The following is a 72,089-nucleotide window of genomic DNA, read 5'->3' as shown; positions in this document are numbered from 1 at the left end:
TCTTCTTTTTGGGTGGATGAATGAATGAATAAGTACATGAGCAGCTGCCTCTATAAAATGGAAGGCAGAGGGGAAAAAAAATGAAAGCTTAAAAGAAAAAGGATTTATGACTGCACAACTGTTCCTTCGAAAAGCATGACCTTTAAAGGTGAAATCCATAATGATTTTTAATAAATATATCATTATTAATATCCATCTGTATGGTAAAGAGTAGTGAAACACTAAAAAATGTCATGTGTAGCGCGGTCGAGGACAATCTGTTCTGTATTCTGCCGCCAAGAAATGTTGATTTTGTTTGTCGGGTCAGCTATCTGGGTGACAATACCATTGCTGTCTAACTTCATCACTTCAGTAAACACTTCCATCAGTCAGTGACATTTACGCTGCATACCAACAGCAGAAAGGTATAACAAGTCTGCAGACACAAAGCTCCATCCCCCTTGTTGTGGATCGTATTGTGGAAAGCTACAGATCGTAGCTTTAATCGCCTCATGAGGTGCTGCTTCTTTGAATACACAAACATAAAGGAGTTGATGAAAATTTAAATGAAGTCTGAGCAATGAGCAATTTAGAATAATTTTTTCCTTCCCCAGATTTAACGTTGGTATTTTAATTTGCAACAGCAACATTTTTGAAGGGAATGTAATGCCACTTTATGTTTATTAGCAACATAATGAGAAAATGTTGCTAATTAAAGCATTTGGCAAGTTGCAAAATTATGATACTGAACATCTGCAGATTATTCACTTTCAGTGTACTTTATTTGTGTGATTAGTCTTTTTTATTATGTTGTTTAGGCAACTCAGAGCACTTGGTTAAAGTTAGGAAAAGGTCAACAGTGACCTGTACTTACTTCTCATACTTACATCCAGTTGAAACTACAGTCTTTGCCAACCCTTAAAGTGCAACTGCTGTAGTTTTCAACCTGAAACATATTTTACCATATTTTTGTGTCAAAGTGACAAATGGAGACAACAATTTTTGACATTGTCTAGTAATAAGCGAGCTGCATAGTAACCACTCGGGGCATGTTCACACCATCAGTTTACGTCCATTAAAAGTTCTTGTTTTTTGTCATTGACAGGCTCCGATTGTACCATTACTGTCTGAAATATAGAGTGAACCCTCCAAAGATGTGGTAAGATCCTTGTTGTTTGACCAGAAACCGCAATTTCCAAACCCAACAGATGCCATTAAAATAAAAAAAGCAATTCAACATTATAAAACACATTTAATTCAAGGTCGAAAGAACTAAAATAAAACTTAACATAACCTTCATGGTTCATCTTTCCACTGTTGCAACACCCACTAACTGTGGTGTGGTTGAAATAAAACCCCAATTCAGCCAACTTGGGTGTGAAAATATGCTGCTTCCAAACACGCTAAAATAAGGGTTTATGTAAATTGAGTATGGTGGATTTTGCGATGGCAATTTCAGGGCTGATTCTGGTTAAACAAAATGGATCTTACTCTTTAACAAAAAGCTGTGTCTCTGTAGGGATCTTGTCTATTATGTTCCCACACACTTAAAATAACAATTTGAGCCTGTCAGTGGTAAAACTTAAGATCCTTTCGTAGATGTAAATTGCCCAAAGAGGTGAAATTGCAGCCTATTTTCATGGCTGGCGCCTGCAGGGGTCTAATCCATTACACTTCACGTCTGTGGCCTCCAAAAGGTTGAAAGTGGTGGTACATTTATTCACAGCATTGCACAATTACACACTTCCCGGCAAACTTGCCGTATCCTTATCAATCAGCATCAGACTTTTGCAAGATTAATACAAAACCCTCAGTCTTTGTAAACATGGTACACATCAGTCCTCACTATATAGTTTGATCCCGCATGACCAGTGTAACATAAACAGTAACCTAATTTAAAATTTGTAGATGAATGTGCTGCTTATTCCCAACCCCCCCAATTTAATATCTGTCAAAGAAACTGCGTAAGGCAATCACGGTAATACTGTAAATATCAGTATGTGTGTAAAAGAAGATCACAACAAAGACTGTTGTGCATGTATCATACTGTGAGTAATGCATCTGTCCCTCATTAAAAGTGAGTGAAAGCTAAGCAGCGACCACGCTCGTTATTTGACAGTTTCCTCAGCAGTGCCTGGAGCATTGTATTTTTAATTGCAAGACAAATAGGCCTATGGCTGTGGCAAACATGATGTAGTACAACAATATCACCGCGATGAATCACTTGTCATGTGTATTCATGTAATGTCATGTAAATTCAGTAATTACAGGGAGTGGTAACTTTTTAAAATCATGTAATATGAAAAACACCCCATTTTAAACTGGGCTCAGTATAGCCATTTTTCTAAACGTCAACATTCAAAGTGTAATGGATATGATCCATTGCGGAAAACATGCAATCAGCTGCATAGGCAAATTCAACCATAATAAGACTGGGGGTTGAGATGCTGTGTATGGTTGGAGTTTCACGCAGTGCTTTAGCTGCTTTATGGTCATTGATGATGTTTTTGTTGGCATGGGAATGTACTGTAATAGAATGTGAATAATGGGCCTTTCTCACAGCAGACCTTTTGACTTGTCAATGCAGAAAATGCACAGGTGTAATTGTTAACATTAATTATGGCTCCACTCTGTTTAAGTCCTTCCAATAAGCCAGCATGCACTATACCAGGACTCTGGCTACTTAAATGGAATCAAAGCTATTATTAATGTTATTAGTTACACTTACATCATGAGCACCAGTGTATTCCCTTGACCTAATGCACCTTGAAGAACAAGTTAGGAACATCAGCAACCTCCGTGAGGACCTTCAGCTCCCCTTCCCTGAAGGGGCTTAGTGTCAGCATCCAACATATCCAATGTTCTCTTACCTGGTTTCTAACAGTTATCATCTGCACTGCTGATATTCCTGCACCCCTCTCTGTTAAAACACTGACAGGGTCATAGTGTCCAATGTAAGGATGTCACAATACCAGAAAATATGCCAGTGAAATTCCACGATTATCAATACCCAATTTGATGGCACGCTAAATAAATAAATCCCATCTATCTAAACATACACTCCTTGGCTAAAATCATATAAATTTGTTTAACAATTAACAATTTACAATTTAACAATTACTGTGAATCCCCAATGATCCACCTCGAGTGCAATGTAAGAAGGTTCATATGAGTTCATGATTTTGATATCAATATATAGCCTACAGTATATTTTTATACAGTATTTCTCCTTCATCGTTCAGCACTTGTGTATGTAAGATGTGATGACTGGCCTTTGTGCTAGGTAGATTGTCCCACCCCTCCTCCATTGTGATTGGATGGCTCAAGTGCAGCGTTTTACCGAAAGCTGAACATTTTCCAACTCTTGCCGGATAGAAAAATGCAAAATATGCAGCACGTAGTGCGGAATATATACTCAGTGACTCATCACGCAGCTGGCTTTTGAAGGATGGTGTAAATATACAGTATTCCTACAGCAAAGCATTAGAAAATATGTAGGCCACAAGAAAAATGCTTTTCTTCTCAACGAGGCTGAGCCATCCCTGCAGCTGCACTTGTGGTCATCTTCCACAGATTTTTTTTCTCAATTATTTTTAAGTATTTGTGCCTTTTAACCCTATTGTCATGAAATATTGGACCGCAAAAATAAAGTCCTCAGTGGTCCCTCCACTGTAAAACACACTATGTGCTTTTTTTCAGTAAAGGAGGACGCCAAGACCTAAGCAGAATACAAAGTGCAGACAAATGTACCGTTCAAAATACTCAGAGGTCATTGTAATGCTTTTATGGCCATAAGTGCGCAGAATAACTGGATGAGATAAAGAGTTTTAATTTACCATACATCATCAGTGGGTGTGTCAGGGGCCGGTATCGATTATGGCCAATCACATCAGCTCCTCTTGGCCCTCCAAAAGCAAGGCCCTCCTCCCTGTGACCTTTTTGACAGTGGGCAAGGATTAAAAGAGTCCACACTGGTTTCCCCTAAGAAGAAATTGACATTATTATTTAGATGACAACATGAGTATTGGAGGATTCTGCAGACTTCTGTTTATGTCTGTAAGCATTTTTTAAATTTTCCCATTATTCAAAATCTAGTTATGGCAGCTACTCTGAAGTTAAGGTCAGAGAACGATTGTAGTTATGTTCACTTGCAAATTAAAGAGACACAACACACCCACCCACCAACCCAACCTCTAAACCCTTCCTGCCTCGCTTCAAATAGGACACCCCTTTTCCTGCACTGGCACTGTCCGTTGGCATTGGACTTAAATTCTGAGGGTTGGATTTGTCCAATATGGAACATAATCCCTGAGGATACTGGGCTGGTTTGCAGAAATACAAATACATGACAGCTCAGATACGAATATATCTCAAAAGAATATGCAGCCAACAGCAGATAGTGTCTCCCTTTAAAGTCAATTCATGTCGCTAGAGCCAGTGCATAAGAGCACAGACATTTGGGTTGTTATTTTTTATCAGTTCAAAGATGGTCATGCATGATTTAATCAACAATTTGACCTGGTTTGAGCTAATTGCACTGTGCTACGACAATGCACACCATGTCCGTCATATTGGACACCGATAATGGAACAGTTCAAATATCGAACCAAAACAGAACACCATCATATATTTACAAACAATTACTTCAAGCAGATAATGGTGCCACTGTATACTGGTATTATTGTTATATTTGGATCATTATCGCATCTGATATACAGTATGTGACTATACTGCTGGAAGAACATACAGTATAATCAGATAAAGGGAACAAACATTACACATGAAAATAAAGGGTGGTTGTTTACTTGTGGATGCAGGTGGGCCTCTGCCTTTATTTAGGGAAGCTGCACCAAACAGGAAAGTGCACCTTATACAGTTCGACCTGACTCATGCAGGTGAGCAACTCATTGCTCAACAACAAAATTGTGGCAGATTGCCAGTTAAACACCTCTTACTGAATATATCCTCCTACTTTGCTGCATCATAAGTCACCAAAATACCAATCTGGTGCAGGTGAAGAAAAATCTCACCACACAACAGCAAAATGACACTTCACAGAGTTTCATAGCTGGCTGCCACTGGTAATTTCCAACTCTAAATTGCACAGTAAATTCAAACTACAATTTTTATTGTCTTTATGGAATATTTTCCTTATGAAAATCATAATAATTTGGGGGATTGTGAGTTGTCACTGTTAGTATCTGTGAAAAGATTTCCATAATGTTCAATTTCATCCTGGTAATAGCATGTTACTACAGCTGGCTTCTTACAGCTCTGTGCAAGGTGGTAAATCCGACCTGGAGCCAGCAGAGATCAGGCTGTCAGCTGGGAGATTTACACTTTACATGCTCTTAAAGTCCTGGTCTGACACCAGGGGTGCCAGAAACCTCTGCCAGATTGCCAGACACCAGGCTAGCAAAGGGCCCACACAGCCCTTTAACGGCTGTGCTTTCGAGGCTTTATAGCCCATGCTGATGCACTGAGGACACAAGCAAAAGAGAACATTGATTGACCACTTGGACAAGGCTAAGATGCCATAACTTAAAACTGCCTGATTGCTTTTTATCCAAGCAATATAACAGGCCTTTTGCAGCCATTGGATCAGTTTTAAAAGTAAAGTGGTGATGTTTGTTTGTCACGTAATTGGGCATTCGACCAACCCATACTACATCTCACACTGACCACTGTTTAATACCTCTGTTAGAGGAATAATGCAGTATGTTATCTGTAGCAATGATGTCCACTGAGAAAATTTAAAAAAAAAGTGTAATACTTAAGAATACATATTTGCAGAGCTTAAGGACCAGAATTTATAACAATAGTTATTTCACTTTTGCATTTCTATTTAATGTTCAGGATGTCTATAATATAGTGTGATAACAAATATGGTGCAAATACATATACAATACTACACCCTATAGGCTTTCACAGGCCACCAGTCTTGTTTTTTTGTATTAATATGAATAATATTGATTGGTATTATCACTACAGTAGAGGGTATTGTTGGAAATCAGTAGCCTGTGTACAAAATGAAAATTACAATACAAATTTAAGTTGATTCACATATTAAATTATTTTGAAAAGTATTGTACTCTGTCACCCAGTTGGCTATAGAGTGTTTAAACTGTTAAAAGATGCAGGAGTTGAAATAGAGTGACAAAATATTATTTAGTGTCTGTAGTGCTACATTTGTTCTTACGTCATTTCAGTACATCGCTGCTCTTTTGTGCTTGTGAATTGTGCTGCTCCTGGTTTTGGTGTTCTTTCTCGTTTAGGGTTTGTTTGGCTTGAACACAGTTTGGAATGGGTGTAATTGTCCTTAGGTTTATCCGAACTGAGTCTGACTGTGATTGTGCCCCCTTAAAACCAGGTCTCTGCCTTTGTGAAAATTCATTTATGCACACCAGGTTTGGTCCCCACATTTTGGACCCAATCTGAAACCCCTCCTCCACACTATCCAAGTAATTATATTTTCAGAAAAGGCAACAGCATTAATCAAAATATGAGAAATTGTAGTTGACCCCTGAGTGACTGTGGATTTAGACAAGCGAACACATTTTGCAAACGTTCATGATGTTTACTTCACTTAACTTCCAGGTCTGGTATGCCTCACATTGTTTTTTTTAATCCTTTGGGCTGCATCTTTGCAAGATAGGTGCTATTCAAATGAAGTAAATTTTAAGATGTTATTGTTTTTTTTTGGTCATGCATCTTTGTAATCTACTGAAAATGATTGTTTGTTCAGTAAATACGAGAATGATTATGGCTTTAATTGACCTGATAAAAGAAGCAAGATGTTGTCAGCTGCAGCTATAAAGTGTGGCATATATATGGACTACATCAATGCCTGAGCCCATTGACAAATCTTTTTTTTTTCTTTTTACCTCTGTCCCTAATTATGGACTAAACTTGAGGGAAAACACTGAAGTTTTAATTAATTTGTGTTTATTCCTCCTGTTTCTTTCAAGCACCTGACTTAATGAAATCCCACAGCTATTAATCTTTTGACGTACCTCTGAGCTACTTTGTCAGCAAGCCACCGTGAGAGCGCAAACCGAGCCTGACATTTGACTAATTGCAGTCATTTGAGAATGATCACTACTATAATGTATTGGAAATTCACAGCGGCGTAACACAACATTCAGGCACCCCTATCTGTCTGGTGACCCACTTTAGAATCAGAATATGGAGGAGGCTGTTTAAACCACACAAAAACAAAAAACGTTACTAATCGGAACAAGGCAGGTAAAATAGTGATGACTGCCAGAATGATTTTTGCCCGAATCACCAAAGACGAGAACAGATCTATGGCACAATTAATCATCCCACAAGCTTGGTACCCATTGGCAATCATTTGATAACGCTAAAATTTCTGGGGGCAAAGGCCAGTATTTCGGGGGCTGTGATGTAGCCGCTGGATACAGTGGGCCAAGACTTCTTGAAGAGATAGATGTTAATGTTTTTAAGCACTGCCCCCATGGGCCACCAAGCCCCTGATTTTTTGATGGACCCAATTTAAACTTATATCAAAACAGCTGCCAGTGAAAGGGCACTCAACACACCTCAAAATTCTTCTGCCCACTGCTTTCTAACAGTGAACCAGCTGTCCTCCCAATCATAAGAGGACAAAGATTCAGAAGCTTGGTTCAGTTTACCATTTCTTAAGCAATAGTTATACCCACATACATACATACAGTATCCTTTTTATCATGAAGGCATGCCAGAGAAGAGCTCTGTTCACCCAAAACACATTTTCTGTCTTCACTGTGACAATTAGATGCCATGTGTTGAGCCAAAGTTAGCTGGCAACAAGTCTTCGCTGTTTCCTGAGAATTTTGAACTAATAGGAGCCAATGAACAGTACCAGGATTTTTAATAATTTAACCTTTGTTAAGACAGGTAATCTCATGTAGGCATGCAGTCTCACTCTTAAAAGAAATTTGATAAAACTAATTTGCCACATAGGGCCGCCTAATGGCGATATCTGGTTGCCACAGAGTAACTTTTTGTGGCCTCGGGGCCATGGTTTATGTTGAGACCTGCTTCATCTCCCATGCGCTGGTCATTGTATACAGTTCCAAAAACAACTTGAGACAGTTCCAGACAACATTTCAGCTAATCTCTATGAATCTGTATATGAATGTAGATCAACAAGAAAAAGATAATAAAAAGAGAAATCGCTTTTGTCCAATCGACAGACAATAGCCAGCGGGGTCTGAGATTACATTTCATCCAATGTGATCCACCTCTTTTGATGCACATACGGTCTGTTTACCTACAGGAAACCAAAGCCTACTCAAATGTTATTGGTCAGTACTACTCGACTACAAACCAAAATGCTCCTGTTAGCCTGCCAAAACTTGTATAATTGTTTAGGGCTGGGTGATTTGGACAGAATCAAAAATCATAATAGTTTTGACCAAGTATCTCTATTGTTATTGCAAAGATAACAAAGGGTTGCCGATTGATGCATTCACAAAATATGCACCAATATTCATCAGTAATGTCAATACAGTGACTAAGCTGTTAAAGGTAAGTTGAGAAAATTACATCTCTTTACTGTAATGCAGCTATTAAACCCAGGAAGAGACAACATTTTCAATATGACAATATCTAAAATCCAAGACGAAATCTAGTCTCATATCACAAATCCGATAAATTGGCCAGCCCTTCCACTGCCTACAGTATGTAGATATCTGTTTATAAAGAGTAATCATCCAGTGCTGTGCCATAGCCAAACTCCAACTTAATCCCCTCCCTTCTGTTTCATAGTGGAGCCTCAGAAGAATGACTCTTACCTGTCCTTGGCACCTTGCGAATTGCTGTGCGTTTGATGAAGACCTCAGTCACACCTTCCTGGGTGAGTGGAGAGCTCATTACAGCCAGAGGAGACAAGTGCATGGGAAAGAATGAGTACAGGAGTGTGTGCATGAGGGAGAGAGAGACATAGAAAGAGAGAGAGAGAGTATAGGGTGTAGACTGTTGAGAAAGTAGTAAATATGAGGAATGGGGAAAGCCCCTTGTAAGGTGAAATAAGGGGCACTTGGGGACTCGCCTTGTACATTGCACCTGTCTTATCATTTAACTCTTATTTGTTGGTCTTACTAAACTGTCAGCAAATCCCTGCCTTCTTGGCCTTTACCTGTAAAATGCCATGGAAATGCTGACAGCCTGCCAAACAGTAGCTGTCTGGAAACAGACTGCTGCATATTGTCAAAAATTAGATGTACACTCAGAGTACTGCACTTTCTGTATTTATATTCCATAGTCCCCTTTTCAAGTACAAATTCATTTAACATTGACTTCCTCCAATTGACTCCTTCCGTTCCCAACTCACCAGTAACTCAGTAATATATATTTTCCCTGAAACATGCCTCACCCCATTCCTGCAGCCTGTGTCAGTGACGTTTGGGTGTAATTGTGTATTTTTCTGGACCGATTCAATTGTCTCTTGATGTATTCCTCGCTCAGCTGAGCATGTCATTACACACATCATTTGTGTGCAATTTAATGTGGTATGCAACAAGGTTACATTTCTATGGTGGTTCAATTTGAGGACTCGGTAGCATTTCCGCTGCAATCATTTCTCTCTCTGTCTCTCTTTTTCACTCGATCTCAGAAATTGCTTTGGCGATGATTACGCACTGCTCTGCCTCGCTCAGTCATGCCACATTTTAAGTTCACATTGGGGAGATATTCCAATTATCAGTCAGGTAATGTGATGAGAATAGTAACCTTCTCTCTTTAGCCCGGTGTGCTGATTTTTTTTTTTTTCTCAAGTGGACTGCATCATAAAATTATATTTATTTGTTGCTTGATTTCCTTTTCACTGAATTTAGAAGTTGTAGGATTCATATGCTCCTTGTTGACTCTTTAATGGTGATTATACTTTGTGTTTGTGTGTGTTTCTGGTAAGCTTAGATGCTGAGGTGCAGTTAGTATTAGCCAATACTTTTTTCAATAACTAGTTTTCCCTTTTATTATTCGAAAAAAAAACACTTTAAAGTCATGCTAACAAATTTGGCCAAGCACCGGAAAGTAGTCTAATATCACGTTTGTGTACTTTCTTATGCTCCTAATGTGAACTGCACCAATCCTGGTTGCGCCAACTAAGGTCTTACATAAACACTAAAAATGATTTGATAGTTTTATTTGATCAAGGCCGTCTGGTCGCCTTCTCTTTGACCTATCATAGAATAATTATTGCCTCATATTACCTTTCTTTGTTTTGCTTGACACACTGTTCAATCACAATGCCACGGTGTATGTGAAAGTGACAGGTTTCTCATTAACTTTAATTACTGTGTGCCAAATCATCTGAAGGCAGTGTTTTGTCCCAGGCACCGCCCAGCCCCCTGCTCGCAGCCACAGGCCCTGTCCTTCATCACCTGTGAAGGTCTAATCTTATCTGTGGCTGTTGCATGGCTCTTCATTAATCACTCCTCTGGCCCAATCAAACAGTGACTGATGGTTGACGCGGCCTTGTCCGGCCATCCCTCAGGTGCTGGGAGTCAGTCTTGGATTGGCCAGGGCAAAGCGGGTTATGGATTCTGTGGCCGGTGTCTGTGTTTGCATAAACACGGCGGTGTCCTCGACACGGGGTACGCGGATTGCCATGTAACCCTGTGCCAACCGCGCAGTGCACCTGTAGTTCAACACACTGCTCCGCTGCAGCTGACCTTCCCTCATTAGGAGCAGTCAGCTCTTCAAGCTGTGATCTGGGTACTGTACATTTTTTTGCTCAATGACATGAAACTTTCTACTAGTTTGACCAAAATACAGACATAAAATCAGATGTGCAGTGGCCTACCAGCAATATCATGAATGAGAAGAGGCCTGCGGTAGGGATCTCCCAGTCACATGTTTTTTGCCTCTGATCCTGAACTCAGCCATTTAATATTGAGTATCTGCCAATACAGAGTCCCGATCTGATACTTTTGTTTTCCTAGATAATCCAGCTGCACAGTGCACACTGAAAGGCTTCTTTAAAGTGATTTAAAAATACCTGCATCTAAGCTGTCCCTTCAATTTCTTCTTATTTATTAGCCTGTCATTATTAATCATTTATTGTTTTCACAAAAATAAGTATAAAATGACAAAACCTTCCTTTAATCGTGTTGGCCTTCTCACTGTCTCGAGGGAATGTCTCTGTTCCTTTCAGAGTTGCTGCGATGCAACCTGCTTCCAAGTAACCTGAATGATCTGTATTCTGTTGACTGTTGAGTGGATAATCCTTTATTTATAAATAAAAAATAAATATAAATTTTTGCTCACGTGGCTTTTGTTTCACTTCGCAGTGGTGAGCGTGGCTGTGGTAAGCTGTGCACCGGTCTCTCTGAGCAGGGTTGAGAAAAAACATGCGTCATAGCTGACAGCAAAATGCAAGTGCTCGTAACTTTGGTAAAAAACACAAATAATCAAACTCACACTGTGTGTTTGTGTATGGTGCGTGGTGTTTCACGGTGGGCGGGGCTCAGCTGCTGCTCTTAGGCTCAGTACAGAAGAGAGACAGACAACTGAGAGGAGCAGAGGTGACAAAGGCTGCGCTCAGCGATGCTCTGCATGAAAGTAAAAAACATCTGTGTGACAGTTGACATAAAATAAAAGATCTGATGCTCTATAAACTCAGTACTTCTGATCCCGATTTGTCCAAAATGTTTTGATCAGCCCCGATCTGATGTTTGAAATCAGTTTGGGACATACCTAGTATGTGGTAAAATGAGGTTTTAGGTTCAGAGAAGGAGGAGGGAGATGGAATAGAAATAGTTTGTTCTAGTAGCGGCAGGACATAAATGGCACAAAGATGAAACAAATCAACCTTAGGTAGCTCCGGCCGTTAACCAATCCATAGTAATCAGTGAGGCTGCATTGAGCTCTCCGCTTCATGGACCCTTACCAATCAGCAGAGAAAACAGAGATCTGTCATCTGTTTTCCTCTGCTCACTGACAGGGGCAAGGGGGCAGTGAGAGTGAAGAGTGGTAATTACATATGAAGTGCAGGTGTGTGTGTGTGTGGAAGGGATTGGGGGGCGTACGTTTCTGTGTTTTAGTGTCATAATGACCTTTTTAAAGTGGTTTTGCTCTACACTATTTGTCAGTCACTCAGTGGAGGGTGTGCCGGTGGTGCTGATTAGAGGATTGATCAGGGATGTGAACTAATACATGCCTGCCGCTGATGTCAAAACACAGATGGCATGACTCACTTTGCAGCCCTCTAAAAGAGATTTTCTTTAATCTTGTCGTATGGACAAGTCTGACCAAATGACTTCCAGGGGGATGTGCGGCATCTATTTGTATTGATCTCCATTAATTGCTGTGACAGTGAAATATGAAATTAAACATGAGGCGATGTATAATTCAGAAAAACATCACTTATCTCCTCACACAATGTGCAGGCACAAAGGCGCCGAGCATACAGACAGAAGACGTGCACGTTTACACAGACACACAACATCTGTTTTGTATGCAGTGGCATCATAAAAATGATCTTCCTGGTAGGCAGATGATTTGGCATCAGTGGGCTCAGGTTTTCATAACCTTTGGATGCCTCCCATCCTTGTCCTACAGAGAACTGAGGACAAAGCTCTGCCCTATTAGAGATGAATAATGAGCCTGTTGGCAAAAGAGACGTGGCTAATGTTTTGTCCAAATATCTCAAATCTGTCCCCAATGATAATGTATTCTGCAGCAGTGCCAAACAGCTCTATATTTGAAGAGGTGAATTCATCGCAGATATGACCTATACAATCTTTATATTAGAAAAGGGGGGAAAAAAATCCCCCTCACACTGTAATATCTGGCGGGTGTATAGGCATCACAATAAGGGCTTAGTTTGTTTTCATGTGAATGTTGCTTTGCCTGTGTGGCGGCATAGCATTGTTTGTTTATGCTAATGGTTGTGATGACCTGTTGGTCCCCAATCTAGCAGGGAAATGGCAGCCAATGCTTTGGGGAGTGAGCCATTGATCTCTCGTCAGTGCCTCTTTCTTCACAGGTACTTGGGATTAACTGAGCCAGAGCAAGACAAAAAGAAAATGTTACAAAAGCAGAAAAGAAAAAAAAAATCACCAAATTACTTCTGGTATATGCATGTATAGCACATCAGCTTCAGGCCAGTTGATGCTTGTGAGACTTCAACCAAGCTGCCTGGTGTAAAAGTGCTCATGCTGCTTCCCTTATATCGGGCTCTTGAGGCTTGATGCTGCCTAAACAGCACAGCTGTAATTCCCCCTAAGCAGTGCACTATGCAATAACTGTTATACATGAACACATAAACAAAAACAAAGAGGTGGGCTGTTGTCGATGTGTTTCTCCAGAGTACCTAATAATCTACTGTGTTGCAGTGGCCAGTTGTAGAAGGCCGGATACCTCCTGAGCTATGATGGAAGCAGAGAATCACTAAAATTGCAGAAAATTCAGTTGAAATCTGTGAAATAGTAACTAAACCACATTTTAGCAATTATTGACATTATTGTAATTTGCCCCAAAACATATTTGACACTGTACTGCTATTCTAATTGCAAAAAAATAAAATGATGTGGTTTTCAATTCCATGATATTTACATTTATACTTTGTTAGTCTAGAGTTATGGTTGTTGATTCCAGTTTATTGCTGTGACTGGTTGCTGGTTTTTTGAGAACATTTCTGCAGAATGAAACTGTCCTATCTACATGGAGAATATTTGAATGATTAATTGACGTGTTGGTTCCACTAAAAGGAAAAAAAAAACCTAATAATAATAATTACCTAATAAATAGGTTTAACAACAAAATGTCTGTGATTTGGAGGCAAAAACAAGATGGCTTGCTTGCATAAACTGCATATAAACATTTTACAGTGTGTTTAAGTACTTGCATTGCTGTGACATCTGATTCTTGGCACTCCCTTACAACACATGGAAGCATTAAGTGAATGAATAACATTCTACAAGCCTCTGCCAACTACAGAAGGTTAAAGGGACAGTTCATCCCAAGATCAAAAGTATATATTGCTTCCTCTTACCTGTAGTGCTACTTATCAATCTCAATTGTTTTGGTGTGAGAAAAAAAACCCAGCCGTGTCACCTCACAAAAGGAGACGTGCATGTGCTGCTAGTTCACCTATCACCACTGAGCTAGCTAAAATTACAGCTCAACCAAAGAGGATGCCATTAATATTTACATCTTGGTCTGTCACAAGCATGAGCACGAGCCTCTTGTCCATGAGTAGATACAGGCTTCCCTTTCAGCGGTGATACTGTTAAAGGGTGTAATTTGGTAGAAAGAAAATAGTTCCTACATCAAACTGCTCACAACAATGTATGCTGATTATCTTTAGTAACCGGGTCATAATTTTGGAAGCACTTTGTGGTGCACTTTGATCACCACAAACCGTCATCTAGTTCCATTATGTTAAAGAGAGGGATGTCTCTACAACAGATACATATGTCCAACATTCAACTCACAGCAACACAGTTTAGAGAGATAAATAGCACTGTCCCTTTAAGTCCACATGAGGTGGTCAGAGGCACAGAGGTTGGCTTCACAGGTGCTAAGTAAAGAGTTCCCTTCTTAAGACTACGGCATTTTACTGTTTTCTTTTCAAACTTGAAAACATTAGGAAAGTAAGGTTGAGGGGACCAGGGGAGCAGGCTCACAAAGCCGTTCCCCAGGGTAGATTATTGCTCGGTAGAAAAAAAAAATCTTTCAACAGCAACACACTCTCTGTCTACCATCAGCTCTCACTCCTGGACACACATTTTTTGAAATGTCAGTTCTTTAGGGCCACAGTTCTAATTCTTGTTCCACTCAGTCTAAGTAAAAAGGTCTGACTGTGAGTTTTTGTTCGCAGATCCCAGGAGAGTGGCATGCATGCTCAGCAGAGAAACCTCTCACTGCAACCTCCCTCTAACATATCGATCAGGAATGGTTATTGGCGTTAGCCCTGTGAATAAAATGCTGCTCTGCTGAGTTCAATTCCCCACTGGGCAACTGAATGGAGAGACAAAACCTTTAGCACTTATTTTTGTGGGCTGCTATTTAGCTTGGATCCCAGGTCCAATGACGTCACCTGCAGGCGCAGGCGGAGAGAAAAAAAAAATGGAAATGTCACTTTTGTGGACCACACATTCTTAGATTACTTTATATATCTATTTTTCCGCCTGCCACTCTTAATGCTTCTGCAGCAGAACAAGACGAGACCACATTGAGATGATTTATAAAATAAAGGGCAGGTAAATAGTGTTGTTTCCTGGCTCTTTGCTCAAACTTGTTTGTTGACATCAAAGAGAGGAAGAGGCTTGACATGTGCATCTCGATACATTATCCCGCTGAAAGCAACAATCCCCTTGACATTGGAAATAACTGGAACATGAAAAAAGACAATGTTTATACAGATTCAGAGTACAGAATGTGCAGCGGTTTGTATCCACATTATAGGAACAAGCAGTTTCTTTTTTTTGTGACTTTCACTATTGTATGAGGAGAGGAAAGGACCTCCTCATACTTCACTTCCAATTTTGAACACTTAAAATGTTCTAGAAAAAAAAAACGATTGCTTTTATAATCTCTGTCACTGTTTCAAATGATTACAGACAGGGAATCCATTCAGTGTATCTCTTAACATAAGAACAGGCACTAACCTTTTGGTCCACCAGTAACTTTCACCTTAATGATCTGCTTTGCTTCATTTCATCGTGTTTTCCCTGAGCCTCAGAATAACTTTAGGTAGTCGAGTGATTTCCCATATATCATTTATTTATTTAGTAATTAATTTATTTGTGTATTAATCTATGAGCTATGTATTTAATATTAAATAATGCACAGTCCTCTTCATGAGATTTATGATAAACTTAGGGCTTTCTCAGTGGTCCTTTGTTTTCTGTTTGGTTGGAATATAGGGCAGTACAGTTTGGGTGCTCTTGTCAGAGACAGTTTGTGTGCTGCTATTTCGTAACAGTTTTTTGCGGCAGCCGGGGTTTAAGAGACCTTTCCTGGGTAGTGTGTGAGCTCCCGTCGTCCCCTTCATTGGCGAGGAGACATAGGAAGGGTCCAGACAGTTATGGAGGAGTGAGTGCTCAGAGGAAGAACGTTTGGGGGTGACTGAGCTCGACAGGAGACTGGGTTCACTATCGCTATCTGGCGTCGCACAGCCACTCTTGTCCTCCTGTAGTTCCTCTTGCTCCTCCTCCTCATCATCGTCACAGCACAACGCGTGATACAGAATTTTGTCACTGAAACGGACTCTTTCTCTTGTCCCGGAAGTACGAGAAGTCTTGTGGCTGTGCGTGGAGCTGCTGGCCTCCTCGCTGGACGAGTCCGGAGTGATTATGCGGGGCCCATTGGGGATGGGCAGCCCGCCGTTCATCTGGGAGTAGACCGAGGCAGTGGAGGGGGGCGGGGTGGGGGTCTGCGTCTGGGTGGGGATGGTCCCGCGGCCCAGCTCCGCTCGCAGATCTCCCGGTTGCTCACCAGGTCTGCGGGCGGCCGCGCCAGCAGCCTCCAGGTAGCTGCAGAACTCCCAGCTATCAGAAAGCACATCTGCATTGAGGAAGTCCAGTCTAAAGGCCTCTCCCAAACCTCGCTCACTGCTGGACGTGCTGCTCGCTGTGGCCACCGTCCAGTCATCTGGCTCCAGGTCAAAGTCAAAGTCGGACGTTAGTTTATCGATCTGACCCACCACCTGCAAAGGAAAAGTGAGTGGACAAGAGAGAGAGAGTATAGAGATGTGCATGAGTACTCAGTTGTCGATTTGGACATCAGTATTTGTACAATATGGAGTCAGCGCTGCCCAACCTCCCTCATGTAAGCATACATTTTTTTTTGTTTTTTCATAGTAGAGCTGCGTGCAGTGTAGTGCTTTGCTCAGCGCTTCGCTGTTAACCCCTCTCTATTTATTCTGAGACACTAGGCAGAAACTACACCCAGAGTGTGATCTCTGTGCTGGGGACAGTTATGTGAGCGCGTGTCTACACAAACAGAGTGATACGATGTGATGCGATGACATGCAACACCATACGATATGATACGATATGATGCGATACATTTAATTCTCTCCATAGGGAAATTTGTCTTGGACTCAGATGCTGCACCCATTAATACCTTTACAGTCACAGTGAGACAAACCATATATGAAAAAAAAACAGCACAAGCTATACCACATCCTACCTAACTGCACACAGTCAAAATTGCACATACATTGCACATAACACATATTTCACAAACCCTGCAGTTAAAACATCACTGAATTGTTGCACAATCCCTGCAGCCCTAGGCAGCATTGTTTACAGGTTTGATGGAGGCAGGGACAAATGACAAGTGACAGCACTAATTGTTAGCATCAAATAGCTAACGTTACCTAATGCTTGATAACTGATATAACACCGGAGTTGAGCCACTCTGGTGTCAGTGTGAGTTTATTAGGACCATTAAATGGCTCCATGTTGGATATTAGCCACTGCTGCTGCATTAGCTCTTCTCCTTCTGCATAAATTAATTTCATTTCAATTCACTTCCCTATTCTTATGTTTGATTTATCATTTTTTCCCCATTTAAATTACTTACTATAAAGGACTCTTCCCTAAGTACTTTATAATAAGTAACGTTTAAATGTCCATCTCTAGTAGAGAAACAAATTGCAAGGCAGAAAGAGATTGAATTCAGAACCATATGTTTCTATATATCTATTTTAGCTGCATAACAGTGTTGCCAGATTGTCCACCTCTTTGGTCCAGAAATACCTGAACAACTTCTGGATCAATCGCGATGAAATGTTTTGGCCACTGTATCTGTGATCATCTGTAGTGGTTTAGGTTGCGTCATTAGAACACAGTATGTGTCATATGCACTTCTGATGTGATTTTTACATGGCAACACAATTAGCAGGACAGTAAAACGGGCTCTTTGCACCACCACTGCATGGATTAAAAGAGTTTTAGACCTGTAGACCTAATACTGAGATGGAGCTGGATTTTGATGAGCGAGTCCCTGTTTCATTTACCTCGTGCTTTCAAAAAGGAAAAAAGGTGACACAGTGTTCCACTAATCAACAGGTGTTTGTTACACGGTGAGATGGTCAGTGATGCTCTCACAGAAGCAGGGAAGAAGAAGACTGTTGAAGTTGCAGTATTTCCGATACTTCAAAACGGCTTTATGAGGAAGTAAATGCACTCGGCTCAACGATACATACAATATGATTTGGTGAATGTAAATTTCAATTTTGTTTGTTTACAAGTAAAGTCCACAGGGCCTGTTTAATGCTCACAAGGGGTTCATCATTACTCATATTCTGGTACTTTAAAAAGCATTACAATGCAAAATGCATACTGATCTCCCTTTTCACACATATAACACTATGTAAATACACTCACTATAATGACAAAAGTTGACAAAAGGGTAAAAGAAACTTAAACAAGAGTACTAATGGTGAAACTCATTTTAATATAAATCGCTGTGACAGCTTACCCGATACTACATTTCATAAAATTTCCAGATGCCTTGCATCCCACTGATTTACCCCCCACAGGCAGGTTTAACAAAAGCTAAGATTTATTCACAACTGCTAATAGATCTGTGTTTGCCTTTACAGCTTGCCATTGCACTACTTTTCATCCATAAATCCTTAATTGTTTGTTCATGGTTTTAAAATTGTTTTTATTTCCGCCAAGGCCTCCTGTGGACAGGTGTTGTAAATTAGCTTTATGCAACATCAAGACAGAATTAAATATCCGCTGGAATGAGGATGTAGAAGTGAAGACGTGTTGCGACTCATAAAAGAGGCTTCTCTAGCTCTGAGAGAGAGAGAGAGAGAGAACAACTGAAGAAGCCTTTTAGATGAGTGCTGAAAGCAGTACATCCTCAGACCAGTGGCTCATTCATTTTGCCTTGATGCTGTACTGCAGCTACCAGGATGAATGAGATGAACCTACACAGACACAAAGCTTTATGGCACTCGCACACTTAACCCAGCGCTTTTGACGCTTGCACATTGATGTACATTGTAATTCCAGCACTATTGTGATGTCCATGTCAAACAAAATCAACTCAAAATTTTACCTTCTGCACGGGAACGTGTGCCGTAAAAGTATTTAATTCATCGTTAACTCGGAATTAACCTCAATGCTTCTGTCACCAGCAGCCCCAGCGGTGAGTGTTTGATGAATAGAAAGCACTTGAGCTGAAATCACACTGGTTTGCTGACAACACCTAAAATCTAAGCCCTCTATACTTGACATTTTAGCACCTTCAATCAGCATGTTTTGCTCTCAACAACAATCTATTGTAAAATGAAAACACTCAGTTTTCAGGCTGCTAGTAAATGATACATTTCCCCAAACCATTCAGCAATTAAGCCGGTGGTTTAAAATCCAAATGTTTTTTTTTAGAAACATGCGCATATGAGTTTGCAACATAATTGCAGCTGAATAGCAGAGAAAGTGTAGTTTTACTTTGTGGAACATCATCCTTTTTTAATGCCTCTGTAATTATTTGCAGTGTTTGCTCCTTTCTGGCTCTTATGACTGCAAATGAGTATGGTTTGTATCAACAGCACTAAGTCTTATCTCTGTGTGTAAGAATTAAAATACTTATTCATTCTCTGTCCAACTCTAAAAGAGGAATTATGAGTCTCAGGCTGTAAATGCAAACACACTGATAACGTGCTCACCAAAAGCTCAGGTGATCTCCACCGCAAATATGGCAACTGACATCCATGAGCTTGATGATCTTGTACAAATAACTCAAGATGATGATTTGAATCTAGCATAAATTTGCACACTGAGTCCTTGAATCAAAAATAAAGAACACTTGCATAGCAAATTGAAGAGAAGGAGACTGGGAAGGATGCTGCTATTCCCCCTCACTATACTGCACCATATATAGCTGACTCTGAATCCTTTTTTTTTAAAAGATATTTTCTGCTGTTAAGTCACACCACCTGCATTTATATCTGGCTGTAAACGTCTGCATGCATGGCATTGGCTCATCTGTCAATGAGCTTCTCTGCAGATCTGCCTGTTGTGGCACCGTGCACCTCACGAGTACCTGGACCGTGCTTCTCTATTGGCAGTCTGCCCGGAGGGAATTGGGCTCTATGAATCCTCTAATCCTTGAATTACTCAACGTGTTTGCTGTGTGATTTGCCGACTTTTTACTCATGGAGTTGTTAATGTAAGACATTTCTCAGGCCTGGAGGAGGCTGAATCGCTTTGTTTACGTGATTACACAACTTGAGCGAGGGATTTAATTTAATCAATGAGTTAAGAAATTATCTGTCAAATGTATTTCACAAGCTTTGCCATGACACCAATATAGACTGTTTGGTTGGTTAGCAGTAATTGCAATGAACAGGAAGTCTTTTTTTAGATAAATGTCCTTTATAGTTATATTAAGAAACGCAAACACCATACTGTGACATTTTAAAGGAAAAGTTAAAGGAACTGTCAGTTCCTGGTCGCGGAACATCACCCAAATGTTGCTGTTGTTTCTCTGCAGCGGATCATGACCCTGCTTATTTTCCATTTTCAAATGCATTGCTGAGTGTTAACGGTAAGCTGCGCCAGCCCCCACCGCTGGTTAGCCTGACCCCTGCCTGCGGTATGTAGGCTAATTTAGCTTGATAAGTGTCTGAGCTCGAAGGGTTCTGCCGAATCTTTCTAGGTCACGATGCAGCACACGCTTTATGCAGCAACAATGAACACTCGTCTGTGCTTTTTCTTCCAGTCAGAGAATGTGTGATGAAGGAGCTATGGAGTGAATAGGAGGAGCAGATAGCTTTAGCACAAAGGATGAATGAACACATCAGGAGGCAGTCATTAACAACGCGCACAATGCGTTAAAAATAGAAAATGCATTATGAAAATGTACGAGAGTCAAAAATAGAAGGCGAAGGTAATTATGTGACGTTACAATGAAACATTGTTACAGAGGAACACCTGTACACCATACCTGTACATCAGTGAATGTCTTTTTGAGATTATCGTATGGAAGGCCCCAAAGTGCAACTGTGATATAACAGGCCACTTAAGAGTAGAAATTCCACCTTTGCACAATATGCAATTAAGTTTACTGTGGCAACACTTAATAATCCTGTGCACGAGTCTTATCACTCGGTGACAATGAAAGCACTTGTGTGGGAAGATAACACCTAAAGTTACATATTTAAACTCTCTGATATCTTCTTACTGACTGCTAATAAGAAATATAGCAAAGTATCTTTTACTTTGTTTCCTGAAAATTCTGGTAATGCAGCTTGAAGCTGTGATAAACTTCTGTGTATCCCCTGTGGACTTTATGGCGCCACCACTCTCAAAGGTTTATGATGCAGTGATGGCACATCCTCGTGACTGAAAAGACTCCATTTGCAACACAGTTGAGCAGTAATGTATAGTGTAAGCATGCATATAAGTGCTGGGGATTTGAATTTATCTTCAGTCTTTAATTTTCTCTCAATGCCTGCGCTGACAACTCACTTTTTATACCGTAAATGGTTTCTAGTGGGGCTGCTAAAAACTATGACGATGTATATAACAGTTTCTGTGAGTCAGTGTTTGAGTGATAAGCACAGAAATGTCAGCAAACATTTTTTTCAATAATATTTCAGAATATTCAGTGTAGAGGCAGGGATTGCCTGGCCAGCTCTAAGCATGTCTGATCTTGTTTATACAGTTCATACAGAGCAATAAGTGGTATTGTTATATTTTTTTCCTTTTTCACTATCAGCTGGCAGCCGCAAGTCAACTGTGGCCACTGCACCTGACCAACACTGAGTTCAGTCATTTCAGAGCCCTCAGAGGCGCTTTAAAAGAGAGGCAGCCTCAGCAGCATCAGGCGAGGGTTTATTACTGTACCTTAACACCTGTCTGAGATGATTGGGCCGGGTAATTGAGGGTCATAGCGAAAGAGGCCACTTGGAGCCTTGTCTGTGGCAGAGAGGTGCAGTGATGGAAAAGACAGACAAGGATAATCTTACAGAGTGATGGTCAGTAATGTAAAAAAAAAAGAAAAAAAGACAAATCTCAGAAGAGCCTCTTCTCAGGCAGAGTGGTTATTTGGGAAATAGATTCCATACTATCCACTATCATTACAAGAGTCCTTCTCTCTAATATTCAGCTCCACCTGGTATCATGATTTATTTATCCTGAGTGGGTACCTGTTTCTTTTTTACCCCAGTGAGCGCCTGTCCTCTGTTAATGCTAATTGAAAATGCAGAGGAACATTAGTAGTGGAATAACTTATTCCCCACCACTAATGTTTAATGTGTTGCTGAAAATTACAGGCTGAGGTCAGGATTAGCAAATGTGAAAATTTGGGTGTAAAATTGCCTCTGATGAGGAGTGGAAAATCTACCACATGTTCTAATCACTCTGATGATCTTTAAACAGATGTTGAACGAGAAGAGCTTGTTTTGATGTGCATTGATGGCTTTCTGTATGAAAAGATTTTTGTTAGCTGTCTAGTAAACAGATGGACGTTGCCAACTTTTGCAAGTCTTTTTACACACAAATGATGTAAAAGTGCATCTTTAACAAGTTTCTAATGATCATAATATCATATTTTCCAAGTTGGTGCCTTATTGCATTTTTTAGTATTTATCAGCAAATTAAAACAGCTCTTAAATACAGCATCTGTAGCAATGCATTTTGTACATGTGTAAAAAATACATCAGGTGTGAGTTACCAAAATAAATGAGACATAACACCCTCACTGGGTTCATTTGAAATGCATGCCGTATGAGTGAATTTTCTGTGGATCGCTTCATTACGCTGTGTTCAAGTGGCCTCTCTCCATCTGTTCCTGTGCCACCCGTTCTTCCAGGAGTCATTTTCCGAGTAGACCGAGAGAAGTTTGCAGTGCTTGTTTGTTAATTATGCAGCATCCGCCGTCTAGCATGGCTTTGCTTTTTTCATGGGAAAATCTAAAATGTGTTCAGTGGAGCCATCAAACACATCTAAGTGTTATTTCTTTCTCAACATGTCACAATAGATTTCCAGCCTTTCCCTGTGCAACACTTCAGCACTGGAAGCGGTTTATGCCAGTTAGGAAGTCTCAGCAATTATCAAAATAGCCTTGCATGCTGGCTTCGTAACTAAAAACGTTCGCAAATATTGTTTTAATGCAGTTAGCTCCTGCAGATTTGCAGTTTCTTCTTACTCCTTACCCCATGCTTACTTCCCCTCAATTTAATTCCCCTCAAGACGTGGAGAGGGGACCATCCAAGCCACTCACGTTGTGGTGATATGATTTATCTTATCCCCCAGCAGCTAATTTATCATTCCCGACTTACTCTGAAAGAAAATATTTACTGGATTCACTATAAAAATTGTCCAGTGACTCGTAAATGTGTGCAATCTCTTCCAGACATCTTATTCACTATTGGATGAAACAGCACTTCGGGAGCATTTTGAATTTCTCGTTACATACTTAATATTACCAAGCAGTATGTGAACAACATGCAGATGGTTGCAATATCTGCACAGTGCTGTTGGCTCCAGAGCTTGAGCCAAATTACAGGAAAGCTCACGGCGGGTTTATTAAGCAGACCGCGTACACAGACCAATACATGTGCATACTCGAAATCTGAGCAAAGTCATGTTTGAAGATTGAGACAGATTCAGAGTATTTAGACCAAAAACGTAAGTAATTAAGTTTACATGTGATGCTTTCTTTCTGCTGGGAAAACTAAAAATCTATTGTGACACCAGCGATTTCAACCTGACCATGACTTCCGTTTTTTAAGACAGAGGAGACGACAAATTTAAGTAGAACCACATTTGAAGCTTACAAGAAGTTTGTGTTTTAAGAGCCCTTTTTACATAGAAAATGTGCTATAATGACATAACATGACCATAACAGTCATTTACCTTCTCTGTTACATGGCGGCTAATCTTGGCCTTTGCTTGGAAGGCAAGAAGCTCCTGAATCTTACTCTTTCCCAATTTTCAGTCATTTACGGCCTCTTTTCTTCTGTGGCCACTTACTGCTACTACTTGCTTTTTAAATACCCCGCAGTGGGTTGAACACATAACACATTGTCAAAATGTCACACCCGTCTTGCCCATGGTCCTGTTCTGCTGGCTGTCCTGTTTATACAGACACCATTTAGGTGCTGTTACTACCTTCTTTTGGCAGCTTAAAGGCGAGAAAGGTCTGACCCCCCCATTCTGTGGTCATATCTTATATACAGAACAGCACAGGGGCATAACAGCAAGATATTCCCACCTTATACAGGCAATGTAAAAGGGGCTAATGTCACTCCATGTAAAAATAATGTATGGGATGATAGGAAAATTTCAAAATAATTGTGATTCAGGATATTATCCTGATTATCTAAATATGCTCAAAACTCTTAAAATGGTATTTACACATTTTTGAATCACTTTACATCTTTTGGAACATCCTTTTTAGTAAAAACCAACAATCAAACTATCTTAAAAAGCCCGGGATTTCAACTATTTACAATGACATCTTATAAAATATACCAACGCTTGATTAAGATCTTTTTGTGTTTTCAAGGTTGGAGTGTAAGCAGCCTGTTTTTGCAGAGTCTTCAGAGATTGTTGATTGCCCAGCAGTCTCTTTGGGTAAGATATTCATGATAATGGAAATTCACCACGATCAATGTATCGTTTTCTATAGCAATTCACAAAAAAATAGTATATTGCCCTAAACTCTGAAATATAGCTAGATTAATTTTTTTGTGGACTATCACTTTGATATAGCCACACATTTTTACCGCTTATCCTCAAAATTTATTGATATGTTTTCTTTTTTAGCAATGTCAGATGGATGAATTCACTCTTAATGTACACCTCAATTACAGTGAGCGTGGATGTGATTCTTCTGCAGTTGAGTCTGCAGAGGTCCAGTGGGTCTGTAGGCAGGAGACATTACAGACAAGCCAGGGGAACCTGATTTAGGTCAGGCTCTCCTGATTGGTGAGATGCGTTGCATGGTGTTGGCACAGGGATGAAGTGTCCTTTGAAGTGTTCGCTGGAAGCATTTGGTGTAATTATCCTGTCATGAGAGGGCCTATAAGCCTGAGACTTCATTAGGCACATGCCCCCTGCTTTTTCATCTTTTCTCAAAAAAACACTCATCTTTATGGAGGCCTTAAAGTGCTAAACAACACTATGATGAGCATAGGGCCAATACCTCCTGACAACTCACTAATCAAAAGCATCATTACTAACTTCACTGCATAATGGGCCTCATTTATCCCTCTGGGACTTTAGAAGAGGTGGGCTTCAGCCGTCCTTGAGGTCTGGAAAATAAACCACTTTCTTAGCCAAATTTAGGTCATTAGACTGCAAAGACTTGTCATGGCAAATTTGGGAGGTTTATGCTATTATGCTGGAGAGGTTATGGGTTGTACAATCAGTGAGGGAGCAAGATGGGAACTCTGTCTTCCAGCAACAGGGAGGTAGCAGATGCAGCGTGCGTCAGTTCTGGCAGAGCACACCGATCATTTATTGAGGTTCTCCTTCATTGCTTCTATCTCTGTTGAGAGGCCTAGCGCCAGTAATGACCAGAGAAAGATGGTAGTGCCACGCTACGGGGCTCCTCAGTCTGTCTGCTTTCCTGAGATAGCGCTCGGATTAGGCCTGAGTACTGTCAGGTCACGCTGGTCACATGCGGGGGAAAAAAGGTGCACATGTGAGCGCAGCCAGGCCACACTGACCTATTTTAATGACTCAGTAGAGTTTTCATTAACAACATGGTGTCTTTCTGTAGAAGGCCAGTGAAGGTCTAAAATGATTACAGTTTGTCAGAGCACGGTGAGTGTGTGTGTATGTTTTTGTGTGTGTGGTTGGAGGGTAAACGTAGTTGACCCTTGCTGGGGAAAAAAGGGGAGAATCTCTCCGGCAGAGGAGAATACAACGCTACAGGAGCCGGCTCAGCCCAATCCAGCAGTAAATCCCTCACCCTGACACTTCACACTGCCAGTTTGTCTCCAGGCCCAACCAGTAAGAAGATAAGCTGCAAGTCTACCCTGAGAAAAGAAAAAAAAAAAACACATACAAAGTACAGCTACACAGCTGGCTCTCCAGTTTTTGTGCATCTGAATAAAACATTCGCCTTTATGTGTTACACTTGTTTTCTACTTTCAAGTCTGCTGCCTGTGATCAGCACCCCAGTACAACCCTTGGTGTGCATTATTTTTATATTTTATAAATTACACGATAAATTCATTGCAAAAGACTGCGGTGTTGCACAGGGGGATTTTTTTTTAGATAGTTGAAAGAGTATCAGAGAAAACTTCTCTTTAAAATAGAATCTTTCTTTATATTTTTATCAGTACCTTTTGTATTCAGTTTAATTTGTTTGATAAAAAATCATTTTTTTAAAAAAAAATTCAACAGGCAATTTGTTAAACTGAAGTAGTAGGGCACCAACTAATAATTATTTTCATTAAATTATATATTATTATTTTCAAATAATTGTGAAAAATACTCATCAAAATTTCCCAGAGCTCATAGTGACCCTGGCAATTCGCATAATTTGTCCCATCAATAGTCCGATACCCATTCATTTGATATCATAAATGACAAAGGAAGCAGCAGATTCTTGCATTAAAAAACGGGAACCAATAATGTTTGATATTTTACTTGAAAAATTAGAGAAACAATTAATCAATTACAACAAAAATGTCAAATTTCTTTCAGTAGACTGAGTCAATGAACTCATCATTGTAACTCTATTCAGCAGTAAACTGAAACCAGAGAGGCAGAAGTGAGCGCATATCTACTTATTTATTGCAATTCACATCATTACGATATAAATAATGTAATCCCATTGTTTTCCTCACATCGTGCAGTCCTACTGTGTAGTAAATACTATAATACTAAAAACTGCTGTTAACATGTGAGTACAAAAAAACATCACAACGCAGTATAAACAGTTTTTTCCTGTTTGCATGAGTTGCTGTGTATAGTTAAGCATAAATTAAGGTTGACTGAAAGTTAAGTATGCACATGTCTTATTATATAGTTTATGATGGAATAAAAGCTGTAAGTGCTTGTTGATTTTGTATTGCTTATTGGCGCTATGCTATTGTGGAGAGGCACTGACCTATAAAAGCAGTAGTTCAAATAGTCAACTTGGCATTAGCATTATTTTGGTCGGTATCAAAAGAACAGAAACTGAAAGGAAAATAGGGTGCACTTGGTTGTTTTTGTCTCAGCTGTTAAATTAAACTGCTTTTACACATTTTATTGTGACAATTACAAATTAAATCGTACCTCAGTCTTCGTCAAGATCTTATGTGGTGCAAAAACCTGCAAAAAATTGGTTCTCAGGCAAATATGAGTTTAGATAGATGTAAACAAATATTTATGCATGTTGTATATGTCCTCATGTTGGTCTTTTTGAAACAAACAGGCATTCCTCCTCTATAGTCACGACTTCTAGCAGTCATAATACACCCTCATTATTCAAAGCAAAACATAAGAAAGATGGAGTATGGATGGAGGGACAGACGGATGAAAGAGGGGAGACGGCCAGGCAGCAGGCGAAAGACTGATTGGCAGGAAAATAATCTTCTTCATCCAAACTTATTTTCACATTTAACTTCCGCAGCTTTTCCGGATCTCATTGTCAGCTTTGTTCCGCTTTTGTATCAGCGAGGAACATATTCACATCTTTGAAAAAATACAGCCTACAATAAGACGTCTTCACAACATCAGAGTTGATTTGCACCTCAGTCGCAGTCACATTATCGCTCACATACAGTCACAGGCAGCCATCAATGCCTTTATCATAAGTGAGGATGAAACTGCAAACACCCCACTCAGCAAAATATTTTGCAGTATCCACTCCCTTCAGCCAACAAGACAGAGAGTTCTATTTATGGTTGTGTGAGAAATGATCCATGTCTAGTGTTACCACGCAGAAGCTATCACCTGCTCTCTTTTTGTAATTAAAAATCCGTCTTTCCAAATTCCTGTTATGGCTCCTATCACTGTCTGTCTTCTTGGGCTGGGGACAGATGATATTGCTTAATGACAGTTTCCATGCGGCAGCAGTGGGTGTTATTGCACAATTCCAGGGGTGTAAATGGATTTACACACCCCCAAAAACCTGGAAGAATACACCAAGGTACAAAAAAATACCCCGACGGCTTTCCTTCTTATTTTTTTATTATTAGTTTTTTTTAAATCAGCGAACATGTTTTCACTGTTTTCCCTACAAGATTCTGCAGTACATGTATCACCTCTGCTGGTGAAGAGAAAAGGAGATGTGAATATACGGCTTGTTGCCGGAGGATCAGATGTGTGGATGTGTAAAACTGGATGACTCTGCCATGCCGCTTAGTGTTAATCACTCAGGTATCATCCATGACAGCTGCCAGACTCCTTCCAGTTGTTGACATTACTGTCACCTGTGTCAACAAGTTACAATTGCTGCGAACATCCAGCCACACTAGATCTCGGTATATAAATGAGGCGGTTGTTGTTTTGCTCTGTGTGTTCATAATATTCCAGATGGTTTCATTATTGACATAATTGGTGTTGAGTTCAGTGATAGCTGCTTACTGTCACTGTTTGTCTTATATTAAGCATGAAGCAACCATCGCTATGTACTAGTGCAGACGTGCTGCAGTTCCCGCAGGAAACGTCTACACCATTACATATTAGTGGGAAATATTGTACTTTTTACTCTTTTACTTTTTTAGGACATTTATTGGTAACTGTTTTGATAACCGTTTTTTAATGCTAAATAAATAAATAAATACATCATGGTTCCAGCTTAATTTCATATTTATATTTATTAATTTCATAATTTATATTTATTAAATGTATTTAAACTTTTCTGCATGAGTACTTTTAGTATATAAATACATTGCCCTGATTGTACTAACATACCTGTTGTATAACTACTTTTACTTGGTAAAGAATCTAAATACCTCCTCCAACACTGCACATTAAATATTACAGTAAACACTTCTTGATGGTAAGGATTTCTCAGTAAAAATAATGCAACTCTAATGCAGAACAAAGAGTGAAGAGTGAACAGCATGGCTGAGATAAAACTGTGCTGCATGGTTGACTGTGAATTCCTTGAGAGGGGGAAGGCATTGCAATTTCAGCTTGTGAATGGCAGCCACAAAAAAAAACAAAAAACTACTATATAAAGAGATCATTACTGAATGTAAATACATTGAATGGCTATCGCAAAAGAAATCCTGTTTGACAATGTATTTTCCAAACTATAGGAAATGGAGTTCTTTTTCATGAAAAACCCAAGGAGACAGGCTACAAAATGTGTTATGAAAGTCATGTACTTGTCAACTATCCTCCCCAAACTGCTTCCAAAACCTTTTCATGGAGGTGTAATAACTTCACACCACTTCTGCCTTTTCTATCGAGAGAGGACAGTCATTATTCCCGTCGCCTCAAAAGGTCACTTGTCAGGAAAACATGGACAAAGGTTGTTTTAAGCATTTGAACAACCGGTGCTGTTGGTTTTGTGGTGAAGAAAATCTCAGCATTATCTACGAAAATATGTACACATGCTGCGAGTATGTAGAATGGACTAATAATTTGGAGGCAGTTGTAAGCAATGTGTAGCAGAAATACTGTGATAAATGCGCCAGGACATGTTAGCAAAAGTATTCAACATTCAGGCCACATCTGCAGCTCCGCTCCATATGCAATAATGTATTCGGTTATTATAAATTATGTGAGTGTGTGCCTTCTTTCATTCAAACGTCAGCCATGAATCTGCTGTGCATGGCTATAACTTTTTTTTTTAACAGCAGCACTATTCTACTGTGTAGCAGCTGTCCTTGTTCTCATGCAGAGCTCATACACCCTGATGAAGTAAGACATATCCATCAACAACATGCCAACAACAGAAAGAATAAATCCCTCACGAAAATGTAAATTCACTGTTCCTGCCTTTTACAATGCAGGACAGCTAACCAATGTGCTCTGGGCTCACAGGCTTTTTTTCTTGTTGCCATGCCTGTCTGTATTGCCATGCTTATAGTTGATGATGTTAATTAGCTGGCATCCAGAAATATATGTATGTGATTATTGATCAATAATCGATGTTAATTTCTAATTATCGCTCCCTGCCAAAAGTGATTCATTTTTTGGCTGCTTGTGAATTTTCATGGTACCCTATAACACTGTGCTGTTACACAGACTCACGGCTACGTTTACTCACAAGTTCAAAGCCAGCCTGTTAATGTGAGTCACAGTGAGCAAGTGTCATATGACCACATCTCCCATAATATCCACTTGCTAACAGTCTGTGCTTAGTAGAGAAATTATAGCCGTTTTTTCTGACACATTTATCATCACTCACAGGAAAAAAAAAATGTAACAGACATGATGACTAAATAACCACCAGCGATGGTTAAAAAGCATTTTTCTGCCTCCTCACCAGCGATAGCCGTGGCCGGAGGCATTATGATTTAGATTGTCCGTCCGTCCATCCGTCCATCCTAATCCCATGGATGTGATACCCCCAAAACGCTTTGAAGGAGTTCCTTTCAATTTGGCACAAACGTCCACTTGGATGCAACAACCAAATAATTTGATTTTGGTGGTCAAAGGTCAGTGTGACCTTGTTGTTAATGTGATATCTCAAGAAGGCTTTGAAAGAATTTCCCCCAAAAAATATCAAAAATATCCACTTGGACTCATTGATTAATTGGTTTGAATTTGGTGGTTGAAGGATAAATGTTATCACAAAACACATTTTTATCCATAACTCAAAAATTCATACACTAATTATGACAACTTTTGATAAAAATGTTTAATAGGATAAAATTGTAAAGTGATAGCGTTTTACATCCAAGAGGTCAAAGTCAGCATGACTTCCCTGTGACATAATGCTCACTTGCTTGTACAGACTTTTCTGATCATTATTCAGCATCATGACTCAGGAACAGAGGGGGAGACGTTTGGTTTGACTTGATGTTGCTAATCTTGGGTGCCCACCTTCATACTGTGCTAACTGTATAGATTTTCTGTGCTGCCGGGGGAGATTCATGTGAAGTATCCATGTTTTCACAGACATGGATGCAAACTTTAACTGTAACTTGACTGGATCACAGAGGCATACAGTCGCAAGGTAGTAATACTAGTTAAAAGAGTAGCTGATCTACACTATAAAGCCTTAAACAAACATTGAGCTTAAACACTTAAAGAAAAAGTCAAAATCAACGGACCTTTCCACTATTGACTTTGCACTGTTGTGCATTTCCCTAAACTACCATTGTCTTTTCAGCTTTTCAGCACTTACACCATTTTTCATTTGGTTAAAACTTGGTTTTAGCTTTTATTGCTGTTCATTGTTGTTGGGCCATGGCTTTGGATGAAAAGTCCAGGCTGAGAGGGCAGCAGCTAACCCTACTATTAATACAGGGCATGCAATCAATATGCCACTGGCATTTCTAGGATTCCTTGGCCTGCAGCGCTTATCTTAATGGAAGTGTGCTCCCATTTTCTTTTATTGTGTGAACCCATATATCATTACCCACCAAATAAAGCCGGATCTACCCTGCCGAAGTGAAAACATTGAGGCTCAGAGAAAAAAAAAAACATTTATGCAATTTATTTTTATTTTAACCTTCTCTTTGCTGCTTATGGCGGCGGGGGTAGACCTCAGGGATTTATCTGGAGCTATTCAATTTTGCTCCATCTTCTTTGTTTTTGCTTTGAACTTTCAGACAAAGGTTCTCGCAGTGTTTGCAGCAGCATTATTCCCCATGAGCCATGCCATGTTAGTAGAGGATGATGTGCTGTACCTCCAGCGCTTGATATACAGGTAGAAACACTTTATTTGGGCAGGTATTTCCAGTTGAAATGATACATGCTTAGTCACATGTTGCATTATCCTGCTGAAAGACTGTGAGAGATGCATGTGGTCAGCAGCAAGGTTGCATAATGCATTGAGGCATTCAGGTTCTCTGCTGTTGGTAAGGCAACTAATGCATGCCAGCAATTATGACCTTCCTCTTTTAATGATCGTGGCACTGACCTGTTATCTCCATGTCACAGCAAAACCTGAGATTCTGTACTTCCTCTTTTGAATGATGTGCGATCTCAAGAGGCCTAATCTTGCAGGTGGTTAACAGAAATGGTACCTGTGTGGTTTACCACTGCCGCAGGCCATCCTCACCTCAAAGGTTTGATGGTCAATTTTTATTCTGAAATGCCACTTTTAACACTGTTGCTTGTGGCCACTCTGTTAGCGAACACAGGTCGTCGCTGACCTCATCAACAAAGCGTTTTCGCCCTCAGGCTTGGGACTGTGACTCACTGTCTGGAGGAGTGAGCTGTTTAAACAAAGCAGTCTGTTTTACCTGAAGGTAACAGATACTCTATAATAGGGTCCCATTTACAGTCATGCATTTTCCCAAGGCGTTATTGACTCCTTAAGTAAGCTAACACTCAACTTTAAAACAATTCCAAAAACGGATATCTGATTTGAATTCAAACTTCATTCATTAAATATGAACTTTCACAGTTTCTGAAAGAACTAAAAACTCATTAATCCCATGATTCTAGACATATGTCTAATCCTGAGCCTGTTTCTCCTGAGCTACTGATGGGAGAGCAAAAGAGCCCTAAGTAGTGAAGTCTTCAAGAGATTAAAAAAAAAATCAACCTGTAGCTGCTCTATTAAAAAATAATTGGAGATTGAATATGTGTACTCGTAAAATGTTTGTTTGAGCTTTTACACCCAAATGAGCTTTATCTGGTGTGGTGCTAGCTGTTACGAACCAGAAAATGTGCCCATATCTCCGTGAAATCACCCTGGCTTCTGTTACAGTGTTCACAATGTCGTACTTGCGCTCACTCAGCGGAGCAGATCAGGGATTGCTCTTCTGATGATATAAAGAGAATCTTGACTACTATTTTTTCTAATCAAAGAATTGTTCATGTGCATATTAAGGCTGTCCCCAAAATCATGATGTTTAAAGTCGACTTGGCGCTTAAACTGATGCACTGACTTGACTCGACTGACCTCCACCTCACACTGAAGTCCGATATCTGAGTATCATGTTTGACCTGTAAGACACACATTTTCATACCTTTATTTACATCATCATTCACATCCACACAGAGAAAGTAAAGGTGTGTGTCCTGGTAAGAGTTATAAAATCCTAGTGCTCCTCAGAGCATTGGTCTTCTCAGGCTGCTGACAGTGCTGTCAGTCGAACACTCGCTCACAATGGATGGCAGTGGAGGACCCTGTAACAGCTTCTGGCTCAAATATAGTTCAGCCGAGTCCTGCTGCCCCTGCCCCGCGCTGACCAGCGTCGCCATCACCCCTCTCTACTTCCATCACAGTTAGTTTTGTGTTTCTGTCATTAAGAGAAGGGGTCGACAGATTATCGGCCCTGCGGATAATCGGGGCTGATATTTATCTGTATCAGCGTTTACTTTTAAAGCTCACCGATAAAATTCAATTATGAAAAAGTGTGCGTATTACACTCAACCAACACCAGGGAAGGCAGTCTACAATACATGCAAAGAAAGTGTCAGCTTGGGAGGAACTTTTACTTTGTAAAACCTTAGGGAGCTATTTCTAATTATTCATCTTTTATTCAAAATTTCACTGAACTTTGTAAAAGGCATTTAAACAAAGTTTTTTTGTTCGAGTTTGTTATATTTGAAATTGAAAATTTCGACAGAAATATTTTCATTATTTTAAATGCATATCGGTTCCAAATTGGTTATCAGTCTCAAGTAACAATAATCAGTATCCTCATTGGCCCTGAAAAAACAATATCGGTCGACCCTTCACTTAGAGACTAAACTATAACGTTTACAGCTTCTGCAATGCATATTATGACACGCAGCAAAAAAAGTACAGTGATTTGACCGACAAAAAGCATCTGTAGAATCATAGGAGGAGAAGATTATTTCTTTGATGCAGACATTTGCTAGAAGAAAATATCAGCTTATCATCAACATTTATATGATGTCAGACAAACTAAGCATGTGTTGTTTCAGATACATCATCTGCAATCTCTGGGATTGTTGTCAGTATCTCAACAGGTGTAATAAATGCTCACATCCTCACATTCAAATTACAGTTTTGGAAGAGAACATTTTATATCATCCAGTCCTATTACAACCAGTAACACATGGCCCCAGAACGTGACCAAAAATCTACTGATCTAAGTGCTGCTAAATATTTTCATTGGTCGCATCGGTGCAGCTGACATTAAGGTCTGCCTCTTTGTTTGTTGTGGTATTTTTTTTACCCACCTACATTCTGCAAAGACCTGCCTCTACCCTTCCTATGATTGTATCTGGCCCTTATTTTCTTCTTTGCTATGCATGTGGGTAAAAACATAAAGCATACGTTTATGTGTGAAAAAGTGCCCTGTACTCCTCCTAGAGTCACATTACAAACTTAAAACACACCTTTAACACAAAATGAGCAGAACTATTCATTGATCTTTTTTGTTTTGCTTTGTTTTTTGTCAGGAAAGTGCTGCAGTGCCCATTACACCTGTCACCGACCATGAAAGACCCAGTCCAGACCCGACATAATCTGCAAAGGTAAGTGCTCCACCACCTGTCTCCCCTGCCCCAGGTAAGATGCCTATTTCTAACATCCCAACATCTTTGGCTGCGATGACCCTGTCTGACTCTTAGCCAAAAACTAGCACATGCAAAAAAGGCAAAAATGTATGCTTTTCCAAAAGAATTGCTTGTCTGATTTCCGTAGCTCGAATGTGATTAAACAGCCAACATTGTGCTTTATACTTACTGCAAAGAGTGTGGCTATAGCATGGAGGGGAACAATGCTTTTGCTGTCAGAGCCTCAATGTTCTGAATTGAAATGTTAAAAAAAGCACAATGGCTCCATGAAATGTGTCCTTTTGTGTGACAGGTGCTTTACCAGGAAAGCATTTTAATTTATTTGTTACACAGTTGAAGGTTTTGCAATTTCTTGTCAGAGCTGTGATTTAACATAATAACTTACATAATGTGTTAAGAAGTTAAGAATGTGTATGGGAAATAACAAAAAAAGGCGATGCTTAAAATGCATTAGTGCTGTGCCAAAAGGCATGGCGAAAATTTTGCGTGTACCTGTAACTTATGTGCTGTTGCACCTAAATGAAAATTTTTGCGCACAAGTGCAAGCATTGTAAAAAAAACAAGGTTGATACTTTTTAGATTAAATGTTTAGGAATGTGCAGGTTGCTTAATGATTAGCTCTTATATCTATATATATTTTACAAACATCTTGCCCATCTGCAGCTGTTTCTGTCTGCAGAGAGAACCCCACTTATGAGGGGTCATGACACCGAGACATACTATTATGGGAAGTGAAAGCAAAGATCTTGAGTGATGGTACGCTCTCCTCCGTCCCCAACCGCAGTGCTGAAGTAGGCCACAGATATTGGCATGACTCTCTCTCTCCCACTTCTTTTTCTCAAAACAATTTGTCATTGCTTCCAGGGTTCTGCCATTTCTATCTGTGACAATCTGTAGGGCGGTCGCCTCAGAGAGTGACAAAACCTGTCACAGTGCGTCACTTTCACTCTCTCTCCGGCAAACGGCGGGACATCTTTGAGTCTGCAGCACCTTTATCAGATATGGCAGTTCCTAAAGCTCTGCCTATAACAGCAGGCAAGTTGGAGAAGAGGAGTCGGCGACTTTACAGAGACCTATTTGCAAACAAAATCACTGGGAGATATTCCCCACAAGGCACCATCTGGCTGCCACACATACCTGCCTCCATCACTCCCTCGCCATCGCCGGCTTCTCTATTTATAGACCGCTCTCCTGTCCACCCACCCACACATTGCATCTTGTAAAACAGCAACCAAAATGTAGCAAACTGAAGAATCCCCTTCAGGCGATCAATCATCAGGGTGACAGATGTCAACACATCTCTCCGTAATGTGTGGATAACATCTTCCTAAGTCTGCCGTCGCTAACAATAGAAATGAACAATCAGCCGGCTCCTTGCCAGACCTTGCGGAGATTTTGAGGCCGGCAATGACCTTCTTTGTCATTAACTGAACTCTTTGCCTATTTTTAGCTCGGCTGTGTAAGAGTTAGTAGTGAGATGAGCTGTGAAATACAATGAGAAGCGTGAGGTAAAAACTTGCTGCGGTGAAAGGTGGGGGCAGGTGACAAGGGGAGTGGGTGTGGCCTAATCTTTGTGTATTGCAGGTTGATACTTGCAGAATTTGTGATGATGCAAGCCGTCAACCACCAGTGGCATGTCAGACTTATCAATAAAGCAATTAGTGTCTCATCTTGGAGGGGAGCATGCTGAATTCTGATCATTGGTATTATGCTATTGAACAAGCATTACCCAGCGAGGGAATGATATTGAGAGCCCTGTAACAGAACGTGCGCTCGCAAGCTAGTCAGACATTTGCTGCATTTTGATAAGGTCCACAGTGAATATATTTTGAATGCTATAAGAACCCTCACAGCAATGTACTAGTGTGATTGCAGCGCTAAAATGTCACATGTAATTAAGCTTAAGCAAGCAAGAACTGCAAAATACTGCCTAACTAATGGATGTTCTCTCTGCATCCAAACCCAAATTCCCCCATATTTATTTGTGCGCTCAACACATCCTCTTTCCATTTATGCTCAATTCAATGTTTTATCCTCTCGGAGCAAGAATGAACTTTAACAAAATTCCAAAATAAAGTACAGCCTTTTGAATGTGAAATTAGTCATCAAAATCCAGATGTGCTGGCACCGCTCCCCCATCTCTCTCTCTCTCTCTCTCTTTCTCTTTCTCTTTCTCTTTCTCTTTCTCTTTCTCTCTCTCTCTTTCTCTCTTCTTTGGATGGATTTCATCAGCCATCTTGTAGCTAGAACAATTAGTCAATGTGCATGGATCAGCTCCTTTAATTATATATTGAAATATTACTCATAAGCTCAAAAACATATTGATTACTTGCCTGAAATCTGAAAAGAATACATATATGTTCCCCTCAGAGCAATATCACCGCATATTTTCCTCCCAACAATTCTCTTGATTTGCGTCCTAATGTGTGTGTGTGTGTGTGCGTGTGCGCGCGCACCCGTCTCTTGATAATTATAGGTTGCAGAGTTGGCAAGGAAACATGGTGGTGTGTGGAGAAGCGCTACCTCACTCACACAAGCCCTTCCGGCAAGAGGAGCCTGGTAAACAGATCTTACCAAAGTGGGATAAAAAATAGTGTTTAACTAGGACAGTATTTTTGTGCACTATTAATATTTTTCCACTACTTTTTGGATGTATTTATGGTAATTTTTATTCTAATTGGCTTAGGGTTGTCCAGAAATTCCACTAGATAAGTCTACTTCTTTGCAGGGTTCCCACAGTCATGGACAACCTGGAAAAGTAATGGAATTTCACAATAACATTTTCCGGGCCTGGAAAAAAACTCATGGAATTAGTAAAAATAATTGAAAGTTTTGGAAAAGTTTTGGATTTTTTGTGTTTGTAATTAAATAATTACAGTAATCTTTCCTGAATAACCTTCCTAACAGAATAATGGCAAATTTATTTTGTGTAGCTGCTGACATAGCGTTTTGAAATTAAGCCCATGAAAATGTGTGGGATCCCTGTCTTTAGTATGCATAATCACAAGCCAATATTTGTATGTGGGGCCCTTGTTTGTAGTAAATCCGTTGAAAATGGGCCCTATATGATGATTATCCACAGGTTCCATTATGGCCCCATGCCAATTAACCACGTTGGTGGCTTAACTTAAGTGGGCCCCAGATAAGATGCCCATCTTGGACCGATACCTAGGTGGTACCCAGATATCCCTGGCATAACCCATGTCGGTCCCTTTTGGGTATACAGACCTATGTAGGCGGTTGCATGGGGCCATTGTAAAACCCCTGGATAATCCCATATAGGGCTTATTTTTTGGCACATTATACCCACATTGGCCCCATATATAAATGTTATCTCTGTTCACTTGCATTTAACCAAAGCCAAATGCCTGCCCAGTGACGGGAAAATACGTGCAACTCCACAATGGATTAATCTAGATGTAAATGGGAAGTTCATGGTGGCCAACCAAGAATATAGTCCATTGTAACGTACATCATCCATCCATCAGATTTCCTCCTGCTTGCTATAATCTGCTCTGCTGTCTTGTTAGAAAACACATAACACGGTGGGGTTCTCTACCTGCATTCTCCAGCAACATTAAAAGGGCCAATTACCACAGACAAATAAGCAATGTACAGTGAAGGTGAAGGACAGGAGAGGCAATTTTCCATCCTTTTCTCCTTTCACTTCATCTCTTGCTTTCACGCTTTAAATTGCCAGTACATAAACAGTGGGCCCATTGTACTGTGCTGTTGACACAAATTGGAAGGAGTGAAGAATGGAGATGTATTGTTCCATGTAAAGCATATTCATCTTTTCTATAAAGTTGGCATTTGTAGGAAAGAGAAAGTGTGAAGTCAGGCACAGCATGTAATTAGCAGGTAGAGGTATAGTACGGAGGCTTTGCTGAGCCATCTGTGGGGGAACGTTTGTAAGGATCCGTGCACACCAAGCTTCCCTCGCTTCTTTGTCTTCACCTGCGGTTTTTCCATGACCCTCTCCCCTATATGCTCAGCCTGCCAGCAAATCGCCTCCTCCAAACCTACTGTAGTGCCTGTTTGCAAGTCTGCATGATGCAACAACTGGTGATCGCCAAGGCACCTTCTGACGCAAGCTCCCTGCTTTTTCACACACCATTCTACAAGGTTCCTGGAAACATTTGAAAGGGGCCGCATTAATAATCCATGCGTTCCATGTCCGTGCGTAAATGCAGCGCCAACCTACAAGTACAAGTCCTTAGTTGGCCACTGTTTTGACACCTTTTCAGGGTTTCTCCCGCTCTCTCTGGCAGCCGAGCTTTGATTGATGACAACAAAAGGGGTGGTGAAATCTGAGGGCTGGATGGAGAGATAACTGACTGGCTGAGAATGACTCAGTCTGTAGCAGAGAGTCAGTCTGCTGCAGCCTGGAGGAAGAGAGCGAGACAGGAGTGCAGGAGCGCGAGGGAGCGGGGAAAAGGAGAAGGTATCACGGGGTAAATGAGGCCTTGCAGTTTGGGTAGTACACATAGCTTCATCATCCTTGGCCCATGTTTGGGAGGCAAACATGACTGGGCTAGTGTTGCTTTATTTGAGGAGAGAAACATCACCGACAGTCAGAGTGATGTGACCAGAAACACAGGGGGGGCCTCGCCAATAGCGCTCTATCTAATCAATCCACTGTGGGAGGACAGAAAACACGCACAAACAACGTGCATTCTTGCAAGAACACACACCCACAATAGGCACCCACAAAACTACAGTATATGCGCACACACTCCTGTGCACACAGCCAATCTCATATCTTCTGGCAGATACTCTTACACCCACGCAAACACATGCATCAATCACTTTTTCCCTCTCAAATAAAAACACTGTCATACACACGCAACAGATACACATGCAGCACACGCCAAATCAGTCTGACTGCCAGGCTGGCTCATGCTACTTTGATCCTGATGGGAAACAGTGATTATTCTGATGGCAGCCCGAACGTCTAACCTCAGGGTTAGAGAGTTTTATTTATAGTCCAACAATAACCCTTAAAAATGTGCACTGCGGCTCTGACTGCATCTCTGACATCATCAGGCGTATTCCCTCTCGTGTGACCTTGGCTTTTATGCGGTGAATCAACACAGATGCAGAGAACGTGTAACGTGATCAGGTCAGTCACGGCAGAGAAAAATGCCCCTCCTGCCCAACCCCTTTGTAGCCATCATTTGTGCTTCATGTTTTTTTTTTGTCACAAGGTGATGGCTGCCAATGATGTCAGAGAGACACGGCGGATGCAGTGTGGACACTGGCGTCGGGGGGCTTTGGCGTGCGCTCCCTCTTTAAATAGCCCCAGATCTAATCTGCAGACAGCAGCAGAGTTCTGACAGATCCTGCCTCGATGCCTCCTCCCACTAGGTGACACATTCTTTATTTATTTTTCTTCTCCTCCGCTCTGGTATTCACTCCGTGGAGCACTGGCCCCTCAAGCTATTGTCAGTTCCGTTCTCCTTCCATGTCTGAAAAACCAAATGGATTTACAGGGTTTACTGTCAACCCCTCCCTTTTTCTGGGCTTATGAATGTGACACAGTCTTCTATTTCCACTCTTTTATTTCTATAATATCCAATCTTTTCTGATGACGTGGTCATTCTTTTTAGTACAGGGTGCTGCTTCTGTGGCACTGGCTTTACTTTCTCTAAGCATGACTTTCATGTGACATCATTATTTGTCTTGACCTGTGTTCTTGGCTCCGTATAGTGCACGTTTATGAGATGATCACGGCAGTCACAGCAGTTTCAAAGACGGACCGCAAATCTAAATAGTCTGAACCTTTAACCTTAAGATGCTTTAACACTCTGACTGTCTTCTCGAGAAAAATGGCAAAATTAGGCATTTTAGCACAATGTAGATTCAGATTTCAAGTGACAAAGCACCTTAGCGGCAGTAGTAGCGATGACCTCTAAAAGTAAAAAGTCGGGTGATGTTTTTATAGTGACAAAGTCCACCGAATGACACAGTCAGATAGGATGAATGAGTTGACAGCACCGTGTGCATTTCCCATTTTGTATGGTCAGTCAACATAGCCTTCTTTTAGCCACGATTATTCTGTAATCTTAACCACATGGTTATTATTGTCACCCCATCAATAAATGGTTGCCTAATCGCAACAAAGCAGAAATTTTAACACAAACCAAGATATTTTTAGAACCTCACCAAAGTAGTTTTTTAAACATTAACCATGAACTTTCCCTTAACACATTGTTTTTGTGCAAAAACTGAACCAAACCTTCACCTCTTTAATGACTAACATTTTAAAAAGTACCGACAAACAATGTCATCCTGATGGTCAGAGAGTGCTTTTATGTGGTGCTCTGGAGGGAGGTGATGTTGTAGTTCAGTTTGGAGGGCTTACATGGCTGACACCACTAGAGCCTCTGCTACCTCTGGGTTACCATGGTCGCCTGATATCACTAATGCAAATTGATAAACATTTCGAATTTGAGGTGGCAAAACTGACATTTTCAATCGTTCATTTTCAATATGGAAGCTTGCTGATTCATTCTGTTAAAATACAAAAGAGGGAAACAATGACAAATTATGCCTCATGCATTTTTTTAATCTAATACCTTTGAGAAACGTACTGAATCTGCAGCTGCTCAAAGGTTTGTCTACCTGTGGCCAACAATAGAAAACTATACTTATACAGCTCCATTGTGAAGATCGTGAATGCTTGCGAAACTTTTCATCCCTTCGATTAAGGTTACACAGCTGCTATCATGCCAGAGAAATGAGTTATTTGCCTCACATATTCAAACTTATGAACTGTGTTAAGACATCATCAGCTTTATTAATTGCGCTCCAGAGATGCATTGAATCACCGCTGGCTCCATCACACCGAACTTAACTCTTTTAATCGAGGCATAAGTTCTTGCTATATGATGATAAATGAGTACGACTAGAAGTAATCAGTAATTCATAGAAAGAGAGCAATAATTATAATTCTTACAATGATAATTCACAGAGATGACAGAGAGCATTGCAAAGCATTTGCTCTGTTGGCCAAATTTAGGATTTTCTGGCTCCAACAAAGTGGCAGTCAAGATAAACCACACTCTAGGCTTCATTACATCCCCTCTGAAACCTGTGAGTAACATCACAGACATTGTGTCCAGGTTTGTCCGATGTCTTATTATTGTAGGGCTGCAACTAATGATTGTTTTCACCATCAATTAATGTTTTGATTATATTTCTGATTAGTTGTTTGGTCTATAAAATGTCAAAAAATGGTGAAATATGACAATCAGTGTTTCCTAAAACCTAAAATGACGATCTTAAACGTCTTGCTTTGTTCACCACCCAAAGATATTCTATTAACTGCCATAGAGATGTAAAGAAACCAGAAAAACTCAATATAAGAAGCTGGAATAAGGGAATTTTGACTGTTTTTTTCTTTCTTAAAATATTTGTTCAACGTTAAATAGATTATCAAAGTTAGTTAGCGAGTAATTTAATGGTTGAAAACTAATGAATTGTTGCAGCTCTATTTGACTGTGATTCTGTTTCTCAGTATGTGAAGTTTTTACTATCTATTGAAAACGGTAAACATTCATTAGTAATTTCTGTCAAGTTTTACGTCATGACTTAAGCATTAAGGCACAAGGAATCCCTGCACCAACAGAAGACTTCAAAGCCATGGGATAATCCTCAGGCAGTAGTCTCATCATATGTTGGCCTGCATAGCCATTTCAATGTAAATGCCATGCATACCATCCCTCTCCACACCACACTGACAAGCCTGGAAATTAGCTCATATGTAATGCTGCACCATATCTGCGCTCTGCATTCAGTATTCTCGTGGAGGCAGCAGCTGTGTGGACTTTGCTGGGATGAAAAAGATGAAAACAAGGAATATAGTTTTACTTTATGCAATTGTGTGATGACATGGTGAAATCCATTTCTATGAGATATTCTCTCGCCCTCCTCACTCCATGCACAATTAATTTGATACAAGCTAGAAGCATAAATCCTCGATGATTATGCTGTGTTCAGGACAACAGCAATGAATATTTTCATCTTCTCAGGACTCAAGAACAGCAGGAGACAGGGAAATTAGTTTTGTTATTATGTAGATGCCGGCACATTCTGCAGCATCGACAGGATTCAGCAGTTGAGGTGTGTATGTGTTTTGGGGGAGGGAGGGGTCAAGGTTATTAAAGAAAAAAAACCCACAACAAACAAACAACTAAATGTAAGTTGTTTAGTTTTTTTCCCCAGATAGTTTTCTTTACATTTTTGTGACGGCAGGTGTTCCGTCTACGTATAGATATAGTAACACCGTATCTCTTGAGCAGCGAGCCTGTGAGGCGAGACTCATTGGTAATGATCGAAATGTAAATGTAATCGTAGCAACCTTCCCCCTCCCCCAGAACACAGGCGCAATTAAAAGCGCAGTTGTTGGAGCTGGAAAGTGGCCAGCTGTTCTGGGTTAATAGATGGGCTTGGCCAGACGTCTGCGAGGTGACCGCTAGCTGGCAGCCTGCTGGATAAGGTTGCAGATTGTAAGTGGACATGTACTTTGCTTCCCTCTGTGTGCAGTTGTCACTGGAGATGATGAAGCACCCCAAATCTCCCTCCTTCTCTGTCTTTAGCACCCTCGTCTCGCCCTTATCCCAACCTTCCTAACCCTCCTTTTTCTCGCTCAAAGGCCCGAGCAATTGTAGTGCTGACACGTGGGTACCATCTCCCTGGCCCCCCTGACTTTGGACCCCGGAGTGTCTCTACTGACTCAGGGGAGTTCAAGGACTAAGAGAGCATGATAAAAAGAAAGACAGAGACAGGGAGAAAGAGACAGCAGGAGGCAGAGACTATGCCCTTTGATCACCCATGCTTCAGCTCTCAGATAAAAAATAAAAAGAAGCTCAAATTGTCAAAAGTGTGCTTACTTGACACTACCCTACTGTACTTTTACATACACGTGCCCTCAAACCTTGAGTTAAATCAGTGCAGGCACAGGCTCTGACCTGGAATGACCTGAAATGGCATGCTAAAATATGTACATTGCTCTAAATATTCACCCAGTGTGTCCCGGTTACAGCTATTTCTTATTTCAGTGCTGCTCTGCTTAGTGGTTTCATTTGGCATCTGCTCTCATTTCCAGAGCACAAAAAAAAAAAAAAAATGGAGAGGGAGCAAGATGGGGGTTGGTGCTCTCCGTCAGCCACAAATGTTACTCCAGCTTTTCCTGTAATCTTTGGAGTAGAGCTGTGTTCCATGTTAAAGCAGAAATATTGGTCAGAAACGAGCAGTAAAAAATCTACCGGACATTCTCCCTCATAAGTAGCCCGGAAAGCTTTCCATGCAAGCACTTAAGAGAGCATGAATTATCCATGTGCGTTTCAAAAAAATCAAAGGTTGGAACGTGCTTTATCTGACTGACGTGTTCAAACAGCAGCTACCATTGGATCACAACTTATAGGAATAGTTTGAAGCTGGGTGGTTATATGCTGCTTATTCATAGTGTATTACACACTGTCCAGTTTGGAGAAGCAGGCTGAAGTCTGACACAGAAAATGTGCAATTTTAGCTCACTGAACACAAGAGCTGCTGGTCTGCTGGCTCTTGGATAGGTTCATTAGTTACTAATATTATGACTTTGGTAAATCCAAACTAACTCTTTTTAACACCAAAGTCACAAAATAACTGATCGAGGCAGTGATAAAGCAGCTGCTGTGTTCAGTGATGTTAAATCACTGTTTTCCTCAATGGAGTCTGGCTTTGAAGAAATCAATATAACAGCTTCAGTTTTCCTGTTGAAACTACTGTTTGTCATTAGGGTAAACCAGTGAAAATACTCACAATATAGCACACACTTAAATTGATTTTTTTTTCTCAGGTGGGACTTAAATACATTTTATTACTGACCCATTTAGTAGCAGCAGATTGCTAAGCTTTAATATTGGTACTGTTGCACGCATCAAAAAACTGGGGGTGTACCGATAGACTTTTTGTAATATATTGTTTATGGATAAGTACCCCATACAACCCCACTTCAAAAAAATCCAAACTTTACCTTTAAATCTTTTTTATGGTGTTGTAAAAAGCTTGTCTACATCAGCAATGTTAGTAAATATTGCAACAAAGCGGCCTATATATTCTGAAATAAGATCGATTGAGAAACGCACAAAATGCTGATTTTTTTTTTCCACCCCACAACTCAAACTCCTGAATTATGTATGTGAATATACTGTACCCACTCAATAATTTATAAAGTCAAATGACTGATTGGGCTTCAAAAGTATTCACTCTCTAATGCAAAATGGACAGAAATAGGAGCATATGTGAGCAGGGCAACAAATACAAGGTAGTGTTTACAGAGTGGCTGATAGATCCCATCAAAATGCATATGAAAAATTCATTTAATGGATCACACTTTATTTGGATAGTCTAGTGGTGAATATCTGCATCACATTAAGTGACTTTTATGTGTCACTAAAATGCCCGAGGTGTTTCAAATGCAGCTCATAATTGTGTGAGAAGTAGTCAATATATCTCTGGGCTACAGTTAAACTTATGGCTAGGGTTACTTCAGCAGTACAGTGTCCTGAAAGCCTGAAAGCTTTAATGCAGTAGAAATGGAGGAGGAATTCAGGAGTGGAGTGTCTTGCAGCTCTCTCTTTGGCTTCACTTCGCACTGGCCTGATTAGTATTCCATCTGCAGCGTAGGACACTGGTCTAAATTTAACCAATAAAAAATAAGGGACTGGACTCACCCTTACAATTCTGAGAGAGCAGAGCTGACTGGACCTGAACTGTTCCTATACCTGCTGGAGGACCAATGTTTGTGGGTTGTTGTTTTTTTTTGCCTCTAGCTACAATTCTGGCACTTGAGCAACTGTCCATGTGTCTGGGCTTGATTGGGTGCTTCTAATGACTGCTGGGAGGGTGCTTTAGGCCCACACTTACACCAGCACAGCCCTGCTACTGTATTGCTAAGATCCAGCTCAGAGATGGCACATTAATAAAACTTACTCTCTCGAGTTGCATGGCATTAGGGAGGGTTTCAGTGGCATGAATAAACATGGAAGCAAACATGCATCTCGAGAGCTCTCGTACACAGAGTTGATTTTAAGATGCCTCCATCTGTAGCTATACAATTACCAGTTGGCCACTAACGAAGGAATAAATGGGGACAAATACATGAAATGCTATGTGACACGTCGGGCAGCAGTGGCTTTTTAGTTCCTCGTCTCTCTGTTGTCACTTTGAACATGTGTCCTCAGATGGCGAAGGCAGATGCTCCTGCAATCACCGCGGTCCACCCAATTCATTAGCCTCCAGATACCCAGCACTGATCTCAAAAACTCACCGCTCTGCTCCGAGTAATGAAAGTGGCAATAAATGGATAGCTTTGTGAAGAGCGGGAGAGAGTGGAAAAAAAGGAGAGAGTGTGCATCTATCAATTAAATGACAGGGGCAGAGTGTGTGCGGTGAATTAAGAGAATCCGATGGCCTATTTTTCCTCTCTCATTGGAAATCATCAACACTAAATACAGCAATAGCAGATAAAGGAAGGAAATCCAATAAAGTATAAAATGGATGGAAAATACAGCCACTGGCTGTCACAAAAGTTTACAGCGGGCTTGTCATTGGAAAAACTCTCCCCTGCTTCAAAATGGAGTCTCAGTTTAAAGAGTTGCAAAGGCTTCCTGCGCTACACCTTTTCATCAAACAAATGATATTTCTAAATTGAACTGCTATGCCAGATTGTTTCTTACTTTATTGTCCTCGATATTGTGAGTGCTGCAGCACCTCCCACAAAGTCCAACATTTTCTCCAGCAGTTCGGAGGCATGAAACATTTCTGACAGTTATTTTGACAATGCGGTGTGAAAGGAGGGTAAGAAGTGGGTGGGTGGGCTGAGTGACGATGTTGTTAGCAGTGCCAGCGCTCCTTTCTCCTTCCTTCCTTGAAGCCTGTTTTCGCCTTTAATAGCTCAATGGCCCTCAAAGAGATGATACCCGAGGCAACCTCCAATTGTTTGCTGTCTCTTTCTTCCCTTTGCCTTTTTTTTTTCAGTGATGATCAGGCTGAAATTATCTGCTGCTTTTTATTTGTCAGTCCAAGATAAAGGACATGCATATTGAGAGATGTACATGAATAGAAAATTAAATCCAATTTATGAATCTTCATGGATCAGAGGTTTTTGTAGCCTGAGCATTTGAAGCCAGTCATTCTAAGATAATGTGGCGGTATGCAGATTTACCTCTGCACACCTCATAACAATGCAAAACTGTTGACATTGCAGTGCATTAACATTAGCTTGTTTATTTGTTCATTTATTTGTCCGTTTGCACCAGATCTCAGTGTGCAAAACCCCAAATACAATCGTGTTTTGATACGCTAGAAGTTTAAGCAACAAAGTTTGTTATTCCTCAAGGATATTCACTGGTGTCCAAGGATCAGAAATCAATAATGTATCCTCTGACTCTGTGAGCCTCACTGATACAAAAAAAAACATATTTGTGAAGTGAAAGCAGCATTTATTGATTTGTGTTACTGCTTTTTTCTGTGCATAAAAGCAGTTTTAAACTCATTAGTTAGACTGCAACCATGGCAGCAAACAGCCTGGCATGTCATGCGGCATTGGAGTTTTAAGTTTGTATTCTCAAACAAATGGAAAGAGAAGTCTGAGATCTGGCTATTAAGCCAAAAAGACTTCAACAGAAGCTACTAATATGATGTAGACTAGTTTAACAAAGAGTCAGAGCATGTCAGATGGGAAAAGAACCAGCTCTACAGCCCATTAAAGGGTACTTCCTCCCCCTTATGACCATTTGTATATCAATTACTCACATTTGTATATCAATTTGTGAAGAAGGCTCTGTTATTCTGACATGCTTCAAGGTTGAATGAAGAATCTGAAAAAACTGAGAAAATGAAAGAGAATTGAAGTCATAGTGGTCCGTGTTAAACAACAGCAAAGCTATATCAAAACATCCATTGACAAAAAAAATCACTCAACTCACACAGTATAATCTAAGTCTTATTTATTCAGTCATACGCTCAGTTCTTCCCAAACAGACAGCCCTTTCCAACAGGGAACTCAGCTAAAAGTTAAATGTATCTATACTCTATTCAAAGCCAAACTCCACTGACAAAAACAATAATTCTACTTCACTGAATATGGCGGCGACTGCCTGGAGTGGTAGTTAGTTTGTGTTATTACTAACTGTTTTAAAAACCCGAGTCACACAATTACACAAAAAAAGTAGTTAGGCAGTGATAGATCAGAAGCTCCATGTTCAGCAAGACTGCTTTGTGGATTTTGGCTTTTGAAGAGAGCATGGATGAGCATAGATCTGTTTAGACAGTTCTGAGCATATGACTGGATAAGTGAGACATGGATTAAACTGCACAAGTTGTTTGAGAGTTTGGAAACGAAATGTTTTGAAATAGTTTTGCTATTCTTCGATTCATCAGGAATTTTCTCAGTTTTTGGATTCTTCGTTCACTTCAGGCATGCGAGAAAAGGTTTTCTATGCACATTCAGTGTGACACGGGGTGAGTAGTTAAAATACAAATGGTCATTTGGTGGTGTAGTATTCCTTTAAGACAACCTGTATTCAAAAAAAAAAGTTATGGGTTGCTAGTCCTTTTCTCTTCCTGAGGTAACACTCATACATATGTATAGTGCTGAGGCAGGCAGGCAGGAGTGGGCTGAGAACAGCATGGGGCTGGGTTTTGCACTGTGTATATCTAATTGCCTGACCACCAACAGTTATAGCCAGATTCAAATCCAACACTAAATGTTTCCTGAGCTGTTTTCCGCTTCCTAACCCTGGAGCCAACCTCCCTGGAGCCCTGCGGAGGCGTGGCAAACAGCCCGTCTACCTGCGGCAAGTAGAGGCCACAGTCAACCTTTATCAATCTGTCAATCAGGCATGGGCTGTCACAATGAATTTCAGAACATCGAGCCCCCACTACCTCACCTGCAGTATTTGGCTTCAGAACAGTTTCTCAACTGCCAATGTTATGTCCATGCAATTCGACTGAGGGAGAGGTAATGGTGTCACCCTCCTCCAGGTGTCCGGATGGGCTGCATCTGGTCAAGCAGAGGAGAGGGCGTTTGACAGAGTGCAAGTTCCCAGAGGGGCACTCATCCAGGAGTGCCACTAAGCTTTCACATGGACGTGTCAAAGCAGTAGACTTTTTTGTCTTTATGCTGCAGGCATCAATTAGTGGGGCTGCAGAGCTTCATGTGAGATTTACATTCACAGCCATGTTATGTGCAAAGGTCACGCTTCCTCCCGCTTGTGCTGAAGTAGAGTACTGAGAAAAAGTTTTGAAACGAGGATCCCTTGCATGTCTCTCACTCTTTTTTTTCCATTTTCTGGAGACACACGACTCCCCTGATGAGCACGCTATTTTTCTGCACTTCAAAAAAGCAGCACTAAATGTCAAAAACGGTTTATCTTTAGTTATTAAGTTTCTATTCAAGGCTTTGTCTGAAGTTTTCAAACAATCAGTAGGAACAGTGTTAACTAAGAAATAAAGCTCTGCGAGGATGAGATCCCTTTTTTGGAGGAATCAAAGTGGGGCATCATAATGGCAACTTAGCCATGGGTACAAAGCACTGTGGGACATGCTCCTAAGCAGAAAGAGAGGGTACATTGATCTTAGCAAAGTGGTATGATAAGTAGGGAAATGAGGTTTTCATTTACATAGAAAATGTGGGGAAATATGGCTATCGCTTGCAGGCTTGCCAAGAGTTTCCTTAATTGATTTGGGAATTTTATTGTGTCTCATAGCGCATAAGTCTCCATAAAGAGTTTACATGTCGCTTAGCCAGACTGCTGTGTTCATGTTGTGTTTTGATGTTTAAAGGGACAATTTATACTTTTGACCACATAAATATGAGCTGTTTTCATATTAATAACTGAAAAGTTTGACTTGAAAATTCAAATTTTCTTTTCCTAAACAGTGCTCAGTGATAGAACTGAAAATATTGGGACATTAATGAGCAGTTTAAGTTCAGTTGTCTGACGTTATCCCTTCAACAAAAGAATTAAAAGGTCTTGTTTTATAGGAAACATGGGTAATTCATTTGAGTTACTTTTTAAAAACAGTATGAATTAATAACAGCATTCCAGTACAAATAATAACTAGATGTCACTGTAAACTTGTACTGTTGCTGGTAGATGTGTAGGGCCAAAATGGTGTTGAGCCATCTTTCTTTGCCTTTTACATACATTATTGATGCTATATGTATACATATGCAAAAACAGTGATGTGAGATATATGTATATTTTTGTTCTATTTTTTGCTGATTCTAAGCAGTATCTCAGTGGGTGTACTTAATTCAGCACTTCTTGCAGTTCCTTGTAAAATGCCTTAAAGTCACAGTGGGAAGAAAAATTTTTTTTTTTCATTTTGTATGCTAATTTTTCTATGAAAAAACATTTACATTGCAATAAATGCCCCCAAAAGTGCTCTTTTTAAAAATGCTCTTGTGGTTTTAAATCAAAATCCAATTTGAATACTAATTTATTTCCTTTACTTTCTGGAAAATTGTGTCTTCATTGCATGCTGCACCTTAAGTCCGCCATCACAAATCTTTTTCTGTTCCTAACTGATATTCCTTTAGATTATTTTTCAGAGTGATGGCCTTTCTGTATAACCCAAAAATACATAAACTAAAGAGAGCAGGGGCTCTCTGGTTGGTGTGTTGTGACTCTAAAGACTTTTCTTTTCCTTTCCTTTTTTTTTTTTTTTTGAAGTTGGCAATGCCCTTGATTTCTTCCCTTTTTCATAATTTAGACATAAAGATGTACTGAAAACACACTTCCCTTAAAGAGTGTGTGCCACCACAAATTTAGCTACTCGCAGCCCATTTAATATCGCCTCCATTTAGGTCATAGCAGATGTCATTGACTAAATGTAGACCAAAGCTATATTTGGTTGTTACAAATGACTCTGCAAAGCAATGGTGACGCAAGACAGATGGATCTGATGCTTCTTAAGGGCAAAGGACTTGTGAAATTTCAGCATCAGTTAAAATTAAGAGTGTTATAAAAAAAAATACAAGCACACAGATGGATGAAGAGAAATCTTTCATCCTCCTTCGTGAACTCTTGCAAATATGCTTTGGCTAACAGCTCCTCTCGTGAGCTCCCAGATGCAGGAATGACAGGTGTTACATTTTTTTTTTATTTTTTTTTATGGTGCATGTGCGACTGACTTGCGGCCATCGAATTATGAGATGAACTGTTGACCCTCTGGCTTACCAACCCCAAAGAGGAATGCACTCCCCCCATCCCCTCCGGCCCTGTGCACATGGCTCTGAAAAAGAATTGTTGTCTGCAGGCCAACAGATAAACCTTCTCTGTCTGTCTCTCTTCTCTTCTCTGTGGCTCCCTGGCTCCTCCTCTGTCCCCCTCTCTCTCACCCCTGTTGCTTCCTCCTTCTCCACATCGTCTCCTGATTCTCGGTCTCTTAATATTTTCCTCACACACACACATACACACATACAAAGACACCTGTACAGACTGCGACGGACATCGGATGCCCTGCTGTTGTGCCATACCCTTGTCCTATTTGTTTTGTGCTGACAAAAGCCTCCCCACAAACCCAACAATGGATGACCTGCATGTCTTCACCCTCACCTGACTCTGAAAGTCCTGACTGTGGGCAAACCACTCCATCACGCTGCCCTCTTTGCCAACATGAACAGCTGATTCTACGAGTTATAATTCCAGCTATGACCTTGATAGCCGTCGAGGAGGTCATTGTCGCAGTTCCACCTCTGCTTCCTCGCTCCCTCCCTCCTTCTATTCCATGTCAACCGAACTAAAGCCAAGCAAGGACAGGCTTCAAACTTTAGGTCAGTTAGTTATGCAGTTTGCCTTTTGGCAAGTCACACATGCACACACAAATGGTAATAAACCTCAAGCTACAGCCTGGGCACTATGAATTATGTGGTAGCGCCAGGACATTTAGCTCTGTGGGGGTCATTGCAATCATGATCAACCTTAAGTCCTTAGTCATACACAAAGTGCTACACTTTTTGTTTTTTTGACAGACTGGACTAAACCATTGAAACCTTTTTTTCCCAAGGAACAACAGAATTTATTCAGTGTTCAAGTATTCTAACTTATCACTTGAAAAACAAATCAGTCCATATCTTACCCAGTTCGCAAAATCATTCTTAGTATCTCGATCAACCATCTCATTTCCAGGGAATAATCTGTGCTCACTCACTTGGAGCCTCAAAACCGTGACTCATAGTTGAATTGAGGACAGTGGAGCGGCTTTACTTGTCAGACTCTTCAGCTATTTCATACTTTCCTGACCACACACAGTATGCAAATATGGATTTTTTTGTGTTGAAGTGAATGTTCTGTATGCATGAGCATTACTTGCGGCTGTACACGTGAGCCAGTGTGGACGAACGTGAGCATGCCATGCATAATGGATTCATTAAAGAAATGGCAATGGTTAATGATCAACAATGTAGCTATGTAGGCTGTGTTGAATATATTGCATTGTGTGTTTTTGTGTGAGTGATGGAAGCAATACTTTGAGTCGGTCAATGAAGGCATTTTATTTTTAATCAATTGTAGAGTGTAGGCACTCAGAGTTGCAAGCTTCAATGGCCAGGGTCTAGATGACCACCACTAAAATCAATGGGCTCTGTCATTAAAAAGATATTTTATGTTGATCCTTATCTTTAAATGAATCTAATAAATCATGCAGTCAGCATGTGATAATGTTATAATTAGAGAGGATGAATTATTGCTGTTAGGATCACCCTTTGTTCTGTTGATTCCATAGACTGTATAATAAAGATGGACGACATGACAGCTCCACAAAAGAGAAGCCAAAAGCCTCTTGACTGCCCTCTGGTGGCTGGCTGCAGTATAGGCTATAAATCCTGCCCCCGCTCTGTTAGCGGATGGGACATAGGCAAATCTAAAAGATCAAAGTACAATTCAAATAAACTTTTCCAAAAGAAGGTTTCTGTCATTTTTAGGTAGTTCTGATCATGCTGATGTTGCTTAAGTGTTCATGTGTTTTTTTCGGATAAGTTAGTTTTTAATTAGTTGCTACAACTGAAAAAATACAAAATCATGCTACAAAAGGGGGATTTGATTGAGAGCCATGTTTTATTTTTTTTAGATTATTTTTTTCTGGCTTTTATTGCCTTTGTTTGACAGGACAATGTGAGCGTGAAAGGGGGACTGAGAGAGGATGCGACATGCAGCAAAGGGCAGTGGCCACAATCGGACCCACGACCGCTGTGGCGAGAATACAGCCTCTGTATATGGGGCGTCGCTCTATCCACTGAGCTGTGCTTTCTAATCGGTGGGCTTCCAATCAATGGAGCTGCTGGTGATTGGTTAGATGAATGTATGGCCGGGAACTTGGTTTAGTGGAGATTGCTTCTGCGTAGTGTCTGGCTCCATATTACATCACTCGCGCAAGATGGCTGTGGCCGCATATCAAATACGTTGGCTTCAGGCTTCTGGTTATAGGTAATATCTATACACCAGGTATGTTTACAGATATCTTCGTATTACAAAATATCTATGAATCAGAGACCATAAGTAATTCCACTTAGCAAACAGTCTTGAGACAAATTACACCGTAAAATGTGAAGCTGCATTTTGGGTTTTGACTTCCAATAATTTACAAAGATTCATTCATTATTCATGGAGCTCAGAGGTAGAGTGGGTCATCCTATAACTGGACGGTTGACATTCCGATCTCCATCTTCTACAGTCAACATGTCGAAGTGTCCTTTGGCAAGCTACTGAACCTTGAATTGGTCCTGATGGCTGTTTTATCATTGTGTTAGTGCGTCTGAATGGTTAAAGTCCAGGTGTTACCTTGTACGGTGAATGGGTTATTGTGACTCGTAGTGTGAAAGCGCCAAAAATGACTAGAAAAGAGCTATGGACCTGCTACACATACAGGTCCATCCATTTACCATTTACTATCTGCAGATTGATTTCCGGTTAAACTTTGTTTTGTTTTGTTTTTCATTGGAAAAGCATTCAAAAACTCAAAAATATGCATTTTTACTAAAGTGTAAGACGTGGAAAATCAGCAAGATGTTTACACATTTGAAGTTGAAATCATTAAATATTTAGAATTCTTGCATGAAAAATAAAAAGATAATTAGAATAGTTTCCGATTTTCTGTAGATCCACTTATCGTAGCAATGCACAATGCATTACATTACAATATATTATTTTAAAAGAATCCTGCTTCTCTTAATTTATTTATCTTATGCAGAGGATCTGTTCAGATCTCTACAGATCTGTGTGTCCCACTGCTTTTGAAAAAAAGCCAACTAAAGATGAAGGCCACTATTATGTTACATATCTTATCAAGATAATACTAGTGTTATCTTTGACATATTTATGTTTCTTTTGTAAATCAGCTGCATGGTCCTAAAATAGTTCGCTGTAAAAATAGCTAAAGAGGCTAATGGTAGTGTCTTTGCTGTTAGCATTCTGAGACCCTTGATCAGATCACTCTTTTTATAATCACGCAGCCATCTGACAGCAGAAACAGCTTCCCACGGGCCTGCCACCTGTGATCATTGACGATTGTGTTTACTGGAGCAAAGCAATAAGCAAGTAGCCACGAGTCAGTGTGTCCATGTGACACCACAGACAATAGCCTGAATACACCACGTAATATCTGACATCGAAATGAATCAGGATCACGAGGACTGTTCTTATGACAACATCAGATATTGGTATAGGTATCAATTTTCCCTACAAAAAGAAATAGGGAAATGGCTGGCATGTCACAATGTTGGAAACAAAGAAGACAGTCCAGGAGGTTATTAACCTTGGGAATGTGCTAATGCATGTTCATCAGTGAATTCATCAGTAAATTCATTTTTTTCCAATCTGCTTTTTGCATAATCATAATTAGGAATTTTTTTCTCTTTAATCAGAACCTGCAGCACACGGCTGGCCGCAGCCCCCGTCAACCTGCAGTCCCATCCCCAGTTAATATCCTTGAGAATAACAGCGGACCAAAAAGTCTAATTATAATTTTCACCCTCGTAGACCTTGCTGTATCATCTACTTTGCATAAAAGTCAGAAATCTCGGGCTTCATCATCTTGGCCATAAACTGCCAACCGCACAGGTGACTGCGCAGATGACAAAAAATATTAATCACCCAAGCAGTTTGTTGACATGTTCTGTCTCCCCTTCTGCTCTTAGCCCTGTGTCTGAATAATTAGCCTGTCCTCTCTGCTGTGCCTCTTTCATCTTGCCCTGCCCTGCATTAGATGCTCTGTTGTCATACTATTGACAATGACAGTGGTGGCAGCCATCCATGCCGTGCGACTGGCAGAGTGTGAGCTGCCAGCGTGAGACGATGAGAGAAAGAAAGAGGGAGACTCCAGAAACATGGAGGGCTGTCTTTGAAGACGCTCAACAGGGTTTCATTTTGTGGTTTTACATCTGAGACTCAGAGATTGTCAAGGTGGTGCCCTTTACAGGGAATCACAGTGGCTTTGGTGAAACATGTACAAACACTATGACAAAGGTCACTTATTAGCTGAACAAAGAGCGGTAACACAACCACTGCTTTATTCTTACTGGATGTATAACTCATTATTGTGGCCAACTTATTCACCTGCAGTCTCAACACCTGCTCCACCAACACTTAGTGACACGAATCTTGCTTCATGCTGGATAGATGGCAATGAAATCTAACACCATCAGTCCAATTTACAAGCCAGCAACTAGCTAAAATGACAACAAAAATGCACAAAAGCACAGAAATGTAGGAATCTACTATCACCGGTCTCCTATTACCAATTTATGCAACCAACTCCCAGCAAAGAGTTGTATTGAGTGAACAGGTGTTACGCCTTGATGCAGCTCTGTGTGCCTCTCTGTATTATTTGGCTCGTTTTCCATGTGAATGTTTAAATTTTGTGATTCACGGGTTCAGTACAGCTGTCTATGATGAATCATCATGAATATGATGAAAGATTTACTGTTTTGTGATAATTTAATATCTCAGTCCCTGGCACCCTCTCTGCAGCACCCATGGCCATACCAAAAACCGAACATCGCTTAAGGTTGAAAGACTTGTAGACTGTAGCAGACTCATCCATTGTGAAACTCAAATGTTCCCTTGCATAATAAGTAAAAACAAAATATCTGATTAATTCAATAAGACAGGTCCCGCTCAGGTCCACGACGCAGATTAACTATGACACCGTGGGCCAAACTCAGACACCCTGCTTTGATATTCAGACAGACAGGCTCCTCACAAAGTGAAGTAATTAATGACATTTAAATGTTAAATGGATCTCTGTCTAGTTGGCATTAATTAGGTGGATTAGAAATAAATCCATGTCAGAGAATCTAATGTTTTGTATTTTTCTCAAGTCCAGTTGCAAAGTGCATTATGTCTGTATTAGTCTATTATTCTGAACAGTAATCTGTGATCTCGCAGTCAGAGAATTTAATGCATCTCCTCTATTTCCACCAATCACTGCATTACATGCCACAGTTGCACATTTACACACTATCCTTATCAAGCATACATGCAAATACTTTAATACATCAAACTTTGTTCCCTCTAAAGTCACATTCTAAGGCAGAGCTTACCATTGGCATTGCCCCCAACAAGCCAAATCAATTTTTGTCAACATTAGACAAACAAAAACCTTAAACTAACCATTTTATTTATGATCTTCATGGGGGCACTACACAGGCTGAGAGTGAGTATGACCTTACTTTGGGGCCGAAAATATCTCTTGAGAACAGTCAATTTTCAGAAATACTAACTAACTTTTCGAACCTTTGGTCTTTGCAGCCACTGATGAGGAAGAACAGTAAATGAGGTGTTGTTGAAACAGAAGGAATTGTTCTTTAATCAGTATTTCTGAAGACACAATTTAATTTTGTTGCCAAACGGACTTTAAGCCAGTTTATTTTCTCAGCACCTGTTGCAAATTGGTACTGTGCGACTGTGTAAAGAAACCCCCAGCTGCTCGGATTTGTATCAGTAAAATAAGCTACGGCTGTAACAATGTCATTGTTTCTACATTCAAAGCTTCTCTTTGGGCTTTCCACTGAATCTCTGAATGTGTATTGTCATATTTTATGACAATACCCCAAATTTTTGAATAATCTTCAAACATAGTCTTCAATTTGAATATAACGATTAACCAGATTAAATGAGTCTTTTTCTTTTTTATTAAATCAACATTCTTTAATGAATAAATGTAATTCATGGTGCTTTTAGATTGCTGCTAGACCACGTCGTAAACACGGATGTGTGCCTCCATTTGTGTTTGGAAAGAGCAATTTTTTTTTGACTGCAGGGAGAATGTTGTTTTTGAAAGACTAAATGCTTTCAGATACTGTATGTATTAAGGCAGAATATTTCCACTGATAAAAAAAAAAAGATGTTGGGAATTTAGAAAATTATTATAATTATTATTATCGTTTTACAACACATTTTTTCTTTTTGACTTAAGAAAAACTTTGGCGTTATCGAATATATTTGTTACATGAGACAGAAACAAACCCAGCAACCACTGGGATTTACAAATACCATAATACAAATGATATCAGTGTAGCCTGATCTTCATCTGCAACTGTGCAGAAATAACAGGTTAAAACAGAATGAATAGAATAATATAATATTCAATTTAATTATATAATATGCATTGATGATAGTTTTGTTGACTAATGTGCAGTATTCTAAATCTCCAGTGATTTCTACACAGAATTTTACCTGCTTAGCATTGTACAATTGCCTCACCGCAATATTTTGCAGGGGCCAAATGTAGCCATAAAAAAGCAAATTGAGATATGCAGAAATGCAAGTATCTACAGTATATTGTAACTTTCAATACAGCTATATTTATCAAAATATACAAAGAAACTTTGTTGACATGTCTGATAGTAACGTTACTTTAGCAGCAATGTAGCTGAACTCGTTGAAAAGAACTTTGTAAGGCAGAGAAGATTTTTAATTTGTGTATTTGCTGTCTGGACTCCAACACAATCAATAAAACAAGTCTAAGTGAAGACAGGACATCCTAGCAGATGCTGTGCCAAAATTTATAGACCCTTAAAAAATGAGTTTTCCATGGCGGCGTGTCCTTATTTTGTCCTTAGCGTGTCTCTCAGGTTTTTTCAGGACACAAAGAAATTATGCCAGAGGAAATGTGCTTCGTAATAAATTACCAGAGTCTACGTTAATGTAGAGCACTGACAAGTTTCATATAGACTTCCTCGACATTTGTGTTTTAAGATAATAAAATAACACATTTACTTTGTAAGAAGTAAGCAGGAGGCTATGCTTCATTCTTCATAATGCCATGACATGTTCTCAAATAGAAAAGGTTTTTCCACCCTCATAATGAATGACGGCTTTTAATGTCTCCAACTACATGTTGATTCTACAAATCAGGCTAAATGTTACTAAGTGCACTCCCAATTTAGCTTCCCTGTGCAGTGGCTTATTTATTTTAATTATGACAAATTACTGACAAATTTTAGGCCCCTTTTCATTGCAATTGGACTGCCACAATAAAGTGACAAATAAGACATTGCTCCAGCATTTCCCAAATAAGAATTTTGTGGAAAAATGGTAACAACCTTTTAACTACATAATATGACATTAACTAGATTTACTACCCTTTCAGCTGCTAACATTAACGCGGATGCCAAAAAGCTAAACATCCTCAAAGTGCAGAACAGACTACCAGATGCATTACAATTTTTCCATGGTTTAAATGTCAGAAATGTTCAGTGTTACCCACATAATTAGCGTATGTGTGGCGGTAGCTGATGATGACAGCAAACTTATTTTTTTGTTTTTTCTCATAGATTTTCGCAGGTCCATGAATGCAGCACAGGGCAGGGGGAGCTTTCCATTAGTTTTTTTTTTCCTCAGCAACAGTTTGCGACTCGTTGGGTGGATAATTGATCTGTCGATCCCTTCAGAGCTGATCAGATAGATGAATGAGAGAAGCAGCTGCTGTGAGTGAATGCAAACATTTAGACCCTGCAAAATGAACAGTTTAGTTTCATTTTCACTGCGTTTGACACTCTGCTGCTCCATCTGTGCCCAGAGTACACTTAGCACTCCGAGAGTGTGATGCAAATAATAATGGGATGGTAGATATATTTTGACAGCGTTCCTAATGAATGATCCAGCTCCAAAAAATTAAATCTGTTTGTGACAGTAGATGTTTGAACTCATGAGTTATTTATGAGCACCTGTTCGACCTTATATGTAAGGGGGATAGACATACGATGTGCAGAAACTCAAAAGTTTTTTAAGGCCAGACGATACAAATGCTTGCCTGCGTGCCATCTCAGTTCAGCTATTTCTGCTGGTTAAAACTGAACAATCTCATTCGAAACTGGGTTGATTTATGATGCATCACAGACTACGGCTAAAAATAAAAGGAAGGACAAAAAAAGCCTTCTGATGATCCCTCAGTATAACACAGTTCCTAAGATTGTAGCTGGATTAAGCTGCTACACTGGTGAGTGGGTTGGCCTACACTGCCCTGAGCACTTTCACAGGCTATGGAAATGGAGAAAAATATAGAATCTGTTCACATTATATATCATTATGTATTTGTATCTCTCTCTCTTTTTTTCTCCTAACATACATCTGTACTCTTGGTAAAAAGAATTAGTATCCACACCTGGTAAATGAGACAGTCAGTCTGAGGGCCTAATGGAGAGCAAGCTGTCCCTCTGCGTACAGTATGCTTTGACACAATGAAATGATGTAGCTATTCTTGGAGGCTGCTTGTGCACTTCGATGGATGCCATTTTTCACACCATTAACTACAGCCTACTGGTTTTATTCACAGCACAGAGATAGGCCAAAACAATCCTAAACACGCCCACGAACGAGCACAATTGCAACAATTGATCTAAGCTGTTCCACCCAGTCTGTCGCAATTCTGTGCAGCAGGAGAAACCATTATCTCCATCCACCCTTCATCTCTCTCTCTCTCTCTTTCTCTCTCTACCTTTCTCTTGCACACATTCTCTCTTTTTCTTTTCCCTGCCTTTAACTCTCCTTTTTTTCCTATTCAGCTTGATCCTTGCCTAGGGACAAGCAAAAGAGTTTGTGGCTGAATCTCAAAGTACAAACATGCATGGTAAAAAAAATTGCACTGCTTTATCTGTAACTAGCTCATAGTAGGCTTGTTAGTTGATAAAAATCAATGAGCAAGACGAGCGCAATTTTTTGGAATGTTTACCTCAGCAGAGGTCTCATCTAAAGCCCTCATTACAGTCTGTGCTGAGTGCAGGGTTCGCGCGGGGAGGCAGAGCTCAAAGGGCCAGCTAATCCAGTGGGTCTTACTGGCATGATGGGCTAGTCAATATGCTGGGCCTGCATCCTAAAGAAGCAGGGGCTCCACAGCAGAGCTAGGTAAAAGAGGCTCAGGGGAATGCTTTGCGTGGTGCCGTTTTATTCTCTCCACAGCTCTCAAGGTTAGATGCCACTAAAGTCTTAACCCGTTGTTTACTGCTACTCCCTCCTGTCTTTGATTCCGCTCTCCTTTCAGTCCTCAGTGCTGCTTACTTTTTAATATTGGGATCTAGGAATTAAAGTCTAATATTGCTAGCATTGCAAGGTAGTCCTGGTGAATGCATCAGTAAAATGCACAAGATGTTTAATATCCTCTCCTTTCATTAAAGCAGTGATGGGCTGTTGTCTGTTAGTCAATTGGATCACAAAGATGTATATTTTTTTTTACTATTAAACACGTGCATGACTGTGGCCAGGTCAGAATAAACTGATGTGAGAGATGAGATGAGATGATCTACCATTTCCGCTTCAAATCCTGAAGCAGTATTTCATCGGTCCTGAGAATAATTGAGCCACTGATTCATTCTAAGAACGGACAAATTTATGTGGAGCTCAGCTCAAGGCAGCAACACAGGTGTGGAGATGGCGGGGTGTTTTATGCTCAGCAAAGAATAGATAAGGCTTGAGGTACCGTGTTCTTGTTGTTTTCCTGAGCAAAGAGAACTCTGCTGGAGGCACGTCACCAAGTTTAATTTAGGAATTTAATTTCCACACACAAAAGAGGTCAGACAAGGAGGAACAAATTGACAGACACAGCAGGCGGGTACTTGTCATTTCTTCCAAATGGCTTTTAATGAGAAGAAACCCTTTGGCCCAGGTATGTCAGGTTGAAGAGTACTTTGCTGTGTGAGTGGTTAAGCTTTCAGCGTTGCCCACCCAAGTGTTTTTGGCCCATAAGGCCAGCCGGTCGACATTTCACAGGTCAGAGGCTGCGCCAAAACCCTGCCTCAATCTGAAGTAAATGGACTCTCTAGTGGAGAACAGACTGGGCCATCCTCAGTGAGATCACTGGGCTGTGGGCAACTGGGCAGTAAACCCACAGCACTGGTGGCCAAGTCAGAATGGTTGCTTTATGGGAAGTGATCCACCAGGACACAGCTTTGAAACTGATTGCAATTTGTGATTGTGGGCATTCATTTGGACAAACTGAAAGAAGCACAACCTCCTGCCAAGATGATGTGATATTCAGCCACATCAAGCCATCATTAATCGTTGAATTATACTGGATTTTTATTTAGAGTTTAATTACTTTGGCATGCACTGTAGAAATGTAACTCTTTTCTTACTCTGTGGCTATAAAGATAGAGCTACTTAATTTGGGGTTAAGATTTAATCCCAGTATTAAATTAGGGTAATTTTACTATATTTAGCAACTTACATAATTCTTTTTTATAATCATTTAAAAGGTTCCATATTCAGGGTTTTCCATGGATCCTTAAAAACTCTTTAAAGCCCTTAAATTCATTAATCTAAAAATGATTCCTTAATTGCTATCAAAAATGTCTGAAATCAGTCTTTCAAAAGTCTTAAGAATGCCAAGACATTGGGAGAAGTGTTTATGAATCTTTTTTTTCTGACATCTTGAAATCTCAAAATAATTGGTTCCCAAACAAAGCCAAACAGATACTTTAATACCATAATATGTTCATTATTTTCCATGTGTCCCACTGTAGAAAGCTTGACATTTTTTCAGCATTTGAAGTAGATCATCTAACTTTTTAACTTGATCAGAAAAATAATGTTTTATATGTTAAAGTAAACATTTGTGCAATATTGTCTCTAAAACTGAATTGATGTTGGTTATGGTTATTCTCCCCTCACTTATGGATATTATACATTTTACTCTGAGTGGCAATAAAAAGTCTTAAAAAGTCTTTAATCGGATTTGCCTTGAGCTGTAGAGACCCTGCATATTGTAAAAGTCAGATTTCCATCTCTTTTGTTATCATGAAGCAAATATAGGTGCTACATAGATACTGTGAAAGTATCAAAACGCTCAATCCACAAAGAAAGATATAAAGTCCATATTCAGCAACTGTTCCTTTAAACAAACGTCAGGACTTCCATAAATTCGTGATGCCACAACAAGGTAGAAGCTGTCACTACACAGCCGTTCCAGTCATTCCTGGCTGCGAAGTTGCAAAAGACGCACATGTGGGAGACCTAGAAACACTGAACAATTGGAGCAGGCTGGGGTTTTTTGTTTTTGGGAAGGGGACTTAAAGAGATGGGCGCTAAAAAATAGTGTTTCAGGTAAAGGGTGAAAACAGGTATTTTCAGTCAGACAATATGAGAAATGTAATGTGATTTTTGAAAATTCAAACATGTAAACATGTTCTAATAGAAACCGCAAATACAAACATGAACCTGAAATTAGCACAATATGGGACCTTTAAAATATACTATTTTATCATATTACGTTCTATTGCAGTGACCCATTTTCCTCACAGGAACGATAAAATATCTGAAAATATTTACCATGCCCCTAAACATTCCTAAATACTCCCAGTAGGATCAACTATTTCCTATTTTCCTGTGCATTTACCACTCACCTTTGTGTTGTTCCACCCCTTGTATAAAAGTGCTTGTGATTACTGGAGCCCCCCTCATGGTTAAATGTTGAAGTATTCTTGCTAAGGCCATTTTCTGCTCCCTTCCCTGCTCTGCAGCAGCATCAGCAAGGGGAAACACATAGTGGGGAGAGGATATGGCCCCTGCAGAAAAAAAGGCCCTTTGATTTTGGTTTTGGTCTCCCTTGGGCTGCCTCTGGGTTTGGAACAGATTTGGTTCAGTGCTGAGAGCGGCAGCTTCAGCAGAGAGGGGACCGTGGTTCCCCCTCGACGTGGATGTGTCATAACTGGTTTCAATCTCGCTAAGGAGCCCCGCTGGCTGGTTGGCTTGCTGGCTGGCTTGCTGGCTGGCTGGCTGATCTGGGGCCAGCTGTTTGGAAACCACACCGGGCTTTAACAATGCAGCATTTAAGCGTGCCTCAGACATGAAAGAGCACCAACACGGTCGCCTTGCTGATCAAACCATTCACATAGCTGTTTTCTTTGACAGGATCCATTTTCGCAGAAATGCCTTGATTTGACAGCCAGGCCAATGGGATCATGCGGGTGGTATTGAGTGATGAATAGAAATTGAATAGGCCACCCCATTTCTTTAATGTAAATTTAAATGAGATGTGCTCCTGCAGATTTAGTGGTGGGCTCAGCTTGTCGAGCATAAAGTTTGTTCTAGAAACAAGCAAAACCTGAAAGCCTTTTGCTGCCGCTGCTCCTTGCAGTTGATTTTTTTTCAGTAGATCAAACGCATTCATGAAACACTTTCAAAAATCCATTATATAGTTCTAAAACTGCATGGTGGCCAGTCTCATTAATAGAGCTGTTACTCAGGACTTCTTTCCTAAAAAGCTGACATTTGGAGGACGCAGTTTTTACCTGACACTAGTGTTTTCCCGCTGACTCCCTCCTCTGTCTTCAGGCCTCAGTCGAAACAGTAAGCCGGTCTCCAGCATCACGATGAGCAGAGAAGTATGGCAAGGCTGACTGATAGAGGTCAGTGTCCTGAACGTGCTGTACTCTGCTACTGATAATCGCTCTTTGTCCGGCTTATATTCACTCCTCATTTGGAGCTTTAATTGTACGAGTCCTGATTGCCTTCCTGTGTTCATTTGTCTTGAGTCGTGCACAGACGTGCAGCGTGGTGTGATTCTGCATAATAACTACATCCACATAATAACAGTCCATCATCCCTGTTTGGTTCCATATAAAGATGTGTAGCTCACTGCCAACCCCCATCTCCCCCAGTCCATGCTGCTGCATCTTCTCCCCTCTGTGTTTTTTCTCCTTTCTTTTTTTTTTTTTTTTTTTTTTTAGTGCTTCATTAAATTCTTTCAATTTACCAGTCTGTATCTCACTAATAACCAACATGGTTGCACTCCTACATTTGCGTTTCCTTAGTTGCCCTTTTTTTTCCCAGAGAAATTCAATTTTAGGGGAAGGAACAACTCAACATGAGGGATTTAAGTGGTTGCTTTTTTGCCCCCCCCCCCCCCCCCTCTTGTTTATCCTCAGACTTCTAAGTCCAAGGTTGAAGCGATACCCAAATGAATTATTTCCTCTAGAGTTGCCACTTGTGCCACTGTTATTATTACAAATGGAGTAGTTTATGAGTATATTACCTCCCAATGTCCTTCCCTTAGATCCTTCTCATTTTACCTGTCATGGAGCCTGTAATGGGATTCACAAGTAAGACAGGCTGCATTTGACTGTAATAGGCTTTTGAAGGGAACAATCTTGAGAAACTGTGTGTGCTCCGTGTTACGTTTTGTCTTTGACATGTAAAGGAGATTTATTGCTGGAGACTGTAAATGTGATGTTTAAGCATGCTTAAACCAAACGATCTCTGTGATAAAACGGCTTCATGGACACCAATTCTGTATATATATGTTTAGTACAATACAACCAACGCATAGTTTAAGACACAGAGTATAATTTAGTGTTTTTGTCTGCTGGCTTGGGGGTAGGTAACAACATTGCACGGATTGCTAAACATCTGCAGATTCTTAAAACCCCTTCATCAAATGGACTTAATCTATTGTAATAGCGTTTTTTAAACTGGTCTTTTTGTGAACCTATCGGAAACTACTTCATTATGTTATTGGCTGCTTTGTTAATTGTACGGACTGAATGACATTTACATGGTAAAACACAAAACTAGCACTAATGTACTCAGGGACCAGGGCTAGGGTGGATAAATCTGCTATACTCTGTGAAGATTCAGCTGAAAGCACAGGCCTCACACACTTAAATAAAAATTTTGTTGGTATTGCTTTTTAATTTAACATTCGTTATTGCTAATTTCTCAGGTTCCCTCAAAGTGTCTGTTTGCTGAGTGTCCGCTAAAATTTCAGTTGAAAGAAGCATGTGGAGTAAGAGATTATTTAAGGCCTTAACATTTCTGAATGCCATGCACTTGCAACACACTTCCATCTACATGGCTGTGATTAATGTTAATGGTAGGTTCACCACCAAGTTTTATTAGACTGCACTGGCTGTTTTTATTTTTTTAGTAGTAGTAATCGTGTTGTCAAAAGTAATAATGTAAGGATGCATATTGTTTCTGAATATTTAAAATGGTTCCGACACCGACACTGCTGCAGTATTTAAACACAGGGGCAAACTGCACTTTCTTGCTCTCCCTTACTGTTAATGTTTACTACAATTATTCTGGTGCCAACGCTAGTTTGTACTGGAACAAATTCAGGTATGCGAATTCTGGCAAACAAGAAAGTAAGACCAATGGCTTACCCCTTTTAAAGACTTCTGTGCTTTTTATGGGGAAAGCAGGCATCTTTGAGGTAGAATCAGTGATGGTGAAGTTCTGTCTAAAAGAACAGTTATATACCATCATGATGACCGTGTTCAATATTTAATCACTGTGGTTATTGTTGCTTGTTGATGTCAGTTATCTAATACCACAATGTACTGAAGAAACAAGTCATTCTAGTTCTCGTTTTTTTCCTACCTTGGACTTCTCACAAACTAAGCCAAGCTATTCAATTTGCAACAATTAAATACATTTCTGTGTCACCTACTTGTGTGGATTTCAGATTGCCCCGAGGCCTTCTTAAAATTTTCCTTCGGGTATAAAATATTCAATTAAAAACTGGTAAATGTATTAAATCCTCATTTAAAATATAATAAAAGCATTGTTCCCTGCAGCCTTAAAAAATCTGCAGAACAAACATGTTTTTAATGGATGATGCATACAGCTATGAAGACCAGATGGCTCAAACCTCCCACAAATTCACATTTTAATGCATGTAGAGGTATGGATAAAAGGGTCTAACTGAAGACTGCAATATGCTCGAACATATGCAGTACTTTAGGCAATGGACAATCAGAAAAATACATGTAGGCAAATGTTATTGCAGTGTGAGTAATGATGAGATACAATGAGATGTTTTAAATCACTTTTTAAATTCAGCTTTGGCACAATGACACTGTACGTCATCTGCGATCTTGAGCTATGAAAACAGTGCCGTGAAGTAAGTATCGTAACAGACCAGTAACTTCCTCATCTCTGGACAGCTACGTGCTTCAGAGTGTCAGCTCTTACTCCTCGGAGCACTGCAGTATCTCCCAGTTCCCCAAAGACCTTGTGGGTGATAATCAGTCATTACAGCTCCTTCACTGAGTTATTTATTTCACTACATTCACAGGCAATTCATCATTTATTTATGTGACAGTTGTTATCTATTATGTTGTTCCTTTCATGTGGCCAAGAATGAGAGATTTTATGGAACATTAGGCTTCCATGCGTCTGACGGCGCTACACTGATTCTGTTTCTTCATCTCCCTTTGATTCCATCTGCACCCTCACAGGTCAGCTAATTGCGGGATATTGATACCAGCATTATGACTGCCACTGCGGCTAATACGATTCCTTAGCCATTTCAATATGTGGGATTGTGCTCTCCCAATAAAAAATGACATTTGAGCCACTGTGCAGAGCCCTCTCTAATGGGGTCTGGGATAAGGATGGTAATATGCGTTGGAGCTGGCAGAGGCACAGGCCGTGTTTTTGTTTATAAATAGCTCCAGCCAGCATTATTCCACTTGCAGTTGTCCCATAATCATCAATCACTCCCGCGCACAGGGCCAGCTTTCTCCTGCTCACCAGAGAGAAGGTGCACTGTGAGCTGTGCCCTTGCACCTCCAACTGTGCAAGTACATAAAGTAGAGCGCGATGAGTGGGACAGAGCTGGGAGAAGAGGGGGGTTCCTGTGTGGTGATCGAGTGAGTTATGGCAGCTTCACCCCGGCTCCTCAAAACCACCCTCCTCCTTCAGGTCATTACATGCGCTAACATCCACCATTTCGCTTCTTCAACACATTTAGAAACACACACACACACACTCCCTCTGCATCCCTGATCAGAAGCAGGTGGGAGGGTAATCATGTGATGTGCTCGCAGGATGTGGGATGGGTCAGACACAACTGTTTGCTCAGGCTTCATTTGTCTCTCTCTATCTGCCTTTATCTCTTTCTTTGGAGGAGCTTTGTGGGAAGAGCTTTAAGGACACTGCAGGGGGAAGATCCCAAAAACATGATGAGGGCCATTTTGTACTCGCACAAACATGAACAGGTGTACTCTGATTTTTAGTCCATCACACACACACACACACACACGTGCACATTTGTTTAGTCCATACACTCGTAGATGCATATAAGAGCACGCACAGCATCTGTCTCTGCTGATGCTTGTTCAAACTGTGCACTATGCACACAAACACAAATCTCCCAGTGTTACCATGGCAGTTGCAAAAATACAGTAGGAATCCAGCTGATCCTTAACAAAATGGTTATATAACTATTGCGGCGCTAAGTCTTGTATCTTATCTAAGCCTGCCTCTGTGCTTCCTTTCAGCCTGGCTCGGCTGCTTTTTCAACGGCTCTTCACATCTACTGTACCTCCCACAAGACACCACTGAACATATGAAGGACATTTGTAATTGCCGATAAGCAGTTGTTTGATTGGACAAGGAAGACAGCCTCACTGCGGTTGTAATCAACAATATCCTCCTGCTAGAAAACAAACACAAAAAAAAGAAAAAAAAAGTGAGATCTCATCACTTCTAAATCTTAATCAAAATCTCCATGCTGCGAAAAATAATTTTACACTTAATTAAATGCAGCCTAGTTGAGAAGCACACCCACCTGGCACCAACATTCTCTCCCTGCCTCTGCCCTCCTCTATGAACACCCCCCCACCCCACCCCCCACCCACAAAAAAAAAACAAAAAAACAAGCCTAATGAGCTGATTTTTGAACCTCACCTCCCGGAGTTCCTTGGCCACATCCTTGAGCTCTTTGAGAATGCCGTCCAGCTGGTCGATCACCATCTTCATGTGGCTGCGGATGCGTTCTCTCGGGCTGGGGGTCTCAGAGGTGTCCCGGGCCGGAGCTCTGCTGAGGGACATCCTTTACAGGGCGACGTGGGGCCAGTGGCCAACAGGCTGAGGGCGTGGGGGAGCCGAGTCGGGGTCCATGTCTTTGGCTACAAGGAGCCTCAGTGCTACTGATCCGAACAGGGGCCCCGGCCACGCAGGGAGACCTCAACATCTTAAAAACACCTGGGCAGCCAAAACACCTTGCCTCGCCCGCACACTTGGCACAGGGTCACACTCTGACATCCATGCCCTCTGGTAGATGCTTCCAAAAAAGAGGAGAAAATGAGCATGGGAAAAGTCCAACGCTGTAAATCCATGGAAAAAGAAGAGTCAAAACACATGGGCTGAAGCTGGTACGAAACTCTTACATAATCGTGTTGAGCCAACTCATCTCATGTGTCAGTGTGTACGTTTGAAATTGTTCCCGAGGAGCTGCTATTTAAAACACTGGTCTATACAGGGAAGAGACTTATCCCCTCTTCCACTTGTCCGGTGCAACCTTTTTTACTTGTGAAACACAGTGACATGATGGCAGGCTAACATACAAAAGTGACAGCAGAAAAAGGGGTTCATATTAACCCTTTCATAGAGAAAGCTATCCAGCATAGATAGAAAAATAGAACTCCCGGCAGTGGCTCAATATTCAAAATGATCGTGTTCTACATTATCAGTGGCCAGCAGGGACGAGATTTGCCTTCTAAATATAGTCCTTCACTGAGGGCTTCTGTCTTTTCAGAGAGAAAATGACAGATCCTGTTTGGGGGAAAAAAAGGGGGTATTCCTCTGTGCTGTGTGGCGTTTCCCCCCTCCAGGAAAAATAGCAGTAGAAACTCGCATCAAAATAAACTTTGCTCCACATCCATTTTCTTTGCAGATGATGACTTAATCATGTTGTCCTTCAATACTCGTCCATGAAAGGAAGGGAAGGTAGGTGTGGGTCTTCTCACAGAGCGTCCAATCTCACCCCAAAGCAGGGCTTATTCCAGGTGGCGTGGGATCAGAGTGAATTGATTTCCAAGCCAGCAGAACGTGACTTGTGATGAGAATTTGTGGAGGGATAACAAAAAAATCATGGTGCCGATGAGACACAGTTACAAGAGGGGCAAGGAGGCGAATGAGCACCTTCCCCTGGAATTTCGGGTGGCAGCTTGTCTTATGCAACAGCGCTTTCCAAGTCCCTCTCAGAAAACACTGACCCACAGCAGTCCACAGGGGTGTGCCCGAAAACCAAGGGAGCAGAAACAGAAAAGGATTCTCTTCTCTCCTTCAGTTGTTGCTAAGGGAACCCGGTCTGCCTCCCTGTGCTGTGATTGGATAATTATTTTACTTCTTATCCTTGTAGTGTATGTTTTCTCTGTGGACTCTTTTCAGAGAGGCAGAGAGCTCAGTGCCATCCAGCAGGAAGAGATAAATCCCATGAAAGCTTCCCAGAGGAGCCCCAGAGAACAAGCAGGAGGGAATACTGCTCGCCAAATCCAGGGCGATGCCACTGCCACGGGGTGCACTGGCCGATCACACATGGCACCTGGACAGACGGGAAGGAAAGCAATCACTTATTCTCTCATGTCTCCCTTCCTTTTTTCGCCCTTAAATCATAGCGACATAAAAAACGACACAGTGAAGCTGGCTCAGATGGACGCAAATGAACTGCGTTGATGATTTTTAGCTGCTGTCAAAATGCATCTCTTGATCCAGCAGCACTTGCCTCACCTCCACACACACACACACACACACACACACACACACACACACACACAGCAGAACACACACCTACTCACCTTTCCTGTGCATCACTTTGCTGTTGCTATGCCTGGAGCTTACTGTCCACGCACAGCAGGATCATTCAAGCTACACACAACCTGCTGGTTCTTTAGCAGTCCCTCTGTCGCACACACTAACATCTTCTCTTCTTGCTGCCTTCCTCTCTCTTTCTCTCACCGTCTCACACACACTCCCTCACACACACACACACACACACAAACACACACACGCAGTTCTCTCCCTCCCTCCCTTACTTACTGTCTTGACAGAGAGAGAAGCTTCTATCAGCAGGGTTATTTCACTCTGAGGCTGTGGCTCATCAGAGGAGGAGTAGAAGTGGAGGATGAAGCTGTGGAGGAGGAGGAGGAGGAGGAGGAGGAGGCAGGAGGCATGAGATGGGAACGATGAATGGCCCTGATAGCACTCTGAGAAAGGGAGAGAGGAGGCTGAAGATGACTAAGAGCCAGAGCGGTGAGGAGAACTCCTGCTTCGGATTGCGATGCCGCCACGGCCGCTACCATCACTCAGATAACTGTGCTGCCGAAAACACGCCACCCGTCATCCCCCCGTCAGCCTGCACCGGGAGGCAGCAGACAGAACGGCTGAGCTGCTGCTGTGAAAAAGGGAGCTGTGTGATTCCTATGACAGCCTCTCCCTCTCTGCCTATCTGCCTGTTTGCGTCTCTCTCTCGCTCTCTCTCTCTCTCTCTATCTCCCTCTCTCTCACCCCCCCTCTCTGTCACTCTCTTACTCTTTCCCTTTCTCCGTCCCCGTCTCGCTGCCCCTGCGCCCTCACTGTGTCCTCGCTGACTGCCGGATGAAGGGAAGCTGATGCCAGAGTTTATCGTGGGGCTCAGGCTCCTGCCAGCACCACTCGGCTGTTCTGCTCGGGTCTGTGGAGGAGGGGCCTGGTGCTTTAAAGGGACAGTGCATCGCGCAGTCCCCTCCTCTCCTGTCTTCTCCTCTCTCTGCTGGCCGTCTGCACTCCCTCACTATCTGCTCTCACACTGCCTATCGAGCCTTTGTCACAGTTCTATCGAGGGTGTTATCTCTCTCTTAAATCAAGATGAAGTCTTCCTCTGCCTTCAGCCAAGCAGTCTCTGGGGACAGGGTGTCCGAAAAACCCTGGCTGTTACATCATTAATATACAAAGCAGGTTGGTGTTTGATGACCTCATCTGACTGTGAGACAGAAATAGAGAGGGAGGGCCAGTATGACTTTTTCTCTCCCCCATCAGCATTTTTTTTTTCAACGCAACAGCCCAGCATAACCCCCAACACAGGCAATTACCCTAATATGAAATTAGTTTTCTACAAGAGATAATGTAATTGTAAAGCAAATTTATAATAACAACTTTTTGAGCAATGCACACCAGTTTCCAGAGGGTTTTGGCAGATAACTGTACAGAGACTCACTGCATTCCTTAGCATAATTGTGAAAAGAAGTGCAGAGTGGATTCAGGTTAGGTGAATCTTCATGCAGATGAATTTGTTCCGGGGTCCTCTGTGGTTTCTACATAGAATCACAGATGTACGCTGATGCTAATTGGGCAAATACGCTGCAGTTTAATAGATTCTCTTTTGCATGTTTTCTTTGATTAATAAATGATCAGGTTTGGATTTTTTAAAAATATAATAAAGAAATGCTTCAGTCCATGTTATCAAATTCAAAGTACACAGGCACATAGTGTCATCTTAGGACTTCATCAAATTTTTATAGGTCGTCACATTCTAAGGCACACCGTGGCTCTGTGTGGAGTTAGGAGACTGCAATAGGGAGCCTTTCCTTGCATTTACACGTGGCTGCTGCAGCGTTGCACAGCCAACTCGCTTCTCACAAACTGCTCCCTGCAAGAAACAGGTGTCCTTGAGCATGTTTCCTTTGTAGCTTGACTGCCTAGTCTCTCTGCACATATGGGAGCCTCCCTTCTTAGAACACAGCAACAGTTTGCAGCACATTTTTTCCTTGCTGTCATTCCTGTTTTTTCTTGACATTGCAAAATACCTTCTTTTTTTCACTTGGATATTCATGGTGTATTTAATAGAGCTCCTCCTAAAAGAGAGAATATATACTAAATGACCTCTCAGTGGAAAGACCCAGGTGCACAGCACAGATAGCTCCATGTCAGTGATGCCTTCATTGGAAAGGAATTGGATTATTTCCACCTGTAAAATATATTTTTTTTAATGCTAAGGTCATCCTGACTCGTGAGTTTTACTAGGAATCTGGAGTGGGTCCAGCAAAATATTGGTTCCACTTAATATTTCAGCCTTGGATTTATTGTGCCATGCCATTTATGGAGACGTTTTATAGAACGTAATTTTTTTCTAGTTGGGCACAGGCTCACAAACAAGCACAGAGATGCATAAACACACTTTTAGACACGTAGGCACAGGCACACAATAACACTCACATCAAATACACACACATAAACACCAGGCTGGGCATTCCTTTCCAGAGGAAACTATATTGGTAATTTGGTACCATAAGAATAAAGCCCAGGGGAGATT

At 40.8% G+C, this 72,089-nt stretch overlaps 1 protein-coding gene across 2 annotated transcripts; it reads right to left on the bottom strand.

Moving 5' to 3' along the window:
* Positions 1-15,656: 15,656 nt before the first annotated feature.
* Positions 15,657-70,229, bottom strand: insyn1 (inhibitory synaptic factor 1). Of its 2 annotated transcripts, none has more exons than XM_042488617.1 (3): positions 69,839-70,229; positions 67,706-69,344; positions 15,657-16,639 (listed from the first exon to the last, which is right to left on the bottom strand). In XM_042488617.1, exons 2-3 carry the CDS (start codon positions 67,847-67,849, stop codon positions 15,821-15,823), a joined length of 963 nt encoding a protein of 320 aa, XP_042344551.1. In that variant the 5' UTR covers positions 67,850-69,344; positions 69,839-70,229; the 3' UTR covers positions 15,657-15,820. The 2 variants fall into 2 exon arrangements, with proteins under 2 accessions (XP_042344551.1, XP_042344558.1); XM_042488624.1 differs by lacking the exon at positions 69,839-70,229 and adding an exon at positions 69,598-69,764.
* Positions 70,230-72,089: the final 1,860 nt, after the last annotated feature.

The sequence above is a fragment of the Plectropomus leopardus genome, chromosome 1 (genome assembly GCF_008729295.1).
Source record: "Plectropomus leopardus isolate mb chromosome 1, YSFRI_Pleo_2.0, whole genome shotgun sequence".
Lineage (NCBI taxonomy): Eukaryota > Metazoa > Chordata > Actinopteri > Perciformes > Serranidae > Plectropomus > Plectropomus leopardus.
This window is presented reverse-complemented; position numbering and strand designations above follow the sequence as displayed.

What these genes read in the sequence shown, in the direction of transcription:
- insyn1 (XM_042488617.1), bottom strand. Translation starts at nt 67,849, where the DNA reads ATGTCCCTCAGCAGAGCTCCGGCCCGGGACACCTCTGAGACCCCCAGC. An exon ending in TGGCCAAGGAACTCCGGGAG is followed by an intron (nt 16,640 to 67,705) that starts GTGAGGTTCAAA and finishes TTTCCTTTGCAG; the next exon opens with GTGGTGGGTCAGATCGATAA.